At 39.1% G+C, this 72,089-nt stretch overlaps 2 protein-coding genes and 1 pseudogene across 2 annotated transcripts in view; 2 read left to right on the forward strand and 1 right to left on the reverse strand.

Moving 5' to 3' along the window:
* The first annotated feature begins 355 nt into the window (after window positions 1–355).
* Window positions 356–31,033, forward strand: LOC143388180 (uncharacterized). The gene is made up of 6 exons (XM_077108021.1): window positions 356–365; window positions 2,332–2,913; window positions 16,413–16,608; window positions 18,184–18,323; window positions 22,396–22,578; window positions 30,651–31,033. The coding sequence occupies exons 1-6, from the start codon at window positions 356–358 to the stop codon at window positions 31,031–31,033; spliced, it is 1,494 nt and encodes a 497-aa protein (XP_076964136.1).
* A 408-nt stretch (window positions 31,034–31,441) lies between these two features.
* LOC143640082 (protein tyrosine phosphatase type IVA 2 pseudogene) lies at window positions 31,442–32,131 on the forward strand (annotated as a pseudogene).
* A 30,351-nt stretch (window positions 32,132–62,482) lies between these two features.
* The window catches only part of LOC143640079 (agrin-like), a 15,045-nt gene continuing 5,438 nt past the window's right edge, over window positions 62,483–72,089 (reverse strand). The window contains exons 3-29 of the mRNA XM_077108022.1: window positions 71,889–72,089; window positions 71,776–71,798; window positions 71,574–71,727; window positions 71,271–71,495; window positions 70,987–71,158; window positions 70,357–70,414; window positions 69,757–69,943; window positions 69,228–69,353; window positions 68,998–69,146; window positions 68,813–68,918; window positions 67,874–67,990; window positions 67,629–67,793; window positions 67,329–67,472; window positions 67,113–67,246; window positions 66,939–67,044; window positions 66,538–66,855; window positions 66,094–66,231; window positions 65,550–65,699; window positions 65,304–65,432; window positions 65,135–65,254; window positions 64,913–65,042; window positions 63,973–64,186; window positions 63,408–63,567; window positions 63,120–63,254; window positions 62,845–62,944; window positions 62,599–62,763; window positions 62,483–62,489 (exon numbers count right to left, since the gene is read on the reverse strand). The exon at window positions 71,889–72,089 is cut by the window's right edge and continues 15 nt beyond it. Coding sequence (XP_076964137.1) covers window positions 62,483–62,489; window positions 62,599–62,763; window positions 62,845–62,944; window positions 63,120–63,254; window positions 63,408–63,567; window positions 63,973–64,186; window positions 64,913–65,042; window positions 65,135–65,254; window positions 65,304–65,432; window positions 65,550–65,699; window positions 66,094–66,231; window positions 66,538–66,855; window positions 66,939–67,044; window positions 67,113–67,246; window positions 67,329–67,472; window positions 67,629–67,793; window positions 67,874–67,990; window positions 68,813–68,918; window positions 68,998–69,146; window positions 69,228–69,353; window positions 69,757–69,943; window positions 70,357–70,414; window positions 70,987–71,158; window positions 71,271–71,495; window positions 71,574–71,727; window positions 71,776–71,798; window positions 71,889–72,089 — 3,833 coding nt within the window. The remainder of the gene's footprint in view (window positions 62,490–62,598; window positions 62,764–62,844; window positions 62,945–63,119; window positions 63,255–63,407; window positions 63,568–63,972; window positions 64,187–64,912; window positions 65,043–65,134; window positions 65,255–65,303; window positions 65,433–65,549; window positions 65,700–66,093; window positions 66,232–66,537; window positions 66,856–66,938; window positions 67,045–67,112; window positions 67,247–67,328; window positions 67,473–67,628; window positions 67,794–67,873; window positions 67,991–68,812; window positions 68,919–68,997; window positions 69,147–69,227; window positions 69,354–69,756; window positions 69,944–70,356; window positions 70,415–70,986; window positions 71,159–71,270; window positions 71,496–71,573; window positions 71,728–71,775; window positions 71,799–71,888) is intronic.

Below are 72,089 nucleotides of genomic sequence, written 5' to 3' on the forward strand. Positions count from 1 at the left end.
CAGTATGAAATGGCCTTCTTTATCCCTTCTTATTAATTTTGACTCGAAGTCCATTTTATCTGATAGACAGATAGACACCTCTGTTGTAGTTGTAAAAGATATTTCTTCTAGCATCTTCTGGTGTGGGGGAATAGGTCTTTCTTTTCTTTTTTTTTTATTTGGACCCAGGATTGAACCCATGGGCACTTTACCACTTGGCAACATTCCAGCCCCTCCTTTTTTCCTTTTTTTTTTTTTTTTTTTTTTTTTTAGCCAGGCTGTCATGAAGTTGCTTAGGGCCTCACTAAGTTGCTAAGGCTGTCTTTGAACTTGTATTCTTCCTACCTTAACCTCCTGAGTCACTGGGATGACAGGCATGTCCCAGGGTGTGAATAGGTCTTAATGACATATCTGCTCTAACATTCCAGCTCAGTGCTTTGAATGCACAAAACCCTAAGTTCAATCCCCAGCATGAATAAATAAATAAATAAATAAATAAATAAATAAATAAATAAATAAATAAATAAATAATCCAAGCTCTCTAAGCTTTTGAATGTTTTCTCTTTTATTCAACTAAGTAAGGTACAAATTTTAAATTCACTTACAACCTTTTATTTCAGTCAATAAACTTTTAAAACTCTGAGCTGTTAACATTAAAGGTAGGATCTTTGTTCAGGGAGATTTTATCAATAAGTTCAGACAGATCCAGCTTCATGGTTCTTCTGTAGTCACCTCAATATCTATTCCCACATGTATTTCTTCGATTTCTGTCTGTGTAAATTAGAAATTCAAATAGAATTTTTTGTTGTTGCTGTTTGCAGTACAACTTCTTATGGAAATACCTTTCCCCCACTGGGACTTGAGTCTAATTATAGGTCTTAGAAGCAAAGAGATGTGTTGGAGGTAGGTCCTGAAAAGAATCAGCATCCATTCTTTCTATATGTATCAGTTTCCAAAAAATGCTTTAATATATTATGCGCACAGTCTTTCAGCTGCTTGATTTTAATAAGTGGTTATAAGAAGTATCCAGTGTCAAACTTTGCATGTCTACATTAGCAGATCACATCATGGACAATTACTGCTCTCTTTATTATTGGCAATAGAGTCATTAGTATCTTTGAACCTAGTCCATTCAGAGAACCAATCCAGAAAGAAAAGTTCTAGGGCAAATGGATGAAAGTCTAACCAATCACATAATATCCTCAATCTGTTCCTGTAGAACTGCTTCCAGTACCAAAATCTGCTTTAATCTGAGTTCTCCATGAAACAGAACCAACAGAAAAAAAACAGAGAGAGGGATAAGGAGTTTTCCTAAGAAGATGGTCCATCCTTTATAAAGGCGTATTTATGTCTTATGATTTAAGAGAATTTTATTTTCTGTGTTCTATTACAAGCTTGTACTGTTTATTATCTGCTATTACGCTTTGGGGCAGTATTGTGAGAAAAGAATTAAAAGAAAAATGTATTATCTGATTCCACACAAAAAACTGTATTTTGTGGGCCAACACAACTGAGGTGTCAAATTATAGAACTTCTCAATATAAAAGATTGAGAAAATAAGAATGCCTATATGTCCAGGGAAAACATATTTACGTGAGTATCTGATCAATTTGGAAAGAATCAAAGAATTATTGCTTTAATGCAGGTTGTTGTTCCAAATATATTTTTAAAAATACATTCCTAGAACAGTCATGATTTTAGGAAAATGAAAGTTTGCACAAACTTTACTACATCAATGTCCTTGTGATGGGACTTAATCTGTCTTAAAACTGTAAAGTTTACATAATTATTTTGTGTTGCGGTGAGAATAAGAAAGAATATATGTAAAATTTCTGGAATGTTTGTGCATAAACAACTTCAGTAAATAACCAGAATTTTATTTTTATCATTTTTCTGTGCATTTCTCTTTAGAGCATAAGTTGAAATTGTGATAAAACAGTCAAAAAACAAATAACAGTCTTCACTTAAACATTAGTTATATCTTATTCAGAGAGAATTTTGTAATTCACTTCCCAATATTCCCAAAGTCTCCCATGAGAGAATGTGATTTTCAAAATTTTAAGTATATAGGAAGGGTTAATGGTTACTTCAACTCACATTATCTTATACCTGAGAAAGGGAATAAGGAGGAGAAGAAAGAATCTCAAACCAGTCTTTTTTGTTTGTTTCATATTAGCAACTACATAACAAATTTTGACAAGTGGGGAATTAAAACTCATCATTAGAATGCAGCCAACTATGTATTTCATTAATGAATTTGAGGTGACATAGGGTCTAAAAGAAAGATGTTCCTTAATTTTACCCTCAACAATTTTATAAGTTTAATCTTTATTTTTTTTTATTTCCTCGTAGATTCTTTTTGCAATACAAACAACACCAGGTGCCTGTCAAATTCTTGCCAAAACAATTCTGCATGCAAAGGTTTTTCACAAGAAAGCAATTGCCATTGTTCAGACATAGCCAATAATTTGGACAAAGACTGTGACAACATGAGAGATCCTTATTTCTCCAGTCCCTGTCAAGGAAGTGTCACTTGTGTGAACACCCCAGGAAAAAGGAGCTTTCAGTGCCAATGTCCTCCTGGGTATAGTGGGATCACCTGTGAAATCACCACTGGTTCCTGTGGTGTGAACTCCTGCCAACATGGTGGTATTTGCCACCAAGACCCTGTCGACCCTGTCTGCATCTGCCCTGCTGGATACACTGGAAGATTCTGCGAAATAGATCACAATGATTGTGCTTCCAGCCCTTGCCACAATGGGGCTGTGTGCCAGGATGGCATCAATGGCTATTCCTGCTTGTGTGTCCCAGGATATCAAGGAAGGCACTGTGACTTGGAAGTGAATGAATGTGTTTCAGATCCCTGCAAGAATGGGGCTACGTGTCTCAATGAGATAGGAAGATACACTTGTATCTGTCCTCAATATTATTCTGGTAAGTGTGAAATTACATCTGCATCCCACATGATGTAATTATATTTTTCCCCTTAATTTTTTTCCTGCTTAAAAATATAACAGAAGCAAAGGTGACATTTTATGTCTCATCCAATTGTATAAGAAAATGGTCTAATTATTTTTTTATTTAATTGACTTTATTTTTTAAAATACATAACAGAGGAATGCATTACAATTCTTATTACACATCTAATTCTTGACAGGAATTAATTACTAGACAGAAATCTTCCAACACCATTGAAATGTCACTAAACCCACCAAACTAAGTGTTTGTATATTATCACTGTTACTGGTTCTAATGGAGTGTCACATTACTTAAAACCTAATTAAGCTTTTTAAATAATACTCCATTGTGTACATAGACCACATTTTTTTAAAAAATGTACATATCTGTTGGTAGATAATGAGTTTGTTCTCATATCTTGGTGATTGCAAATAGTGATGCAATTAATATGGGAATGCAAATGTCTCTTTGACATACTGATTTTATTTCCTTTTGATATATACTTAGTAGTGGGATCACTAGATCATATGATAATTCTATTTTTTATCTTTTGAAGAGTCTATATACTTTTTCCAAAAATGATCTCAGTAATTCACAATACCCCCATCACTGTGTTGGGTTCCCTTTTATTCACAACCTCCCAACAATTGTTATCTTGCATCTTTTTTATAATAGTGAATATAACACGTCGAAGGTGGTATCTCATTGGGGTTTGAATTTGTATTTCTATGATGATTAGAAATGTCATACATATGTTGGTTGCTTGTGTTCTGCCATTTGCAACAACACAAGTGAATCCAGAAACATGATGTCCTGTGAAATAAGACAGACACAAAGAGACAAATATCATATAATCTCACTAATACCTGGAATCTAAAAAAATAAAACTCACTGATATAGGGAGAAGTATAGAGATTATTAGAGAGTGGTGGTGGAGGCAGGGGATGGACAGGAAAAGAGAGATATTGATCAACTTGTATAAAGTTACAGCTGATAGGAGAAATAAGTTCTGCTATTCTGTTGCACAGTGACTATGGTCAATAGCAATGCATATTTTAAAATAAATACAAGAATTTTAAATACTCTCACCACAAAGAAATGATATTTAAGTTGAGAGATATGCCAATTAGCATAATTTGATCATTACACAGTACATACACATATCAAGCCACCACACTGTACTTCATAAATATAAATGATTTTTATCTAAATATAAAATAAAGTTTAAAAACATAACTTGGGTTCAATCTAGAATCAGTGGGCTTCCTGGGGCCTTACTGTCCAGGTCAGGACAGTTCCGGTTTCCCCATTGGTGCATATGTCTTTCACCCAATTTCATCAATCTTCCCTGTAAGGATCAAAGTCTGACGTTGAAATCCACTTGGAAGGCAGGCTATAAGTTGATGGATATCTGGTGCTAAAGTGTGATTAACAAATCCATAGTGGCAACCAGCTCTTATTTAATCTATCAGGAAAAGAAAATAATACTTTGTATTTATCTATTCTTTACAAAATGTCTATTGATATGCTTTTATCTTATTAGTAGTACAACAAGGTAACAATTCGTTACTAGGTTCATCCTGCTCATGGTCTTCACATTTAGTCTCCATCCTCTCCATCCTTTTGAATCATACAAAATTATTCACTACGGCCAATTCCTCCTGTGTTAACCATGTTATTTGCTTTGTAGTATCTTTGGATTTCCCATCTATTTATAAGGGGGGTAACTTACCCCATCTATGCCTCCTATATTTATCTGCTCACCCCCTCTACTACCTTGTCTCATGTCTCTGAGACATCACTCACATTTTAGTGCTGTTTTCCTCTTACTCTGGCCATTCTTGTAGCTCTCTGTGACTTTAGGCTTTCAATTTGCTGCCTTCTTTTAACTTTCATGCTTATTCTTTATTTTTCTTTTTTATAACATATATTAAACAATATGATGATTTCCAAAATATTCTTCAAAATTTGCATCAGAACAACAATCTCAACATCACTTTGCTAATCTTATATATGCTGGAAATATTTCTTTTGCAAAATAGACATATCCCTAGTATTATTTGCCATAACATTTGCCTATGCTTCACCTATAACAATTCTTCAAACTCTGCTGTTTTGAAATCAAAGATGTCTTCTAAATTGAGTCCATGCATTCTATTCCCAGGGCCTTAGCACAGGTCCTCTTCATCTCTTGAATGTAGTACTACTCTATAGCCAACCAAATTTTCTACATCTAGCCATTATCTTCTCCAAGTTAGTTTTTAACACCATCTTTGAAATAATCCTTCTAAATTGGATCTAAGCAAAACTTTCTGAAGAACCATGAGAGCTCTGTACTACATAGAGAATAGTTGCAGCTTCTCATTGAAAACATTCCACAGTGTGTCCCTGACATTAGGTGAAACTCTCCACACCACTCTAAAGTATTCTATTTTCTCAATTCAATCATCTTCATTTTTTCACTGAAGTAGCTCCCTTTCTCCCTGGAACATCCTTTCCCACTTTACAATATCACTCTGAAGTTCTCCTCTACTTTCGACCTTGTTCAAATATTACCCCAACTCAAGGAACATTTCTGGATTTTCTCTCAGGGGAATAGTACTTTCACACTGCTGTGGGAGTGGTAGTCATTACTTCCACACTAGTCTACACCTCTATTAAAGAGCTTCCCACATTTCATCCTGTTTTACTGATATCTAAATGCTCTTGTCTTCTCCTACTTAACTGTTAGTTCCTAAAGGACAAAACTACTGTCATATAATTATTCTCAAGTTAATTGATTTTTTTTAGTGTCTCATACACGTGTGCCAGTTTATTAAACATACACGAAAATCTCCTTATTTATATATGTGCTATCATGTCCATTTTCTTTCCTTAGTGGTTTGGGAATTAACTTTCAGTGTTTTAAACTTTTTGATGAAAATGAGAAATAAGTTTTTAGTGTGTGTGGTGCTGGTTTGGTATTTATTTTGTTTCTTATGGTCCTTTTTAAAATATATATATATCACTGTAGTTCATTAAGATAGCATCTTTTATTTCCTACGGCTATTTCAGTGTTGTGAATGGTAATTAAAAGGGAAATATATGAGATCAAATTAATGTTTTAGTTATTTAACTAAGGCATTCTGAAACAGTCTTATAATTACAAAAAAAAGCTTGAAAATTTTTAAATAAATTTTAGAATTTTAATTTAATTGGATTGTAATGAATCTTTTCTGTGGTCTAGATTTAGGCATAAAGGATTTCAAGGGTGTATTCCAAATGTGACATCCAGTAAGATTCCATCAAAAGGCACTTTATCCTACAGTGAGTGCATTTATACTGTGGGTTTTATCATTTTCCTGCTGGGGCTGATAACAGTCGGTGCTCTTTTCTCACTTTAACACTTGAAGTTCACAATAAGGCTATTTCCTTGCCAAACCCTGACATAATGATGTTTCATCCTATATGACCATATTCTTCCCTTGTTTTCTAAGAGACCAAGTAAATTTTATTATTTCAGTGTTTTCAGGTGAGATAGATAAAATTTGATTTCAAACTAGAATTTAAATGAGAAATTCATAAAGCAGTAAGAATCAGGTCTATTTATCTGGTTAAGTTTTTCAGGTTCAAAAATGTGATTGTAGGCTTACTCATCAATCCCCTACACAGTAGAATAGCCTGCATTGTGGTAGCTCATTAGTGGTTCTCAGCCCTGAATACTCATTAGCAATTACCCAGGGAGACCTGAAACACAGATGTTCAGACTCTGCCTTTGGAGAGTTAAGTTTAATTGATGATTCTCATGTACAGCTAGAGCTGGGAGACAAAAATTAAGTTCATGTGAACTTAATTTGGAAACTTTCCTTGCACTACACAATCATTTAGACACAGGAAGGTTTGTTTACTTCATCGCCATCCCATGATTACCAATATTTGTGACAGCTCAGGCCAATTAATTGGAATCCCAGAGAAGGTTGATAGAACCAAGGGAAAAGCCAAAGTTCAGATGGAAAGAAAAAGAGCATGAGCAATCAGCATGGATGCACTTGAGTGCTTCGACTCAACCTAGACCACCCCATGAATCCTGGAAACTGTATTACAATGACCTAGCCACTGTGAGCTCCATCCAAATTTAGAGTGATCATAAAGAACTTGGCTTACAGGAAAAAGCCTGTGTTCCTCTGAGCAGCAAAGCAAGAAAAGGTAATAAATTTTAAAAGACAGAGAGGTAGGAGGTGGGGAAACAGCTGTAGCACATGGAGAGGGTTCACACTGTGTGAATTCTCCTCTCCGCAACCCATTGTGCTTTGTGAGCTGTGATTCATGAACTACAGAAATGGGCTCACGGAGAGCCATGGAAGATGCTGGTGAGAATCTGCTGTGCCTAAGCAAAAACTCCAATTGGAGCTCAAAGTAAGCACCTGCAAACTTTCTTTAATGAAAAGAATATTAGCTCTGAGCACATGACTGCCCTTAGTTAAAATTTATGCAATAAATCATTCTGTAATGGAGGTCTTCCTCAAAGTTAACCAGATTGATTAATGTGTATTTTAACCTGTTAAGATGTTTTGCAATATGAGAAAAACAGGACTGTGGAAGGCAGGAAAGGACAATTGATTGTATGATGAAGCAACTCTGTAGGAAAATACATTTTTCCTTCATGATAAAATACATCTTTAGTATAAAAATGTACTTTTGGAAATAAGAGAAATATCACATTGCATTCACTTTTCATGCATAAGGAAGACCCATGTTGACCTTTCAAGTAAAAGATGCATCTCTATTTCAGAAACTAAAGTATATGAAAACATTCTTTTTATTTTTTTAAATCTATATTAGTACATGGAGAGTAGTTAGAAGGTTATTACAATGATTCAGGTGTAAAGTATTAGGACTTGGCCTGGGACAGTGAACATATACATGAAGGCAAAGATTGGCTTAAGGGAAAAAGATTCACTTAGCATTTATCAAGGCAAGAATGTTTTTAGACTCATTTTATGCTAGGAAACACTAAAGTTTCTGTTTTGGTTTAAATATGAGACATCCTCCAAAAGCTGATGTGGGATACAATGCAAGAGAGTTTGGAAACAAAAATGATTGAATTAGGAGATCCTTAACCTAATTAGTGCATTTATCTATTTTAATGATTAACTGGGTGATAACTACAAACAGGTAGTGTGTGGCTAGAGGAGGTGGATCACTGGGCGTGTGACTTTGGGGTTAATATTCTGACCCCAGTGACCGAGAGCTTTCTCTGCTTCTTGGTGGCCACATCCTAAGCCACTTTCCTCCACCACACTCTTACATCCTGATGTTCTGCTTCATCTCAGGCCCAGAGCAATGGAGTTGGCCATCTATAGACTGAGACCTCTGAAACCATGAGCCCGCAATGAACTTTTCTTCCTCTAAAATTGTTTTTGTCTGTTTTTTTGGTCATAGTAATAAAAATTCTGAACAAAACATCTCTTAGAAAGAAAGAAAGAAAGAAAGAAAGAAAGAAAGAAAGAAAGATAAAAAGAAAGAAAGAAAGAAAGAAAGAAAGACTAAACCACCATTTCCAATTTAATGAACTTAAAATATAGATAGATGGCTCTCCAGTTTTAACTGCATGAAACATACTTGGGGAGCTTATCATTAAAATACATTTTTTTTAATTCAATAGATCTGACATGCCTGAAACAGGAAAAATTAATGATAGGTTTTATGTAAAGCAGCTATTTCTAGTAATAGTTCAGACATATGATAGTTTGAATAGTCCCTCCAAAGCTCATGTGTTGGAAACTTAATCACTAATGCAATAGTATTGGGGTAATGTGGTGGTGGAAAGGTAATAAAGACAGAGCCATCATGAACAGATTAGTGCCACAATCAGAAGGGCTTTGGGGAGCGGGTTCATATCCTCTAGTCTTCTACCATGTGAGGAAGAACAGCTCTCCATTCTGGACAATGCAGCATTCAAGGCTCCATCTTGGAATCAGAGACAAGGCCCTAACCAGATACCACACCTGCTGGTGCCTAGATCTTGGACTTTCAGCCTCCAGAGCTCTGAAAAATAAAACGTCTGTTCTTTATAAATTATCCAGTCTCAGGTAAGATGAAGTGTGATGCATGGCATGGATTTTAAAAGCATTAAGAGTAAAGAAAAAATTTTTAAATTTCTTATATTCTAGAGAAAAGAGCTAGATGGGTACCAAATGAGTAAGTAATTGATAAAAGTACACAGTAGGCTGGTGTGATAACTGCAGTAGAGAAAACTAAAACAAAAAAAGGGGAAATAGCAATTTAACATTTGATATAATGATCAAAGACAGCTTCACTGGACAGTGATTTGTGAATAAAGTTATAAAGACATGAGAAAGAGATCTAGGGAAATATTTTGTGGAACAGCATTCCAGGCAGAGGAACAACAAATGCCAGAGGTTAAAGTATTTGGGAATAGCAATGAAATTGGTATGAGTAGGCGAGGAAGATAAAAGGCCAGAGAGAGAAAGGCTCAGACTGTGTGGGGCTTTGTAAACCACTGGAAGAACTGGCTTTGACTTAAGTGAGATGAGAACTTGGGGGAGAGTTTGAGACTGGAATGATTATCTTATATTTTAACAAGATCAGTCTGCTTGTTACACTGAAGATTTAAAAGAGTGGTTAGGGTAGAATTACAGGGTCCAATGGAGATAATGGCAAGCAAAGGGACTACCTAAAGGGATAGAAAAGGAAAGAGAAATATCACATTTTAACAATAACATCCCTGCCTTAAAATTTAAGATAGAAATGAACACAGAAAGATCATGGATCATGTAAACTAAAGGCAGCATGCCTTTCCCTGCATGCTCTTCATTACCCTCTGATATCCACGCATAGATTATTCAGAACAGGTATAACCTTTAGAATATTTATAGCAAGAATGCAGTCTTTTGTAGTAGTTTATATGAACCATTACTTAATTAACAGTGTCTTTCATATGCACAGGTGAAGCTTATGAGTAATAACTAAGTTACATGATGCTTATTCATTTAAAATTTCCTATCAGGACCTCTTTTCATTTCAGTAATATTTCATGTTCTTCTTGAGCCTTCTCCAATAGTCCACATCCATTCTGATACATAAGTCTAAGAGGTAAAATGTAGCCAACTGATACTGACTTTATAATGGCACTTCTCAAAAACATAATTTGAACTTCAGTCAACGTGGAAATTTGAATCTGAGCTTGAAGTTCCATCTTTTCTAAATATGTTTTGATTAATTAAATCACTTGAAGGCTTCCATGGAAAATCATCTGGATAATTTAAAAAAACATCCATGAAAAACAATGTGGGAAAAATAAAACTATATTTTATCAAAGGAAAATGGTTGCTTTTGTATATGATCTTAATTATGAAATTGATTGTTCTTGAGGTGTGGTATTAAGAAAATAAGATATTTGTTCAGAACTAGAACATTTTGAAATAGTCTCTATGAAGAAATGAAGTTTAGGGCTTTTGAAAAATATTTGTTGAATGAATGCACAAAATAAGAAATTGTAGTTGCTCAGCAAATATTTATTCCTGCAATGCTCTGATCATTGCGCCAGACCTCGGAGACATAAAGATAACTAAGACAAAACATGTCTTGACATAGTGTTCACAGTTTATTCAGGAAGCAGGCATGTAAATGAAACTTACAGTCTGTCTCAGAATTTAATTATATTTCTTTTTAAATTTTATTTGTGCTGAGGAAGCACAAATAAAAGAGGCAGTAATATTGCTTGGGTTAGGAAATGCTTCATAGAAAAACTGGCCTATGACTTGAACAAAATCACATGTTTTTCAGGAGAGAAAACTGAAACTTTTGTCCTCTGGCTACATTAGTTGTTGTTGGTATTATTACTGCTTAAATAACATGTTGGATATTAAGGGAGAAGAACTGCAGAAATGTTTTGGAAAGAGGTTGCTGTGGTCTGAATGTTTGTGTCTGCACACACAAAATTTGAATGTCGACATTCTAACTTCCAGAGTGAGGTGTAAGGAGGTGCTTAGGTCATGGGAGTGGGTCCCTCAGGAATGTCATGAGTGCCTTTTTGCAAGAGACCTCAGAGAAAGCCTGTGCTCCTTCCAGCTTCAACTCAAGGTACTGTCCAGGAGCTGAACAACCAGTTTTCTTTCTGACATGCTCCTGCTGTTTCTCTTAGTGCCTTTCCGTCTATCTGCAGGGTGTGTGTGCAGATCTAAATGTGAAGGGGATGAGTAGAGAAATATATAGTGATTTGAAAAACAGATGCAGTGTGGAAAAGAGTGGAATTTGGAAGAAGACAGGTATTACAGGCATTGAACATTGGCATATTCAATATAAAATGTAAATATTGTAATTTTCCCATAGTCTTCCCAAGAAACTTGGAAAATTAAAAAAAGATTTAAAGCATTCATAAAAATAGTGCTTTCTTTTTTTTTCAAACAGCATCTTAGAGACTCTGAAATGGATCACTTTGACTTCTTAAACTTGGCATATAATATTAATATATATATATATATATATATATATATATATATATATAATCTTCCTAGAATTATAAAAAAGTAAATACACACATAACACACTCATGTATGTAGACACACATACAAAATAGATTGGGAAAGTCATACCCTTTAACTTAGGAAAACAATAATATCAATGAAATGACATCTCAGTACATGCTATGACATGTGTGAGGGGAGTAAAGGGGAAGAATGGCATATACATGCATTTAGAGAAACATGGTTGGAGAAGAAGACTAAAGAATGCATACAGAGGAAAGAGGAGAAACAGTTCTCCAAATAGACAGCTGAACTCCAGAAAGAACCATTAAATACAAGGAGGTCTGAGAACCCCCTCCCTATGCTCTGCCCCAGGATTCTCAAAGGGGAGACATTCTTTCTTTTCCTTTCCAGAACTAGTTTCAGCCTCCACGAATACTTTGGAAAGATAGGTTGTAGCAGTCACGAACATCCCTCAACTTTTGGTGATAAAGGAGTATGCAAAAAGACATGACACAGTAAAGATTAGAAAAACCACCAGAAAGTGTTTAATATTGAAACCTGAGGTTGTTCCAGTTTTGACTCTCAGTGAAAACAAAAGTGGTAGAAACAAAAGGATCTCATTAGTTGCAATAACATACAATAAAAATAGGTAAGTAAAATAATGATGAAATAATAAACTATTAATTGTTATAAGTATTAATGGGATAAGCATAAAATAACAAAAAATTAGTTTTCTTTTTTGATTATAGAACTTTATTATTTATTCAGTTTGCCTAGACACGGATCATATAAAGTAACTACTATCATCTATTATTTTATTACTTTTTAACGTGTTCTTTTTAGATATACATGACAGTAGAGTATATTTTGACATATTATACATACGTGGAGTATAACTTATTTTAATTAGGACCCCATTCTTGTAGTTGTACATGATATGGAGTTTCACATCTATTCATATGGGAAAGAAAGTTAAGTCTGATTCATTCTACTGTCTCTCCTATTCCCATCCCCCTTCTCTTCCCTTTATTCCCCTTTGTCTAATCCAATGAACTTCTATTTTTCCCTCTCCTCAATTATTATGTGTCACCATCACATCCACATATTAGAGAGAATAGTCAGCCTTTAGTTTTTCAGGACTGGCTTGTTTCACTTAGCATGATATTTTCCAGTTCCTTCCAGTTACCAGCAAATGTCATAATTTCATTCTTCATTAAGGCTGAGTAATATTCCATTGTGTATATATACCACATTTTCTTTATCCATTCATTTGTTGAAGGAAATCTAGGTTGGTTCCATAGCTTAGCTATTGTGAATTGAGCTGCTATAAACATTGGTGTGGCTGCATCCCTGTAATATGCTGTTTTTAAGTCCTTCGGGTGGATATGTACTGAGGAATGGGGTAACTGAATAAAGTGGTGGTTCCATTCTAAGTTTCTTGAGGAATCCCCATAATGCTTTCCATAGTGGTTGCACCAAATTGCATTCCAACCAACAATGTATGAGTAAACTTTCCCCCCACATCCATGCCAACATTTATTGTTACTTGTATTCTTGATAATTGCCATTCTGATTGGAGTGAGATGGAATCTCAGTGTGGTTTTAATTTGCATTTCTCTAATTGCTAGAGTTGTTGAACATTTTTTCATGTATTTATTGACTGATTGTATTTCGTCTTCTATGAAGTGCCTATTCAGTTCCTTTGTCCCTTTATTGATTGGGTCTTTTTGGGGTGGCAAAGATTTTTCTCCCATTCTATAGGCTCTCTTACACTCTACAGGCTTTCTCTTCATGTTCTTGATTGTCTTCTTTGCTATCAAGAGGCTTTTTAGTCTGGTACCATCCCATTTATTGATTCTTGATTTTACTTCTTGTGCTTCAAGAGCCTTATTGAGGAAATTGGTTCCCGAGATGGCATGATAAAGAATTGGGCCTACATTTTCTTCTAGTAGATGCAGGGTCTCTGGTCTAATGCCTAAGTCCTTGATCTACTTTAATTTGAAATAAATCAATTTTATTACTTCATCAAATTTAATACATTAGGGATGTCACCTAGGTTTCATATATCCCTAAGAAAGAAAAATGATGCAACTAAAATATAATAAGATTAAGACATTGTTGACTATAAAGTGCATTCTGGTTTTAGAGATATTAAAAGTGAGGAATATTAGAAGTGACAAAATTCAGCACCAAGAGAATTCTGAGCTTATAAAGTCAGCTTTTAAATGGATTATTTTTAAGACAGCATTTTGTTTATTTTTGGTATCTGTAAGAAATCTTATTGGCTAAAATCCCAAAGGTGTTACTAATGGAAATAAATTGCCTTAATTTCCCATAACATCTTGGTAAAGGTTACTATGATTATCTTACCTTATGAATCACAGCATGAAGTCACCCAACCTCTCCTTGTTTTCTAGGATATTAAAAAGACTGTAACTATGGTATGTAGGAGGAGAATCTACTGCATAAGTATGACTGCAATGGAAACTGAATGCTGCATTTCCTCTTTGGCCTGATATTTGTGTCACAGACTTGCACTGAAACTGTTATAATTGATATATGTAAAGAACCCAGAAACAGTGAGCATAATTCTTATTCAAAAGAAAGATAATATGCATAGAGGCCTCTTAGAGTAGCAACTATATTAGGTGGAATTTGAAATTTAAGAAGATAACTCAAAGGCAGAGTTCAATTATTCCCAGAGCATGGATTTTGCAGATAATAGAAAGGTATACAGTGGTTTATCAATGTCATGTTGCTGTGCTACACACTCGGCCACTGTAATGAGGACAGCATCAGGGACCAGACCTGCTCCAGACTGATAGCATATAACACACACTATCTTGTGGCACAAAGTGTTAACATCGATCTCTAATTGCCAAAAGGTACATATTGAAGGACAAAAATGTCTAAATGCTTATCAGAAGTTTAGGACACAATCATTCAGAAACAATGATTTGTTTTAAATGTTTGACAAAGCAATCAATTTGATTTCAAGTCTTTTGATTTAGAGGGGGCCCAGGCTTGCAGAGGCATTGAGAAGCTCTGTCCTGGTATATCAGCTTGTCTTCCAGGAAAAATGGTAGATTATTCCCTTGCTGTGATAATCCTAGTTTTCATTCAAATTCAATAAGCATCTTCCGTGTTCAAGAATATGTGCTAAATGCTACAGATATGATCGTTAAAGAATAAAGATTGACTCCAAAGTGCTTAGCATTTATAGATAAAATGGACAAAAAAGCAACTGTAGTACAATAATATAGACGTTTCTATCGTAGGAAATTTTGAGAGTACAGTGGAGGAACATCAGTGCCAAATAGAAGCCATTAAGTACTCATGTCATACTCAAACTCAATCTCTGGAAACTAATTGGACTGGTTTGGAGAAGTAGGGAACAAGGAGTGGGCATCACAAGTCAGGGGGCCTCTGTGATCCGCAAGAGGCGCAAGAGACAGGGGAGATGCAAGCACCTGGTGTGGATGACACTGGCTAGTTCTCATCTTTGAGAAGTTCCTACTACATTACAAGGCAATTGTGCCTTATTCTGGAGATGCTGGAAGGGGAGCTATATAAAAATTTTAAGCAGACATCAATATCCTCAGATTTGTCTTTCTATAGAAGTGTACTATATAGAAGTACCGAGAGTGATTTCAAAGAGGGAAGCCAGTAGTAGTGAGACCAGTGAGAGATGCTGAGGGTCAGTAAGGTCTTGGCAAATGATCATGACCCCAAATGCTATGGCACAAGTTTCAATTTTTACTGAAATAAATTTAATTTTTAAACTCTCTTTATTCTAAAAAACAATCAAATTTAATGTGCTGGCATCCTTTTTATCTTGGCTGATGGTAGACTCTGTAAATGGTAGATGGTGACAGAACAGCCTACTGCCATTTCTTTTAAGAAAAAAGGGCAAAACCAATCAAACTACTTCTGAGCTATTTGAAAATCCCTCAGTAACATTTCAATACATAATTTATTATCCTGGATTATAGGCACAGAAATAAAAATGAGAAATATGGATATACCTCCTTTGGTGTCTTTTAAAGCCTGTGAATTTGATTATTGTGTACATCAAATACCAGTTGAAAGATTTAGTAAGACAGGTTTTATCTTAATATCACTTCTACTTTTGTAAATCTTAAACTATTTAGCAAGTAATCACCTACGATTTGGGAGAAGGGATAAATACTGATTTCTTGTAACAATACTACGTTGAAATGAGTAGGTTCTCATGATGCCGCTAATTATATTAAATCACAATTTAATTTTATATTTAAAAGTTGTATTTTACAACAACAACATAATAGGAAAATATGTAGAATGTCTATGAAAAAAAGGAGCACTTAAGCAAATAATTGTAAAACATATTTGTAGGATAGGTTTTTGTGGACAGACAAGTCTTTTTTTCTTTTTCTCTAGCAAATACTTAGTATGCACCAGTTATTGTTATAAACACTTCAGAATACATTTAATTACAATAATAATCCTATGGTTTGGTTACAAAGATTTTTCCCATTTTTGAAAGAAGGAAACTTAAATATGGGAAGGTTAAGAAACTTACCCAATGTTCCACAGCTAATAATTGGCTGTGCTGATTTCAATCAAAGCTATGTGGTTTGAAGTCCCAGCTTTCATCCATTATTCTAGATGAGACCTAACTAAACTTTTTGAAAATAATGGAAAAAAAAAACATTGACCAGTCCAATTTAGGCTTCCAATAAAAGTGTCATTTATAATAACTTTGTTCTAAAAATGACTTATTTGTTTCCACAGACTAAAAACCCACAAGCTGTTGTATGCAGTAATTTGTAAGTAACAGCTTCTCTGCTGTGTGCAACTTCCCACAAGCACACCAAAGTTAATATCAATTAGGATTAAGGAAGAAAATTATTTTGGGTAACATAATATTTGACAAGTGCTTTAGTAAATAAAGCATCGCTAAATAGCTAAAATATTTTCACTTTGCTAAAACTTTTCTGTTTTTCTGTGCTAATTTTTTTAAAGCTGTTAACTATGAATTGGAAATTGATGAATGTTGGTCCCAGCCCTGTCTAAATGGTGCAACTTGTCTGGATGCTCTGGGAGCGTATTTCTGTGACTGTGCCCCCAGGTTTCTAGGGGATCACTGTGAGCTCAACTTTGATGACTGTGCGAGTCAGCCATGTCTCCATGGAGGGCTGTGTGTGGCTGGAGGAAACAGGTATGTCTGCTGCTATAGCTGGGCAAATGGCTTAGAGAGATGGAGAACTATTGTACCACTCTGGTCAATTTGAAGATCTCATGCCCTCAGCTTAAAGATTTTACATTGCATTATACTTTCTATGATAAAAATTGTAGTATTCAGATTTTATGAAAACATGTGTTTGTTGGAGGTCGTTTTGTTCCTGAGCAAGGAGCTTTCAAATTCACTCTTGTTATAGTTTGAAATTGCTTATGCTAAGGAAAAGGAACAAATTTTCAATTCCTGGAAGTAAACCTGTCATAAATAGGGAAAATATAAAAACTAAGCTAGGAATAATTAAAAATGTGAATGTGAGATTTATATGACACAATAACTTTTAATAGCATTGCACTTAAAATCATCTTGTTTGATCTATCAACAGAACAAGATGAACATTTATGTTCTCATATTACACAAAGAAATCTAAAGTGCATGGAAGTTAGAAGATTCACACAGAATCCAGTTTCCCTTTCATTAGTAATGAGACTTAATTTATTCCAAATCTAATTTCAAAGTAAATGACACTCAAAGGGAAAATGATAGAAGACATAGGTGTTTCAAATATATTTATCAAAATAATAGGATTTCAAAAACAATGTTGTATTCTCATAGCTATTCCTTCCTCAATCCTCCACTTATCTAGGTGTAAAAAACTCATTTTATATAGTACTAAATTATATATATATATATATATATATATATATATATATATATATATATATATATATATATATATATATATATAATTGCTAATGGCAATTGAATACAAGGGGCTCTTAACCACAAAACCAAATCTCTAGCTTTTTTTTAAATTTTGACACAGGGTTTCACTAAGTTGCTTAGGTCCTCACTAAGTTGCTGAGGATGGCCTTGAATTTGCTATCCTTCTACCTCAGCTTCTCAAGTACCCAGTATTATAGATAGGCATCACCATGCCCAGCTTATAATACTAAATTTTTAAATGATCTTGCCTAAATTAAAATTATCATCTTAATAAAGTTAGTAACCTTCCCCACTAGATTTGTATTTGTGTATTAGATATTCTCACTCAATCAATCAATGAAATAGCAATATTAAAATATTCTTGCAACCCAAAAGAGAGAGAGAGAAAGAGAGAATATTACAAGTCACAATGTATTTAATGAGGACTTTTTCCTGAGTTTTTCATTATTTATTGTTTTATTTTTATAAGGGAAAAATAATTCTCTATTAAAAAATATTAACGATTTTTCTTAATACTATTTAATAGTAATTTACTCAGTACTCTTTATGTGTACACTTAGTTATCACAATACTCCTATGGCATAAGTATCTTCAACTTATGGATGAAACTTAAGTATTTATAGTTTCTAAATAACTTTGCATGAATAATTTTTAAAAAGATAACAATAAGACATCACTCAGGTCTAGAGAGATAATTCCCTCAGAGTTTTTGAGATAAGTATAAAGACTGTATCATGGGTCTCAGGTTGATGAAAAAATAAAAAGACAGAATAAAGATATTTGATTTCAGTATGACTAAGAAATGACATGAAAATTTTATTTACTCTCCAGATACAGCTGTAACTGCACAGTTAGTGGATTCACAGGGACACACTGTGAAACCTTGATGCCTCTTTGTTGGTCAAAACCTTGTCACCATAATGCTACCTGTGAGGACAGTGTTGACAATTACATTTGTCACTGCTGGCCTGGTAAGTGACAAAATAACTTCCACCAGTTTTTTTTTCTCTTAGCATAGAAAAAAATGCCTATGAAATGAAACTAAAAATTGTTATTGTTAAATGTTGTAAGTGAAATTTTTCTTCTAGTTGTATTCTTCAGGGCTCATACATATTTACTGCTATACTACACATTATCCAAAGTGGGTGACTAAATTGTCCAAAGATTAGAACCTTCTAGAAAAAGCAGAGGGGGAGAAAATCAATGGAAAGATTCAATTCAGCATGGTTTTCATAGAGAAAGTTTCACTAGAAGATGATTTATTTTCTTTTAGGACTTTCTTTTAGACATCAGGAATATATAGGAACCTGTCAAACAATGTTAAAATACTAGAAGCTTGTTTTATACAGAATTGAAATGGTCAACCTCATAATGAACATGTGTCAGAAATTTCCTCAATCACCATGTGACTTTGGACAAATTACTTAACTGATCTGAGCCTCAGTTTCCTCATTTTATAAAAATGGAGGTGCTGGTAATAATATCCACTTCATAGAGTTGTTTTGGAGAGAAATGCAGTAATGTATACAAAGCTCCTGTCTGAGCCTCTACCGTAAAAGACACAAAATAAATGTTAACTAGATAACAAAATTAGGTTAACCATTCTAGGTCCTATGGCGAGCACCTAGTGGCCCATTGCTTACTTAAGGAAAGAACAAAGAATGGAAGAAGGAAAGAAATATGAAAGAGTGACACACACAGGAGAGAACATATTCAATTGTGGACTTTGAGTAATTGCTCACAATGTTGGCTTAGGGAGGGCTGGTGGTACAGAGAAGCTGGGAATAAGGTTGAAGCCAGATGACAAAGCCACTTGCAAATAATGGGGCAGGGAAGTTATGTAATCTGTGAATTTAAAAAGAGCCCTCTGGCAGCCTAGTGAAGTTGTTTGGAGGAAATACAACTACAGGCCAGGAATTAGTGAGAGGACTGGGCAGGAGTTTAAACAGAGCTGAGTCTGTTTGCTAGAACAGAGAACAGTGGTGAGGTGAAGATGAGGGACTGGATGGGCAGGAAGTCATGCAGGAGGTTAAACGATGGGCAGATTTAGGACAGTTCTGCCTTTGAGTTTCTCTTAGGTCACTTGCATGGATGGCAGTTTGGACTAGATAGACAATTCAGAACATCTTTGTACCCTATTCTCACTGCTGTATATAAAGAAAAGATTGAGTACCACAAACTAATCTAAGAAAAGATCATTCCTTTGGATCATGAAACACTGCCACAGACTGCAATGGCAAGAATCTACTGTGATAATTACCTAGAGTCCTCATTTCAAAAGTAATTAATTATGAGGAGTGTCAGTCACCTTAAATGCTTACCTTAGAAGTTTTCTTGATACCCACATGAGATTGGATGTGTTAAAACAAACCAACCTTATATAGGAACCCTGGGGGCTTGATTTGGTATTAGATTGCTTCTTTGCACATAGTTCTATCGAAAAACTTGTTTAAACTATTGAATGTAGTCTTGACTGAAGGAGTCTATTTATATCTGTGGTTAAACAGAATAGAAAATAAAATCCCTACAGGACCTCAGTGGTGGAGACAGGAATGGCAAAACTATAAATCAGAAGCTTCTGAATGTTCAAGTTGGGAATAAGATAATGCATGAGCTGGAAAAGCAGAAAAGGATTTATGATGAGTCTAAATTACTTCCTAACCTGGCCTATGTACGGGTCTTGAGTCTTAGAATGAAAAGGAAATTGAAAATAGTTCATAATCCACTGAAGCACAACAAATAACAGTTTATAAAAACTTGCTGTGAAAACTATCATTTACTGAATATTTGTATATCCTTAAGTATGAAATCAATTATTTTGAAAGTAGACATTTAAATTTAAAAGATTCTGAGGACTCTTTAGCAGGAGCGTCACAATAAGGGATTGTGAGATCATGATCTCACATGTTCTTTTAGTTTCTTTTCTCACTATGTTTCTTCTTCAGATAGCTGAGAAAGGATCCGAGGGTCACATGTGACATATATATTACGCTGTTGAGCAATAGAATTTATGTTGTGGTTATTATTTGACACATGACCCCATTCAGGTTTTTACTAAAGTTTCAAAATGAGCAATCCCATTAGCTTCTCATCATTTGCTCAATAGTAGTCCATTCTCTGGTTTATGTAGTAAACCAGAATTATTATCTAAATTCTTATTTTCAATGATTAATTGGTACTGTTTTATGCTTTTTCAGGCATCGGTTAAAATCCACTGTTTACATCTTGCTCAGCATTGGAAGAGTAAATAAACTAAGTACAGTCTCTGTTGTGGTAGAGTATATAGTTGGTTGAGAAAGGCAGCCATATATACAAATAAATACATAACTAAAGATTATTAAAGGAGCAACAAAAGAAAAAGATTTAGTGATATGAAAAAAAAAAAAAAACACAGGAACTTATTTAGATCTGTCCATGAGGGCAAGTTATTCTGTGAAAGTAATACAAGACAAAGTCTGAAAATTGGGTAAGAGTTGGCCACACAAAGGCTTGGAGAAAAATTTTCTAGAGGAGAGAAGAACATCGTTATGAAGGCCATAGGGTAGAAGACATTCCCTGGGAGGAAGGAGGAGAATGGGATTAGGTAGAAATAGTAAAATGGAAAGGGTTCAGGTGATAAGTGCATTCTTAGATCATAGTAAGGATTTTGATTTTATCCTATGTGAAATGGGAAGTCATTGTATAATTTTAAAGTAAAAAAAATACTGTAACTTATAAATTTTATAATTTTTAATTATAAATTTTGTTTTAAAATCATATTTCTCAGCAGACTTAAGTGACATTATAGAGGCTTTTAGGTGTATGGTAGGTTTAATCATATTCCTTTAAGAACTTTATACAGCTGTCTTGCTGTCTTGCAAAATAGCTGATATTATTTTATTATTCATCAGCATTATATTAGCATTCCAGTAAATTTTTATTTGGGAATTAGCACAACACATAACATATAAGTACTTGAAAATCAATAAGAAAACCAGCCTAAAAATTAGGAAAAAGATATGTAATGTTACTTGAGTCAATAAACAACCAAAAAAATGTTAAATTCAATAGTAACTGAGAAAAATGTAAACTAAAGTAAGATATTATTTTTGTCCAATTTACTAATGACAAATTTTATATTTGCTGATAACTATGTTTCCAAGGGTTTGGAGTTCTATATGTATGTATCCATCTACTTGCTAGTTGGTAACAGGTAAGTGGTACAACTACTCTAGAAGCATTTGTCAATCTGTACTTAAATAAAATTGTACACAGCTTATGACCTAGAATTTCTGCTTTTAGGCCTAAACCGTAGAATTTTGCTTAAACACTTACACATATGTCATATGTAATGATATTCATTGAAAATTTTTAATAGTAAAAACTGCATTAAAACCAATAAAAGGATGATTATGGCACATTCACGTTTTGGAGTAGTCGGAAATAGTTTAAAACTATGAGTTAGATCTCTCTTACTAACATGGATTCTGCAAGGGAATGAAAACGCAAGTTTCTGAATATAGTACAATTGAGCTTGGTTAAAACATACGCACCCACACAATAGAACTATATATATATATATATATATATATAAAATTTACTTTTCTTTCTCACTGAATATTAGGAAATAACTATTTAACCTACTTTTGAGATTTAAAATAATAATTTGGGGTTGCCTATGTGGATACTTCTGATTTTTAAGTAATTCTCTATAAAATTTTTTTCTTGATAAACACACATCAATTAGAATATTTGTTAAATTCAAGTAAATGGTATTTTATTCATTTTATTAAATGTTCAGGTTAAATCAAGATTACCCTGAAGTCCCATTTTATTTCAGGCTTTATTAATCAAATCTTTTAAAAAAAAATTGGCCAAATTAAGCAAGTTGCTACTGATATTTATTTCCACGTAAACCTCCTCTTACCCGATTCCCCTGGCTAGCTCTTTGAGCACTGGCAACTTGCTAATTGGCGCAGGCACAGTGGTCAGCCTCTTTTCAGGCATATGCTCTATGATTTAAGAGCTTTGACTCAGCGGCTTCTCTGAACTTTCATCCTGCAGGATACACAGGTGCCCAGTGTGAGATGGACATCAACGAATGCGAAAGTAACCCCTGCCAGTCTGATGGGGAATGCATAGAGCTGTCCTCAGAGAAAAAATATGGTCGTATTGCTGGGCTGCCTTCTTCGTTCAGCTACCTTGAAGCCTCGGGCTATGTTTGTGTCTGTCAGCCTGGATTCACAGGTGAGGTCAAGGAGACAGGAAATGACTTTCTTCACTTGATGGCAGACTATGGATTTAACCAAATGGTGTATTAGCAGTAAAACCTGTGCTACATAAACTGTGTTGCTATGGTGCAAAGGGTCCCCCTTGTGGGCTTCAGAAGAAACTTGGCTCACATCTCATAATTCCTCTCTGCAGGAGAAAAATGTTAACAATAGGAACAGAGGAAGTGTATAAAAAGGTAAATATTTTCATACACTTACTGGGAATTTCAATATATCACAAATTATTTACCTTGAAAAGCAAAAGTATTGGTATATTTTGTTATTAATTTTCATGTTAAATTTTATGTGTTATTTGAATTTGGTAACAAAGTCACGGTACTTATTTCTACTTATATTGAGACCAATTATCTAGTTTCAAGTAATATTTTGCAACTATTCTATAGCTAAAGTCATTTTATACATCAAATTTAAATTTATGCTCTATCTTTATTTATTCATACTCTAAAACTCAGAGGTTTCTAATGGACAATTGTGTTTGGGTCTGCTTAATGTTCTGAAAATTTTCAGAATTTTTGATACAGTCCTCAATTTGTTAATAAGCAGCAATTATCCACAATTGCATAGATATCGGTGAGAAAATAAATTATAATTTAGATTTCTACCTTATTTTTTTTTTCTCAATAGGTTAGTGAGAGACACTTCAGGAAAATATTTTAGTTTTTTTGGGGGATTTCTGAAAAAAGTAATAAGGGATGAGTGAAATGGGTGTGTTACTCTATTTACACCTGGGATTTTCTTTTAATATTTCAGCTTTGAAGATTAATGAATTTGTTTTACGGTAGTGTTTGTGTAAGGTTGCTGAAGAAAATGCTTATTTGCTCATGTGCTGTCCTCTTTATGAGAACACATAGAAGAAGACCTCTCCAGTTTCAATATCAGGATAAATGGTATTTTCCTTCCACACCTTTTACCTTACATTTTAAAGGCATGCAAACAAAATTTGATAAATGACAAACATGAAATAAATTTTGTAATGCATATTTCCCAATAATGTAGGCTGCTACAAATAACGATGATGTAGCTAGATGTCTAAAACATGTTTCTATAGAGGCATAAATGTCTTTCTGTTATATATTAATCTCACCCCTAGGAATATTTCAATTTCCTGTTTCTGTTTCTTAATGTTGTCTCCTTTTTTTCTTCTTTCTTTCCAAGTTATTTGATTTTGGTACAGTGTATGCATTTTTGTTTTTGGTTAAATCTTTCTTGGAATAAGGTAGGGGTGACTATAATTTGTTTCTAAAATATTTGGTTTAGGTATAGAGAGGGGATTCTATCACAGCAGAGGATATGGTTAATATTGTCTTATCAGATAAAAGGGCACAGATGACCAACAGATTCAAACAGAACAGGCAGTAGAATATGCTAGAAAAGTGTGTTGGACTTGTTTTCTGAAGGGCTGTCAAAAATGATTAAATGAATTAAGAGATTCTGATTGACCACATCTCTGTGGCTTAGTGAAATTGTTTATTTTCACACATGTGAATTCCAAAAACATGAGTTCCTATCATCAGTTGCCTTCCAACGGTGATTCAGCGTCACAGCCTCTTCTCTTTTTTCCCTCCCTTTTCAAACTCAACTTCTGAGTTGATTGTCGTCTTTTGCAGCAAGTTGTTGGAGAAGGAAGGAAAGTAGAATATGAAACCTGGAGGTTTTACAAGTGGAGCCCCATGAGTAATGGGACTCTTCTACTCACCTTCCATTGATTAAAATTTAGTCATACAACCACATTTTACTGTAGAGAATACTGAAAAATCTAGTCTTACCTAAAATAAAAAGAAAACAAATTTCATGAACATGAATTTCATGTACTGTTCATTCCATGAATCCTCTAAGTATTCTCCTACTTACTTACTACATAACGATATATATATTAATATGTTAATGATATGTATATGTCATTAATGTGTATACTAATATACATACACATAAAGATATGTATACTCACACACTATATATGTACATAAACAACTATATATACTTATATATACTGCTAAATATATATAACTATAATAGTTAAAAATGGTATGTATGTGTATATATACAGAATATATATATACAATATATAAACTGTATGTATGTGCATATATGAATATGTATACATAAATATGCTTGAATATGTTTTTTTAATTAAACCATTTAAGTGATAATAATAGATTTACATGAAGTAATAAGAAATAGAACAGGGAATCCCATGTATAGTTCACCCAGTTTTTCCAATGGACTATTTTCCATTCTCATCAGCAATGTATTAGTGAGTGATCCAATTTATTCATATCCTCACTAACATTTGGTTATTATTTTTTTTAAGTTTAAGACATTCTAATAGTTAGGAAGTGATATGCCATTATGGTTTTAATTCATGCCTAATAACTAGTATGTTGAACAACTTCTCCTGTATTTATTTGATCTGTTTATCTTTTATAGCAAAATATCTCTCAATGTCTTTTGCCCCCTTCTAACTGGATTGTTCTTTTTACTCTTGAGTCATTTTCCACACACTAACCCTAAGCATTTTTTTGTTAAGTTTATACTAAGTATACACTTTTATTTATTACTTTCTTTGGGGTGATTATAAATAATGTTGTGTTTTATTCAGTTTCTATATATTCCTTTGTTAGTGTTGGGGAGATAATCTCCTCTAGTGGTCTTTGATCTCTTTGACTACCACTTAGCTGCATAGCAATGGGTCTTAAGCCTGTAATACTTCCTGGTGGAGAGAATTGTGATGCATTCCACTGTGAGGTGTATGTGTATGTCTGTGTGTGTGTGTGTGTGTGTGTGTGTGTGTGTGTGTATATATATATATACTCTGTTGGGTGGAGTGTTCTATATTTGTCAACTAGATTATGTACTATATTTGTCAACTAGATTATGTTCTATATTTGTCAACTAAATTATCTGCATGATCAGATCCTCTATGTTGGTGCTGATTTTTTTGTCAAATTTATGAGCATAATCTGGCTCACAGTGATGCCTTATTATCTTATAATAGCTATAGGATTTGTAGTGATTTCTCTGATTCATTCCTGATGTTGAGGGTCTATATCGTCTCTCTCCATTTTTTGTAAGCTTATTAATTTCATTGATTTTTATTTTTAAAGAACAAGTTTATTGTTTCATCAATTTTTTTTTCTGTTACCCAGTTTTCAATTTCATTGATTTTTGTTCCTTATTATTGCCTTCTTTCAGTTTGCTTCAGGTTTATTTTTCTTTTAGTTTTTTTTATTGCAAGGATTTAGCAGTATAAATTTAACTCAATACTGCTTTTGCTGCATCCCACATATTTTCACATGCCACACTTTCATTTTAATTTGGTTCTATGTATTTTCAACATTTTCTTTGAGGATTTTTCTTTGATCCATGTATTATTTAGCAATAGGGAACAGAAAGTATTATAATGTTTATTTTAATCATTATATATAGTTTAGAAAACTTATATTTTACCTATATTTTTGTTCTCTCCATTGTTTTTTCCTTTTTCCCATGTCATTGAGATTCTTCTTTTGTAATTTTCTGTTAAAAAACATTAGTCAAATTTAAGGTAGGTATGTTAGTGACACTTTCTTTTAATTTCCCTTAGTCTTAGATAATCTTTATTGCCTATTTATTCTTTCTTTTTTGGGGGACACTCAACCATTGTGCCACATCCCCAGCTCTATTTTGTATTTTATTTAGACACAGGGTCTCACTGAGTTGCTTAATGCCTCACATTCTGAGGCTGTCTTTGAACTCTCACTCCTCCTGCCTCAGCCTCCCGAACCCCTGGGATTACAGGTGTGCACCACAGTGCCCAACCCCTTCATTCTTGAAGGATAGTTAAATATAGAATTCATTATTGACTCTGTTTTTCTTTTAGAATTTGAAAAATTCACAGCACTTCTTTCTATACCCCAGGGTTTCTCATGAGAAAACCTCTGCCATTGGAACTGGTGATCCCTACAAATGATACATTATTTCTTTCTGACTAACTTTCTCTTTTGTCTTTAGCATTTTTCCCTTTTGTTCTTAATTTTCAGAAATTTACTTCTGATATATGTTGGTGTTTATTTATTTGCACTTATTCTACTTGGGATTTACTCAGTAAAATTTTTTTTTTACTGTAAAAATTCAACTTCATGAGAGAAAAGGTGTATTTAGGCTCATGTTTTAGAGGTTCAGTTGATCACATGGCACTGTTGCCTTTGGGCCTGGGTGAGGCAGTGCATTATGGCAGGGAGGGTGTTGCAGAGGAGGTTTCCCGTCTTATTGTGGCTGGGAAGGAAACCAAGAGCAAAGAGGAGGGGCTGGAGTCCCAATGTCCCCTTCAAGAGCATGCTCCTAATTGCTTTCCTTCCTGTTGGCTCCACGGTACAAAGTTTTCACTCCCTCCTAATAGTTCTGTGGGCTGGTGACCACAGGTGTTTGAGGGACATTTATGCAAACCATAGCACTCAGCTTTTCAAATCTGTGAATTTGTGTCCTTTGCCAAACGGGGAAAATTTTTAGCTAATTTTCCTTGGACTAATAGCTCCACTCTCTTTTTCTTCCACTGTTAGGACTCTGTTCATACAAATTTAGGGTCTTTTTTCCCATAGGTTTCTGAGGCTCTGATCATTTTTCCCCCCATATATTTTCTCTTTGTTGCTTGGATTGGGCAAATTCTAGTACTCTGTCCTCAAACTCACTGGTTCTTTCCTTTTTCATCTCTTCTCTATTATTAACCAATCCAGGAAGTTGTTTATTTTTTCTATTTTATTTTTCAATTCTATAATTTCTAATTTTTTTCTTTTAATAATGTCTATTTCTTTGCTGACATTTTCCATTTTTCTTTCTTCTCGAGAGATTTATAATTGTTTATTGAATCTTTTTCATGATGCTTGCTATAAAATTCTCGTCAGATAATGCTAACAACTGATTTGTTTCAGTGTTGGCATCAGTTAATTTTCCTTTTTCCTTAAGTTGTGGTTTTCCTGATCCCTGCAATAATAAGTTATTTTTAGCTCTATCCCAGACATTTTAGATATGACATTAAGGAATTTAGAATCTTACTTGAATTTTTCACCTTCTTATGTTTGGAGAATAGGTCCTAGTCTACTTGTGTGGACTATGAATTAAGTCATCATTTAACCAGTCTTTGCAGTGGTATTTGATATTCTTAGTTTATCTTGTGCCACTGGGGCTCCCACTGGTCTCTTCTGATGGTCCCTGAGTGGTCAGAGGTGTTGAGGGAGGGGGGGTTTCAGGTCCATGAGAATGAGGAGGCCTCCTTGACTGGACATGTGTTTGGCTGGGCTTCTCTCAACCTCAGTGGGATGGAGAGCATGTTTCAAGGAAGGTGCTTTCTGGGGTACAATCCCTTTTGTTGAGGTCCCCCAGGCCTTGATGGGGATGAAGAGCTTCAGAAACCTGCTAAGGAAGGAAGACACATCATCACATGCCTGTCCGTGGTTGGGCATACTATCCTTGGCCACATCTCTGGGTGGGAAAGTGAAGTCTCACCAGGAGAGGAGCTAAGCTCTTTCTCTAGTTGATTTTTTTCTAAACCAGCAGGGGTCTGCTTAATTCCCCTTGCCAGGACTTGTGGGCTCATTTTGTATTGTAGGTGAGACCCTGGTTCAATATGGAAGAGGAATTAGCCTATCTGGGCTGCCTCTATGGGACACATTTTTGTGTTGGGCCTGTGTGGTAAAAGCCCAGATGCTCTGTTGGTCTTCCAGTCCTAACAAGTTCACCTTCTTTTCCATGTTCAAAGTCTCTGCTGTTATTACATACTGTTTGTATTGTGACTAGTGGGGAGGCAAAGGGTGAGATGACAAGCCTACACTCCTATCCAGAAGTCACATTTTAAAATACCCAAGTATTATGATAAAAGAATCATTTTCTTTAATGGCTTTAGGGAGAAAAGCAGATGTTAATTTTCTCTTCATTTCCCCTATAATATCAAGATGAAAATATCATTTGATGTAATTGATGAGATGAATATACTTATTAATAGTAAATGTTACTATTTTTTGTTGCCTATACTCTAGAAATTTGGACATTTAGCTCTGTTTTATCTTTATTTTTTATATATCCATTTTGTTTCTTTTTTACAAAGAAAAGACATAATTTACTTTTCATACACTCTATCTATTTGCAGTTCTCTCATTTGTTAGATTAAAATAATTCTCCATTGTAATGAGAAATGTGCTCATGGATCATATATTTAATGACACAGCTTCACTTAAGGAAACCATCAGAATTATTAAAAATAGTAAAAAAACTATTCCCAGTTTTTAAAGTTATCATTAGGTATGTACTTCTTACTCCTCATTACTAGGGTGATTATCTTTCATATTAAAATATTTTCATAGTTCATGTAATTTTTCTAACTTCTTTTAATGCAAAACTGATAGACAGTGGAGTGGGAAAAATAACTGGGAGTCTGGGAAGATAAAACTCAGAAAGATGGAGATAGAGGGAGCTCTACACCATGGAGAGTGAGCTGTAGTAAAAACAGGGGTGCAGGAGGTGGGATTCTAGTGAGAAGAACCAGAAACCCCTGAAGGAGATCAACGTTTATTCAAGGTTTCTTCTGGGATTTCTACAAAGTAAAACAAGTTATCATGACCCAAAGACTAAACATCTCATTCCATGGATTACTTGAGAAAAATATAAAGATCCATTTTCATATATTGACAATTAGAGTCGAATCATGCCTCTAGATGCAATAAAAGTTACTATTTTCCCATTCCTCAAAATGACTAAAAAATTACCTTTACAAAATATACTTACATCTTAGCTATTTGTTCTCAAAAGTGCACATATCAAATTTTAGAATGTAGTATAAACACTGGATTTAAAGGTCTATGCATATACTTAAATCCACATATTCACATAATTTTAAGGATAAGCTAAATAAATCTATAATTGGAAAAGGCTTGTTGTTGAATAAAACTGTTCAGTCCATTCCAAAATCAGTAAATTATCTTTATTTTCTATGACCACCCTTGACCGCTAATAGAAGGAATGTTGGCTGCTTCCTCTGTTATGCTTTAGATTTTCAGTCCGGGACACGGGGCTCACTCAGTTCTAGGAACATAATGATGAAAATATATGTCCTCTTCTTCAAAGAAACTGAAAGAATGTGAAGCAAAAGATGTGAAAAATACATGACAATATGATAACTGATATAGTGAGACTATTAAAAGGCACAATCACACAAATCAGTAAGGAGGACTTATTTATTCTCTCATTTCCAGAAGAATTTAGTGGAACTTATAAGAACCCAAACAGCTTGATAAGTTAGCCTATTTAAATATAATTGAATATGTTACTTCTGAAAATTAAAAAAAAAAAAAGAAGATCTCAGAACCTCAGTGCTTGTCCTTGAACTGTCCTGTCCTAACCAACACATCTACTTTGGAAACAATTGATGTTTTATTTTTAATATTAACATTTCATTTGCAGGAACTGGGGATACAGCTCAGTTGGTAGAGTGCTTGCCTTGCATGCACAAGGCACTGGGTTCAATCCCCAGAACCATACTAAAAATTCATTTTTGTTTATCAAAATATGGTCATAATAATACGTTTCACAAGTTTCCAAACTGCTGTATAAACCAAGTCCAATTTTCAATTCTAACTTTCACTCAGCAACTCCAATTAGCGTTTATTCCAACTAAGCGAAACACTGTCACCTATGCCTGGAATGCTACACTGCTGCCTCTGAGGCTGGGATTTTATTCTGCTTCACTCATCTGCTCTCTGCATGGAAAAAAATGAGGAGTGCAGCAGGGGATCCTGTGAAGTCCTGGCTTCAAACCTCAGGCAGAAATAGCAGGGTTCTTAACAATGAACACCCCGATGAAAGCCACCTGGCAAAGTGACGGTGCATGGAGCTCTCCTTCTCAAGTTCATCTGCTTCAAGAAAAATGTTGCTAAAAATGAAGTGTTCACTTTTCCTTAAAAAATTAAAAATCGGAGCTGGTTCCAGCTGCGCGCGCAGCGGTGGTGGCGGCGGCGCGATCGGCCGGGCTGTAACCGTCGTCCCTCCGGGAGCGGCTAGAGCTGCAGCGGCGGTCTGGCACGGCAAGAGGCAACACCACAGGGCAGCGGCGGCAGCGGCGGCAGCAGGAGACACAGCGGCGGCCACAGCAGCAGCAGCAAGACGGACTCGTGGACACCTGCCGCCGCCGCCGCCGGGCCGGGCCAAGTGTCGCGCGCCGAGGCTGGGGGGCAGTCGTCGCCGCCGCCACCACCGCTACCGCCGGCGCCGCCGCCGCCGAGGTGACTGAGGAGAGAGGCGCCTCCTCGCTCCCGCCGCCGCCGGACTTCAATGCCCAGTCCCCAGCTCGCCAGCGTTTTTCGTTGGAATATACGTTGCACATTTATGGCGATTCTGAGCGTGAGGGCAGACTTGTGCCAGGCTCAGCACAGCGTTTTCGCTGACAAGTGAGCTCGGGGGTTCTATGTGCCATAATTAACATTGCCTTGAAGACTCTGGACACCGAGACTGGCCTCAGAAATAGTTGACTTTTTTTTTTTTTTTATTGCAAGTATATTTCTTTTAATGACTCCAGTAAATTAAGCATCAAGTAAACAAAAGTGGAAAAACGACCTACACTTTTAATGTGTCTCACTAGTGCCTAAATGTAGTAAAGGCTGCTTATGTTTTGTATGTAGTTGGATTTTTTTGGACTCTGAAGGAATCCATCTGCAGACATTGAGGCCCAAGTTGAATTTGGATTGGTGTGGATTCTAAATACTTCTGCTTGTCGTGAAGAGAAAAGCTTCATAAAGAATAAACAAGTTGAATAGAGAATACTGATTGATAATAGGCATTTTAGTGGTCTTTTTAATGTTTTCTGCTGTGAAACATTTCAAGATTTATTGATTTTTTTTCCCCAATTTTCCCCATCATACTCACACACACGCACGCTCACACTTTTTATTTGCCATAATGAACCGTCCAGCCCCTGTGGAGATCTCCTATGAGAACATGCGTTTTCTGATAACTCACAACCCTACCAATGCAACTCTCAACAAGTTCACAGAGGAACTTAAGAAGTATGGAGTGACAACTTTGGTTGAGTTTGTGATGCTACATATGATAAAGCTCCAGTTGAAAAAGAAGGAATCTACGTTCTAGATTGGCCATTTGATGATGGAGCTCCACCCCCTAATCAGATAGTAGATGATTGGCTGAACTTGTTAAAAACCAAATTCCGTGAAGAGCCAGGTTGCTGTGTTGCAGTGCATTGTGTTGCAAGATTGGGAAGGACACCTGTGCTGGTTGCACTTGGTTTGATTGAATGTGGAATGAAGTATGAAGATGCAGTTCAGTTTATAAGACAAAAAAGAAGGGGAGCATTCAATTCCAAACAGCTGCTTTACTTGGAGAAATATCGACCTAAGATGCCATTACGCTTCAGAGATACCAATGGGCATTGCTGTATTCAGTAGAAAGAAATACAAACGAAGGCTTATATGATTGTGGCATTTAGAGGGAACTCTTGGTACCTGGAAATGTGAATCTGGAATTTACCTGTGTCATTGAAATAGTGTTGGATACAGTACTCCTCAACCACTCTTCTTAACAATTAGGAAAAAGTAAACAAATAAGAAATCCCTCTATAACGTGAATAAAATGTTTAAGAAAAGAAAAAAAATTAAAAATCCTCTCACTTTACCTAAATCCAACTAAAATAGCTGTGTAGAGCCAAACATATATTATCCAAACCTTCGGGTGGTAGGAAGCAATGAGACTCATGGGACAGTATCTTCTTCCTAAAGAGAAATTTTCAATAGAATTGGTTAATTTGCTGACTTCATTTTGGGCTCATTGTTCTTAGAAATAGTTTTTCTTTCTTACAATTTCAAGTTTGAGAACATAGAGTCTAAGTAACTTGAACAGATATACACATACAAAACTATAATTATAAAAGATCTAACTTTGCTTCAATCTTTATTAACTTAATAAAATGTTCATTTTAATATTTTCAACAGAGTCAGCTCATTCACTTTTGCCTTTACTATGTATATTAATTTCTATAAACAAAACTATGAGTAGTTTACATGAGCATATTCCTTCTTGTATTATTTTCTTACTATGTGTACTACAATAATTAGGGCAGGTCTAATTTTTATATATATATATATTATGTATATATAATATATCTGTGGTGAGGCAACATATGATGGCAACAATGAGTAGTAAAACTCATATATATATGCATATATATATATATATATATGTTATTTTTGAAAATTATAATTATTAAGTACTTGCTATGATCTACAAAAATGTTATGGTCATAAGAGAAATTTAATGACTATGATCTGGAAGACCAAATAAGAAACAAAACAGAAATGGGTATGTGTGAAAGACACAAGTGAATGAGACAGATAAACATGGCATCCTGGGCTTTGACTGCTTAATTGAGTTAGCATTCTTTTGTTGACTTGAAGTCACATAAACTAGGAAAAAAGCTCATGAGTAAATCATCAGAAGACAGATGCCAACTCTCTAATTCAAGTAAACTGGCCAAAAAATCTTGGGGAAAAAATTCTTTTCTAAAACAAAAGAATGAAAGCATCATTAATTCTTTGCCAGGAAATTTATAATTAAAGTCTCAATAATCCCCATTATCACACCATAGATGCTGTTGTAAGGACTAATAAGGCCTGAATGGTTGATTTTCATCGGGATTCTATTTCCATATGAGAGATGTGAGCCATCCCCATTATAAAAAGTTTCAAGTAAAGGAATGTTTTTCTGAGTATGGCTAGATATTTGTTAGAGCAAGAAGATGAAGAAAGTGTTCAAAGAAAAGTTGAGGATCCTGAGAATTGTGCTTACAGTTAGCCATACTGCAAACCTTCATAGACTTGGTCAGCTATGTGTTTGCTGCCCATGAGGATGTCCATCTTAACACCCCATGTCTTCTCCCAACTGTCCCAGATCCCCCAGTGTTTTCTTTAAGTGTGCTGTTAATTCGGAAGACCAATATCATTGACATTGCAGTTAAAGCCCTTTTACCAAGGGCCACTGCTATTGTTGTTTATTGAATCTTTCTTCTGACATATATACATAGGCACCCCCAAAAGCACCTGCTATAACCTGAATCCTTTCTCCAACCACCACAACATACATATTCATCTGGAACTTACTTCATCCCTGACAAACTCAGATCTCAGTCCAAGAGAAGTATCCAAAACCTTCAATCAACTAATTGCTTTTCTGAAATATTAGATATCTTTCCCCAAAGAGGTTTTTGTTATACATTGTGTTAATCAGCTTCCTATTATTGTAACAAAATATCTGAAGTAATGAACTTAAGAGGAAAGATTTGTTTTGGCTCACAGTTTTGGAGATTTCAGTCCATGACCAGTTGGTCCCATTGCTTTGGGCCTGTGGTGAGGCAACATATGATGATGGCAATGTGTGGTAAAACTCTTCACCTCATGATCAGGATGGAAAGGAAAACAAAAACAAAAACAGAGGAAGCCATGGGTGTCCTACAATTCTTTCTGAGGACATACCCCCAATGGCCAGAAGAACTTCCACTAAGATCCACGCCCCCCCACCCCCGCTCTTAATATCTTTACCACCTCCCAATGGCACCAAGCTGGGACCAAATCATTAACACAAGGGCTTTTGGGGAATATTCTAAATCCAAACTCTTGGCCAAAACTTACCCCTTCTATAGTAATCCTCCTCATTGCACCCTAGTGATTACTTAATCAATAATTCTTTAAGAAGATATAATTAGAATTATGATTTCCCCTAAATTCCACCAGGAACAATCCCACCATGATTTCCATGTCTGCTTACCTCAGTCATCCACAGAAGTGCCAGCATCTCTGGTTGTCCATCAAGCCCTGGTCTCTTATCCCAGAATGCTCTGTACATTCCCTAATTTCATGCAATTTTGCACCCCTTTCTGAACTCTTCACTATATGCTGAAACCCTTAAGTATATTATAAATTACCACAATTATCAACTTTTCTGAATAATTTCTTCACTTTACATTAAAATCTAGTTTTTTTCCCAGGACATTGATTTGCAACCCTCTCAAAAGGTGGCTGTCTTATATTCTTCTTCCAAATCCCATGTCCAACTGGTACCAAAGATAAGCTAAATGTCTTTCCCATTTTATTGCTGCATATAGACAACTACTCCTCCCTCTTCATTCAAAATTCCAACTCATTTTGATGCATGTTATCTTTGGATGATGCTGACCACTATCTCTCCTTCTTATGATATTCTTTGTATCTCCTGGTACCTCCCCTTCAGTGACCAAATATTTTAATATCTTCCTCTTCTCTTTGTTTTTGGGTTATTAACACTAATGTAGATGATCCATGCAACATTTTGCCTCTCTTGTTTGACCATTCCCCCACTTCTTCCCACACTTTTGTCAAAATCTAGACGTTGTCATCACCAATAATCTCCATGAAAAACTCACTTTCAATCACTCTGTTCTTTGAATACAACTGTATTTTTCCAATCCACTTATATTCCCAAACTCACTTATATTTTCATTGTCCTTGTCTTTTGTATTAACCATTTTTTAACTCATTGCCTTTTGTCTCAGTTAAGATTCTGTGGTCCAGCCCTATAACTATTCCCTTGCATATACTCTCAGCTTCACTGATTCTGTCTCTCCTTGTATTTGTCCACCAAAAGTACAATTATGGTTAAATGTGACTTCTCCACTTCTATGGGCAATTCGAATGTGGGTGGAGAAAAACTCACAAGGCACACACTGAACTGAACTCACATCACCTTAAATTTATTAGCCCAAATCTCAAGGAGTCCTTTGGCACTAGACCACCATCCTTTCAGAGCTGTGCTTCCAAAGATAAAAATTTTATCTCTTCCTTCAAACTTCTTTTTTATTATTATTGGTTGTTCAAAACATTACAGAGCTCTTGAAATATCATATTTCATACATTAGATTCAAGTGGGTTATGAACTCCCATTTTTACCCCAAATATAGTTTGCAGAATCACATCGTTTACATATCCATATTTTTACATAATGCCATATTAGTGACTGTTGTATTCTAACAACTCCTCCCTCTTTGTTAATCTTAGTTGATTATCAAGTTTCTCATTTTATACAGGAAAATAACTACCTTACTTTTACTCCACCAAACCTACTAATATTTGATTTTATCTTTCTTATAAGCTTGTAAATAACCTGTTACTACATGTGACTGCTGGCAGAAGATATTAGACATGGGTCAGAAACGAAGTCACAGCAAATACGGGCACCATGTTTATATCAATTATTTTTGCACTCAATTACCATAGAACTGACATTCCATGAACCCAGGCAAGTACTGCACAGGTAGATTTGTGTAACAGCTGAAGAACTCTGAATTAGAGAATCCACTGACCTTAGAACAAGCAGTAAGAAACCTGATCTTTGACTGATAGCACATTACTTCATCCCTCTAAGTTGCTTGCTAGAAAACCGACCCCAAGAAAAGGCCAGAGTAAAGAACAGTCAGGGCTTTGGTGGCACTCTCAGCCAGAAAATGCAGAGATGCACATGAATCGCCTCTTCTAGCAATCCATTCCATGATCCTACAAGTTCCTGGTTAAATTGGAATTTTCATATGAATCCACCACTCCATTAACTACCTTGTTTAGTGTTACTGGCAAATATTAGGGTCAGCTTTGTTCAATTTGCCTCACACAACAATTAATTAAGGATATTATCATGAGGACTCTAAGCAACAGAATCAGGTCAACCTGTAGTATTGACTTCAGATGTATTCTATAGGGTTGTGGACTCAGAGAATTGTGAATAGTCCCAAGATCAGGAGGTCTTATTTCCTATGGCTGGAAAGCACTCAAAAGCTGACCTCTTGTTCATTTGGACATAGACAGGGAATTTAGATTGACCTACTGATCTTTGAAGTCATTTCCAATAATTTCAGGGGTGATAGATAAGCCTAAAGGAAAGACATTATTCCACCTACAAAAATGTAGCACAAAGGCGCACAGTGATACTCCAGTTTGGAATTTGCTGTTACATTTGATTTAGAACATTGGTACATTGGTTGGGTTCACTTGATCTGCTGAATAGTATCACTGAGTAGTTACAGCTTCCCCCAAAGATGCTTGGGCATCAGGAGAGGGATGTGAATTTACATTGTTAAGACTGAAACAAGCTTGAAGGAATCTCTCTGTTTACACACACACAAGATTGAAGAGCCAGGAAGCGGTTATTGATTGTGTCAGGCTGGCAGAGTAGTTTAGTATCAACCAAATCCATAGGAGCTGATCTGTTCTTATAGCATGTGGAGAGGGATGATATGGTGAGTTTAAATTGACAGCTGTGGCTGTTTCTGGATTCAGCTGACCATGTGATTGTTTGGCCAGTCTGCCCTGATGAATGTAAGGGACAAGTCCCTTCTCCCACTGAGAGCAGAATCAGGAACAACCAAGAAGCTATTCTGAGCTACTTCTTTTAATCCAACTCCCTGTTCTCAATCCCAATAAATGATTGACAGGTAGGACAATGGGAGCCCCTGACATACTTGCTCACCTACCACTTGCATGCGAGTCCAGGGAGTCTAGATGGTTTAGAAACCATTCTAAAGGACCTTTGACATTTTTCTTTGGAAAGCCTTTTCAGCATCTCATCTTTATTGCCATAATTACTGGGTCTGAGACTTAATTTTATCCTACTCATAAACTAATGAATTAACCTGTTACTGTTTTCTGGATGTTGGTCCAAGACAAAATGATTTATTACTCATAGCATAGCAAACAGAAGCATCATGCTTCTGTAGATTCTCCTTGCTCCGAAGCCAACTGAGGGAATTTAATATGAGTTCAAGTGGATAGTGTGAATGCAGAAGATTTGCATCACAGCTGAAGAACAAATTTGAGGAATCTGATGTTTCCAGAGCAAGCAATAAGACAATCATTTTTTTGTCCCAAGGGAGAAGTGCGCTCAAAGTTGCTTGCTGCAGAGGCACTCATGAGAAATGACCTAAGTAAAAAGTGATTAGAGTCTTACATTCTTGGAACACCCAACAAGAATTTGCAGTGACACCAATGCCCATATTAGACTGACTCTTTCAACACCTCCTTATTTAACTGTTACTCAGGAATTTGCCACCTTTCAACCACTGCCCATGTTTGTCCTACTTTCTCTTTAAAATACTTCCACCTAAAACTACTTCAGTTTTGGATCCCATTCCTTCTCAGTGACTCAGGAATTTGTCTTTAGCAATTATTTCTTATGGATCTTGCATCATTGACTTGCCACTTTATCTTGAATCTTTCATATCCCCTTGCCTACTTCCCACCTGAATAAATAAATAAATGCTCCCTAAAATACACAGTGCCTCCAGCTGCCACCATGGAGAAGTTCTCCACGACAACCTCCTCCAAAGACAGGTCTATACTTTCTCTCTCTACTTTCTCACTTCCCACTAACATTTTCCAACAGGCTGTTCCCACTTCTCAGTGAAAACTCCTTGGTCAAGAATTCCCATTTTGTCAACTCAACTCTTGATTTTGGGTCTTCATCTGACTCGACATCACACTATCATGTTACAGTTACTCTCTTCCACATTCTGGACAAAATATCTTTGTGATTTCTTAATATCTGTCTTCTTCCTACTTACTCACACTGCATTGCTCTTATCTTTTTGTTTTCTAATTTCAAAGTTTTGATGTTCCCTAGGATTGAGTACTTGAGCATCTTTTTTCTACCCATACTCACTCCCCAGGAAATCTCAAGTAATGAGAGTAAATTCTGTATATATGTTAACACCTAACATTCTTTCTCTCCTGAATGTGCCTTAACTTTTCCATTTAGACAACTAAAATGATTTTCAAGTATAATATATCCCAAATAAAACTTTTTATTTTCTGCCACCATGAATTCCAAAACAAAGAAATTAGGCTAAAGCAAACAAAGACAAAAACAGAACACACACACACACACACACACACACACACACACACACACAGCCTCACAAAACTACAAGAGCAATAAAATATTTTGTTTTCCATATCAATAAATGGTAACAGCATGTTAACCAAGTCGGCCAGACCTTAAAGCTCAGTCATATTTGAGTTCTCTCTTTAATATCCCAATTTTATTCATCTACAAAATTTTCAGCTTCTCCATCAAGATGTGTTCCAAGCATGGCTGTGCTTCCCCACCTCCACCATTTTCATGTTGGCTACTGCAATAGCCTGAGTTTTTGGTGTTTTATCCTCCACTTCTTAAACCCATTCTCCACATAGATATTGGAGTAACTTCAACGTGCACCTGATCAGGAGTCTTTCATTTAAACAGCTGAATGGTTGAGACCATTCTTGGAATAAACCCATACCCCAAAGCATGCCTTAGAAGCATGATCTGCCCTTGACCTTGCTCTCCAAACTCACTTCCTGACTTTTTTCCTTCTTTACTCTAGTTGGCCTGGGTTCTTGAAGTTACCTAATTAGGTTGACCTCACTCCTATCTTGAAGGCTTTGCATTTATTTTTACCTTTGCCTGAAAGACTCCAGATCTTTGCATAGTGATTCATGAGCTAGGCACTGTTTTAGGTCCTGAAGCTATATAATTAATGAGATTTTTCAAAGTCATAGTGAACAATTTTATATCTTTTAGATCTTTGTTCAAATGCCACTTTTTCCAGAGAGGTCTTTCTAAATAAAATGCCACCTCTTTGTGAACCCCAAACCATATATGCACATATCCTACTCCTCTACTGTAATTAATTTATTCATATTATTAATTACTCAAATCTTATGCATATGTGTGCATGCTCTCATGCTCTCTTTCTCATACTCCAGTTTATTTTTCAGCTCTCCCCTTTCTCAGTCCTGATGAAAATTGTTCACCATGATATAGCTTCAGGACCTAGCACAGTGCCTAGCTCATGATTAGGAGTCCAAGAAATATTTGTTGAGTATAAAAGTATTAAAATCACTCAATTGAAGTTTCAGTTAAATCTCAAGAGCTCTCGGTAAAAAATATTGATCATCAAACCCACAATGGCAGGTGAAGTTTCACCTTTATCAGCTAAAAACTTTGATTAACCTTAGGAAGATTCTTTCTAAGCCAGAAAGAAAAGATTCTCCTGAGCCAGATGGAATTCATTGAGGTTCCGAATTCTTGCTCAAGTTAGAATCTATGCCCATTTTGATAAACTGGGTTTTCCCTGCCAGTTGACACAACTTGAAAAATGTGCTCTTCCTTTGATTGACCTTCGATTTTCAGGAGGCTCTGGCCCCTTATCGTGAAGTTTCTCAGTTTCCTTTTTTCCTGTCAAGAATTTAAAGATCGATGAGAAAAAATTGAAGTGCAGTACAAAAACTTTTATTTTAGTGAGATACATATATTTTAGTAATATACAGTTTAAAAATAAAATCTTTAAAATTTTTATAATTTTATAGTTCCCCCCCCCTTTTTTTTAAATGGAGCACACCAAATCTGTAGAAATTACTATTGGGGGATGTGATTAGGATCATTTGTGTCGTGAAACACATCACAGTTTAAGGCAAAGTTGGCATAGCTCTGTGCCTACTGTTACCCTCTGGCACGACCTTGGAGTCCAGTGTATATTTTTAGTTCATTGGTTTGGGACAAAAGCAATTTTCTCAGTTAGATGTTTTAGTAGAACCAGGCTAATTGAGTGATCTTCTTAAGGCAGAGTCACAAGGTTTTGTTGATGTATAAAGATGTTATTTGGTGGTTGTCAGCATTCTTTTTCCATTTGACTCCTTGATCTATCTCCCATAGTATGTGAGCAGTGGGGAATGGACAAGATGCAACTGTGGGGTGAGCCCTTCTTGGCTCACGGATACTTCCTAAGCATTGCACAACAATGCAGATTCTAGACATTGAAGGTTTTTCGAATGGAATCAAACAAACCTTCCTGCTTCTCACAAAAGAACTTAATTTTTTACTTAACCTGTACCCATGATTTAGATCATTGCATGTTTATTATTGGATTTTTCCAGATCATTCTAGTGCTATCTTGAAGACACAGAGTGACCTGATTTACTCCCCACTTCTGTTTTCTCTAATTCACTTACTTGCCTTGCTTTTCTCCCCAGTTACAATGGGTCTTAATAAATCCATCATATATGAAGCATTCTCAGATCCAAAACTCTATCAACCTTTTCAGAAAATATAAGAACAGGGTTCACTTTTGATGTTGATGAGATGGAGCCATAAGAATTTTAGGCTTGTCTGAACTTCTCTTTGGGTAGTCTGAGCCCAACAAGAAAAAGGATCTGAGTGAAACACTTCATAAATGTCACAGATGCATCTCTGCTGAAGCTATCTATGGTCATTGCCTTCTTCAGTAAATTTTCTTCAAAATTACTCCTATCAAAAGGCAGAGTACCTTCTAATAAAATCACAGTAATTCAGATATGGTAAGATCTCATATTTCTTTTAATTTATTTTTGGGACTATTTTATTGAAGTATCTTACACAGAGAAATTTGGGCAGATCATACACATATAATTCAATAAATTCGTTTTAAAGGGAATGCACTCACTTATTCAGATCAAGATATTCATTAAATGTATGATACATTAATTTGAAGGCAGCAATTAGTGCTACTATAGATAACAATAAAGGCAGAATTGAGTTTGACGCAGCAGTATTTTTAAAGAATTAAAACTATCCACAAATGAAACAAAGCTCTCTTGGATTGAAGAAGGAGTCTGTGTAATTAGAACTGTTTGGTGAATAGGAAATATGAGATTTGCACTGAGGGTTTGGTGGGTTTAGACAACTTCTTTGGTTTTTTACAACCAAGAATGTGTACAAAGGCAGGCTCTTAAGATCATTGCTATAGTTTGAATCTTATATGTCTCCCAAAGGCCTACGTATTGGGTGCTTGGTCCCCAGCCTATTGCTATCAGGAGGTGGTGAAATCTTCAGGAGACAGGTTTTGCAGGAGGTCTTCCGATCACCAGGGATGTGCCATCAAAGGGTACCAGTCTCTTCCACTTTTTTTGTTTTGTTTTTCTTTCTGGCCATAAGGTAAGTGGTTTGCTCAACCAAGTGCTCCCACCATGATGTGCCATCACACGCCCCAAACAACGTGACTAACCAATAATAGACTGAAACTTCTATTGCTGTAGGCCAAGATAAACCATTTTCTTAATAAGTTGATCATCTCAGAAATTTGTTATAGTGATGGAAAACTAGCTAACCAATGCCTGGTGGTAGTATCTAAGCAATTTGTATATTTGCATAATAAAATTCTATTTTCTAATTATCAGTGAAAATGACAGAAGATTCTTGGGAATATTTTTTTAAGTTCATACAGTATGTACATTGAAAACAGAAAAATGGGCCTGTTGTTTCTCATATTAACAGAATATTTTATTACAAGTTACAGACATCACCACCATAGTCTAGGATAGAAGGTTAGAATAAATTTCATGAGATACAGGACTTACATCTAAGCCTATTTTTACCCTGAGAAAGCTAAGGCAAATAGTGAAATTATTATTTGTCTTCCTTTTAGCACTGACATGATTTTTTAACACAAAGTTATTGCCCAAATGAGAACAATATGAAAAGTTTCATAACTATGCTTCTCCAATGCAACAACAGAATTAAGAATTCACCTTTGTGTACTTTTTCATGAAAGTTTGTTTCTTTTTCTTCCATATATGATAATATCATTTTATAATTTGTGTTTTAATTATTTCAATAATTTAATAAGTAGAAAAAAATGCAAATAAAGATAAAATTATACAATTTTCTACATGACAATTGAGTTCTGCAGAGCCCAAAGGGATTAAATTGAGGTCAACTTTTACTTTGAGTCACCTACGAAACAAATATTCTAGAATATCATCAAAAGTTTTAGAAAAGAGAATTGTTTTTTTGGGTGCACTTTTGAACAGAGGCCACAACCTCGAATTTATCTGTTTCTTTGAGTGAGTTTTAACATGTTGACCTGGCGAAACTCCAACACCATTTGTTATATCCTGCCTGTCTCAATCGCCCTTGAAATTTTAATAAGGCCCTATACTTATCTTAACCCACTTTCAAAATATTTCTTGGAGCAGCCATCCAGCTGTGGTCATTCACTTAAGAAGTAGCTAGATTTATCTCTAGCAGCTAAGGGCATCCCGGTATCTCTTGTTCCCCCTGCAGAAGCAGGAAGAATCTCAATGCATTTGTTCCAGCAAAAAGATTTGAAAAGCTTACACAAATAGGCAAGAACATCCAAATAAGATAATCAATTTCTCAAGCCTTTCTCATAGTGGATTCATTAGGAAAAATGATAGAAGCAAGCACCCTGCGGAGCACTTAACTTGAACCATAGTAAATTCTGTAAAGCCACAAAAGGTAAAAATGCTACAAGAAATTAAAACACCAGGAAGCTTTGCACCAAGACACTCTCCAGATCATCTGAAGCCTTTTTTTTGCCTTTGAATTCTCAATGTTGGCTCTTGTATGCTTTGATCCATCCTTTCTGAGCACATCACCATGCCAAGCTACACAAAGCAGCCCAGCAGGACTGACAAGGCCCAGGAGCCAGCACAAGTGTACATCTGGCACATCTCTCCTCTCCTTGTTGAGCTGTCCCTGTTGGTGAGAATTTTTTAGCACACAAAGCATGTCCCTAAAGATAGTAGGAAATGGGAAGAGATTCCTCAGCTCCTCCCTGTTTCTGTTTCCTTTCAGGACTCCAAGATCTCATCTGATGACCTATGCTATTTGAATGATCACTCTTAGATCCTGAGTAATCATTAATTAATATCATCTTTGTGACTGTTCATTTAAGCCATACCCCCTTTAGGACATTCAGCTGACTTCTGTTAAATGGGTCCCTCATTCTAGTTTACCCTCATTCTCCCGCTTTCAATATTTTAGCCTAATCAGGCATTGTGCATTGGAGAAATAAGAGAATATTTTTAGTGAATTAAAGAAATAGATAGTAAGAGAGTAAAAGAGAAGAGTCCAGTCTATGCTTATATATTCTTGAATCACTCATTGTCTACATTGTCCCCATTTACTCCATATTTTACAGGGGAATATAGATCATACTAAACATGCTGACACAAAAATCAAATACAGCATCTTACTTTGAGTTACACAGAATGAGTATTTTCTTTAGGTCGCCACAGTGATATCTTTTCAAAGGTTTTCTCCTTGGAGAATTCAGGCATCAATTTAATCTGCATATGTGTAACTAAAAGTGTTTAATCATTAACAAAATTAGTTTTGTCTTTTGTAAGAAATTCCGTAGCTATAATATACAATTTAATTTAGCCGAATGAAGAACCTATAGAAAATGGTTAGAGATGCAAGAGAGTAGACATAAAACCTTCCATTTGTCACATGACTAACAACTCAGTGCAGTAGTTATAATGAGGGTTGCTCCTGCCTCAAATTATTATGAAAACGTTCCACAGCCACTTAACTAGCATGAAAAATTGTAGAAATTCATACACTGATTGGCATAGTCAACTGAATACCTACCAGTGAGATAGCTGAACTCCTTAAAAATATTCTGTACTCTTTATGGGAGGGAGCCAAATAATTTATGAGCTTTGGGGAGGAAACCTTCCCTGCAGATGTGTTTTATGCTTCCCAAATGGCTTCTTTGCCTTCCTTTCATAAGTGGTTTGGTTCAGTAAGTAATTTTCTATACATGTAGTGTGCCTAGCACTGTGTTAGGCACTACTTTATTAAGCAAAAGAAGTAAAACTATATGAACATAATAATGACCTACATACAGGGTATTTGTCAATAAAGCAAAAAAGTTAATAAATCCCAAACACCTAGACTAGCACCTGCTGCAGGAAACCAGATGCTGTTATTTGCCAAGGTCATGTATCCCTCTGTAGGACAGGAACTATGGGCTCACGACTATGTACCCAATAACCTACACTGTGCCTTATGCAGACTTAGTACTCAAAAAGTATATTATAAATGAGTGATGAATGAATGGATGAATTAATATGGTGAAAAATCTTTTTTCTTTCTACAATACATAGATATTTTAACTTGCTTATTTATCCAGTTATTTAAATATTTGTTCTAATAAGGAAGTGATCTCAGAAAAGACACTACCATGATCAAAGATGGTAAGCATTTTTCAAAGAAGCATCTAAGCATAAAGTAGCCTGTTTTAAGTGTTAAATGAACCTATTTATCAAATATGTCTAGCAGAAGCTGTTAAATAGAAATATGCCAAAACCAAAATTGTTTTTGCAAAAAATTCAGATACATGTATGTATCTCGATGCATAATTTTAAAAAATGTGCTCTTGTACTCAACGAGTATTTATTAAGAGCAGACTTTGTGCCAGGCACTACTGCATGCCCTGAAACTAACAGACAATAAGCCCCTCCCCTGGCATTGTATTCTAGGGAGGGTGAAAGACAAGAAAATCACACATTTTCACACACACTCATTTTCAGGATACATTTTGCAGCTCTTTTGAACCTTATGAACCACTCAGGATGCAGACCTGCTCCAAATCAATCATTATATAGGATTTAGAGTAAGATCTTTCTATAACAGAAGTACAAAATGGGTAACTGCTCTCAAAAATATTTTAGACTAATAATGTTTGTCCTCTATTTTTGGTGTAAGTTAATTATAAACCTTTGTTCTGGACTCCCCCTTGAACTTGAATGGTCTCAAAGTTTACACTGTGAGAATCCTCAGCCCTCCTGTACTATTCACCCATTCTCACGTGATCACATCTCTTTCCTCAACCCCCACACATCATTGACTTTTAGACAATACATAAGGTATCAATAATAGCTGTAGAGTTTCCATATGAACCCAAACTAAAATTGTATTATTTTGGAAAGCTGAAATACAGATCATAGTAACAATTCTTTTCTGGAGGTTTTCCTAAGCTTCATCTCGGAATCATCAGAAAACCTTAAACATGGTGCACCTGGCTCCACTCGCCGCTCCACTTTTCTCCTCTCACCAAAATCTTTATATGACTATGAATAAATGTGCTTGAAGCTGCTCCTGGAGGACTAAGGATCTTCTCTGTACATAATGTCTCCTCCACTTTTTCAATAGAACTGTTACTTAATATGCTCTGTTAAAAGTGTCCAAAATGTCCATTATACAAAGACTCTTTTTAGAAATATCAAGGTTTAAAAAACATCTTTTTTGAATATCTAATATGCTACTTCCTTCAGTTAACAATGTGACCTGAACAAACTCACAGAATTTCTTATTTCAGTTTTTTTTTCTTCCTCAGTGTTTATAGGTTTCCAGAGCTTTACTTTTCTGAAATATTTACTTTCTGTTTTATTTCCTCTATTAAATTGTCATCAGATTTTTAAAAATTTTATTTTATGACAAGCAGTTTAATGAAATCTATTCTTTTAGTGAGCTATAAAAAGTCCTTTTTGAAAAGAGAGAGTATACCAAATAATGATTCTGAGCAATGGCTACCAGACCTTAAAATAAGTGGAAAGTCCCAAGAGATTTTTAAGAGTCTCAAATAACCTTATTGTAGATGTCACAGCCAAGGACCTTGGACCAGATCTTGTGCTTGAATCGGTTCATTTAGCTGACCCAATAATTTTAAAAGAAAAATTAGTTATCAACATTTGGAAGTTAAGAGATTTCAAATACTAACCAGAATTTTTGTCTTTTCTTAAAGGATAGAAATGGCTTACAGAAATTAAGTGCTCTCTGTACCAGACCCTGGTCTAATAGTTAATCTTCTAGAAAACTTCTAAATTACCCCATCCTCATCATCTGAACTTCACAAATGAGGAAACTGAGGCATGGAGAGGTTCCATAACATACTCCACAGCTAGCAAATAGTGAAGTTGGGACCCGAACTCCCACCACTAGGCTTAGATATTTCCATGCAGGCCATGCTGTTATCTGAAAAGTACAAGTCAAGGGCCTGGACCCACAAGCCCACCACCAACAATGGACCCACTTTCCAATGCAGCATCAGTAGTTAAAATTGAAAACTGGGTGCCTCCTTAGACAGGCACCTGGTATTTGTAGGCATTTCAGTTTATGACCCTTGCCTTCATTCTAAGTTTAGAGCATATTATCTTGAGATAGGAGCTGCATCTCATAATGTGCTTTATGCATTCTGTAGGTTTAGTCTTTTCTTGAAGTTAATTAACATTGATGAGTCCCACAGGTCTTGATAGCTTCCTGTGAAGTTCTCAACACTGATAATAAAATACCAACCCTTGCCATGCTCTTGGTTCTTGCCGTCAATCCAAGAACAGGTTAAGTAGTCACCCTGTGCTAACAGTGGGTTCAGTAACAATGAGAACCGGAATACATTTCACTGTTGTGCAGCTCATAAAAGCAGTTTTGCCTAAATTATTCCCCAAAGGATTTCACACTTAATTGTTTAGCATTTTCAGGTAATAAGGACATGAATGACCACATTTGCATATCTAGATTGCTTATTTGCCCTGGGTTCAGTAATCATTGCTTGAGAGAGATTTGTGTACCACCTGTTCTCAGTCACTTATCTTTTCTCTCTGTTAAAGTTGCTGGGATAGAAAAAAAGTAACACTAATCTCCTTCATTTGAGGTGGAGAGACTTTTAATAAAATGGGACTTTCTCTGCACTTTAGAGAATAAGCAGAAACCTTTGATGGATTTTCTATCTGAGGAATTTCCAGGGAGGAAAGGATATGATTTAGTCAGCTAGTCAGCTAAGCTCATTAATTCAGCTAACTTGTTTCTAAAAAAGGAAATTTTTCTCTGAGAAGCCGCTATGGCAGACTTTGTTTTTCCTTTTCCCCCCATATCACAACTTCTGAGACAAATATGCTATTTCTAATTTGTTGAATTAGCTATACATTATCATTTGATAAAAAGGAATGCTTCTTAACTTATCATTAAAAAGAAGTTGATGAGGATTTCTTTTCTCAAAACAATATTTTTAAATGTAAATATTTATAAATGCTCTTTGGTTTTGTCTTTGATATTCTACCAGGAAAGCCCATGTGTATAATGTAGGACATTAGACTGTGGAATAGAAAAGACATTTTCAGGTTTCACTTCTTTGAGAGATTTTTCTCCTCTATCATCCTCATTCTTTAGACTGCTTTGTTCAGTAGATTATTTATAATAATAACAACAACAACAACAATAATTAATCAGAATGTATTTATTATACTATTATAAATATACTACATTTAATATTAGTATTGCTCTAACCTTTAGTTCTCCAAGATTGCTGTGATGATAGGGAGAAAATGCAGAGTTTTAAAAGACTTTTTTAAAGACAGTGGCAGGTGTACTGAATATCTCAAGAGGTCCTATGAGCTGATATCATAATTCATGTCAGGTATGAAAGATAAGTTAGGATTTTCTTTTTAGTGACCCAAAGAAGAGTTCAGAGCTTTAAGAGAAAGATATTAGTAAATCAGAAATTGTTGAAAAAATAAAAGCCTTAGACTTGAAATTGTAATTGAGTCAGACTCCGTTATCTTAAAACTATTCTAATAGGAACTGTTTTCCAAGCAAGGTTCTGGAACTTTGTGCTTCTAAAGTAATTTGCACAGGAATGAATTTGAACATTCTCATGTTGTTTAGCCCCACGAGTTAAAGAAAAACATTTTAAGATCATGGACTCTGAACTGTGACGACCTGTGTTCAAATACCAACCCTTGCCATGCTCTTGGTTCTTGCCGTCAATCCAAGAACAGGTTAAGTAGTCACCCTGTGCTAACAGTGGGTTCAGTAACAAAGGATCAAATCATGTGACGAATGCAAAGCTTCAAGAACATTTCTGCACATAGTGGGGGCTTTTAAATGTTTATTATTATTATCATTATTCAGCATCCTTCGTATCCCCTTTCATGCTTTTGATGGTTTAGAAGCTATTGTTCTTTTCCAGTCTATGAGGCGGAACAACCAAGCTCTGTCAACTTAGATTGCAGAACATAGACAAAGACTCCCCCTTAGCAGAACTGAAAGCTCCTGCATCTCTGTGTGCAAAGTAGAAAGCACTTTCTTGAAATCATATCCATCATAGACCTTTGATTAAAAACATGATCTGGAAGTTGCATAATTGATTTTCCACATGTTCCATTCCTGAGAATTAAGTCAAGGTCAAAACTTCTGCAAGGAAGGATGGTATATACAATCTTTATGTGGCCATCATGTGTTTCTCTAACTTGGAAGGTTCTATCTCACATTGCAAAAGGGAATGGATTTGGGGGAAACAAGCAGTCTCTCTTAATGTTGAGTACTTTTTAATTCTCTTCTTAAAATATTTTCATGAGGTATAATATTAAGGTCTCTTCAGAAAATCATAAAAATATCATTTCCCTGTTTTAAAATTCTAGTAACTCCATTTTTCAATGATTTCATAATTATTGTGAAAGTGATTTTATAGTCATAATCTGCTGGCTTTGTTTATATAGCCACAAGGGTTGCCTGTGTCAACTATGTTTGTTTAGTTCCACAGGTTAATAGTCTTCTCTGACAAAGAATTTAAAATCAGAATGGCAGTGAATTAGTTTTATTTCATTACCTATTGCTGTCAATTTCTTGATCCTTGGCAGTAGAGCAATCGTGTCCATGTTCTTGTTCCCAACATAATATTTAAAGCACAAGGAATGGGGAATTTAAGCAAATGTACAATTATCATCTCAATTGTTTTGGACACTCTTTTCACAGAGTCATGCTTTGCTTTGGTGTTTGTCTTTGTAGGTGATCCTCTCTTTCTACATTTTTTTTTGTGTGTGTATGTGTGTGTATCTTTTTAGGTCTGAACTTAACAAAGAACTCTCCCTGCAGCTCTATGAAATTCTTAAATCCCACTACATCTCTGTTAGAGCCATGTTTGATTTTAGCATCTGGCATAGTACAAAATGACTTGTTTTGAGATGTATTATGGATGATTTAATGTTTCCAGGAAGCTTTAATTAAACAATAAATGATTATCCTAATTTCAGTTTAATTTTATTCATTTAGTCTATAATCTTAATTGGATATGACAAAATTTTTTTTAAAACATGCTTGTGTAAATACAAGAATTGTATAGTTACTTAGAAAGTTTTTTATAATAAAAGAACACAAGTTCATAGGAGAAAAATTAGAAAATACAGAAAACCGAAAAGGGAAAGGAGGCCATCTCTATTGCCACCAAACAAAAAAAAATAGCATTTTTAAATGTTAGCAGAGTTTCTTCAAACATTTTATCTCCTTTCTTTTTTTCCCCAACCCTCTTTCTACAAAACTGAGTATTGGGGGGTGTATGTGTGTGTGTGTGTGTGTGTGTGTGTGTGTGTGTATGTATTTGAAATTATTTTATAAACCCAACTCTATGTATATCTGTATACACACACACACATATGCACACACACACACACACACAACACACACACACACCTAGAATTTAACACATGAACAAATTTCACAAACATAATTTACTGTCTTCAATTAATATTCCATTTAATTGAATATGCCTTACTGTGGATTACCCCTATTCTTGGATATTTAGATTTAAAAAAACATTTTTTCCTATTAAAAATAACTATGCAATAAATACTTGCTATACTTCAGATATAGAATGCCTTTTAAAGACCCATGTCCCCACATTTCCTCCCCAGTCTATGGTCATGAGACCTTTAAGAGGAGGAATCAAATTGGAGGAAGTTATGTCATTGGGGGTATGCCCAAGGGATATTAGAACCCCAGCCCCTTCTTCTTTTCTTTGTTTCCCAGTCACCATAAGGTAAGCAGATTTTTCCACTACTTCTTTTTTTTAAAATATATATAGTATTATGTCCTTTTGAAAATTTCTTTTATCTGTCTCAGAGACTGGAACTATCCTTAAACAACGACAAAAAAAAAAACCTCAATTAAAAAATGGGCAAAAGACTTGAATAGACATTTTTCCAAAGAATAAATACAAATGGACAATAAGCACATGAAGTGATAATCCACACGAGTAATCCTTAGGAAAACATAAATCCAAACCATGAGGAGATACCAATTCATAATTATTAAAATGGCTACTGTTGGAACAAATACAAAAACAGAAAATATAAGTGTTTGTGAGGGTGTGAAATAATGGATCCCAAGTGTATTGCTGATGGAAAATAAAATAGTTCCGATGCTGGGGAAAAAAGTATGGCAGTTTCTAAAGAGTTAAACATGGTATTCCCACATGATTCAATAATTTTACTTCTGGATTTATACCCAAAACAAGTGAAAGAAGAGTCTCAAATATGTTTATAGCAGCATTATTTACCATAGCCAAAGGTGGCGGCAACCCATGTCCAGTGATGGATGATTGAATAAATAAAATATGGTACATAATATACAACATGGATGAAATTTGGAGATATATATTAAATAAAATAATCCAATCAATCACAAAAAAACGTATATTATTCCACTTCTATGAAGTTTCTAGAGTTGTCAATTTCATGAATCAGAAAGTAGAATGGTGAATCCCAGGAACATAGGAGGGAAGAAGAGGTCAGAAGTTAGTAATTAAGTATCACAGACATTCATTTACAGAAAATGAAATATTTCTGGAGATGGATGGTAATGACTACAATGTGGATGTAGTCAGTTAGTGCCCCAGAACTGAATGGTTATAACAGTCAATTTTATGTTATATGAATTTTATTGTAACGATAAACTAGAAACTTGGTTTGGTTTATCATAGTTGTTTACATGGTCTATTAGGCGGCCTTGGTGGCAGGTCTTCAATCTTTTTATGTTAGATATAAATACTAAAATACTAAAATATCATGAATGCTCCAAATATATCCACTGATGGGTCAAATAATGGTACAGCAGCAATAATTACACCTGATCAAACTTTTACATTTTTAGTACCCAAACAATCTGCTCAAAAGGTAGAGATTAATGCAGTATTACAAGCTTTTGTGATGTTTAAAGATTCTATATTTAATTTATTTTTGGATAGTCATTATATAGTTAATGCTGTAGTATCCCTCGAAGATGCTGGTAGGATTTCCACTTCCTCTACTGTTTTCTCTTTGTTTTCCACTATACAAAGTCTAATCTGGGACAGAAAAGATCCATTCTTTATAGGACATATCAAGGCACATACAAGATTGCCTAGAGTCCTTAGTTTGAGCAATGATTTATCAGATAAAACTACACATGACATACATATTTTCTCTCCAGTAGAAGAACGTACGAATTTTCATAAAAGATTCCATGTTAATGCTAATACTTTACAAAAGCATTTTAAAATAACTAAGGAACAAGCCAGACATATAATAAAACAATGTCAAAATTGTGTGACCTTTTTACCACAAGTTAATCTTGGAGTCAAGCCTAGAGGACTGATACCTAACCATATTTGGCAGATGGACGTCACACACTTGCCAGAAATTGGAAAATTAAAATATTTTCATGTTACAGTTGATACCTCTTCCAGATTTTGATGGGCTCCCTTCATGCCGGAGAAAAAGCTAAAGATGTTATAGCTCATTGCTTACAAAATTTTGCCACTGTGGGTGTTCCAAAACAGTTAAAAACCGACAATGGTTCTGGTTATACTTCTACCTCTTATAAACAATTTTGCTCATCATTTGGTATTACTCATATAACGGGAATCCCATACAATCCACAGAGACAAGGCATAGTTGAAAGAGCTCATCAAACTATGAAAACGTACTTATTAAAGCAAAAAGAGGGAATTGGAAGGGGATATATATCCCCCAAAAATAAACTTAAAAAAATGCTTTTTACTCTAAACTTTTAAAATTTGGATTCATCAGGACTTAGTGCTGCGGAAAGGCATATGTATCCAAAAAATGTACATAAGCCTAAAGTACTTTGGAAAGATATTCTAACAGGACAATGGAAAGGTCCTGACCCAGTGATTGTCTGGAGTCAGGGCTCTGTTTGTGTGTTTCCACAGGGAGAACAACAGTCGATTTGGATTGCAGAGAGATTAACTAAAACAATTTCTACAGATCGAAGAGAAGATGATTTGACTCAAATCCATAACAGCTGATATCCAGAACTCCAGCTTGGCCATTCTTACATCTGCGACAGTGATTAACCAGGATGCTTTTTTCATTATCTATTTTATTATTGCATTTTTCCACATCATAAGGTTCTATTTTTATTTTTGAGCTCATACAAACCTAGGTTAATGTTTTTCTGATCAGTTTTATTTTTTGAGTGTGGAGTTTTTAAACATTGCAATGGAGATTTCACCTAGGTAAAGCTACAAGGCCTTTATTATTGTCTTATGTGTTGTACTCTTGTGTTTTGTGTTGTATGTCTGTGTGTGCGTATGTCCATATTTCATATAGGAGGAGTGCTCATGAAAAAATGGATCCGAATTATTTAATTTTTATTCACGTGATTTAAATGGCTTAATTTAAGTTAGGTAAACAGCTGTTAAGGATTGTTTTTAAAGGTGGTTAACAGATCTGTTTGTTTACTTTCACCTTTCCTTTTCATTATATTTAATAATTCTTTTCAGGATAATGACTCTTTAACATCATTGCCAGAATTCCTATCTTCATCCCAGTGCCAGTGAAGACAAAGTTAAAACCAAACTACATCTTCTATGATAGCTATCACTGATGCTATCATAGAACATATAAACTGATGCCTCAATGAATATAACTCAACAAGTAATGCTCAGTCAAGGAGTCAACTTACTTTGGGAGGAAACGGACTTTGGGAGGAGATGGACATATTGATAGATTCCTCCACTTTGCACTGCTTGCAGAACTTGCCTGGGCTATGTAACTATCGTTTGGTGCAGTGAATTGTGGTAATGCTGGCATATCTTTGCTGATGGTGTCACCAGTGATGCAACTTTTATTTCCTTGCCAGCGCACCCCATGTTAATTGTGGTATTGCTGACATATCTTTGCTGATGGTGTCACCATTGATGCAATTTTTCCAAAGGAGCCGTCAATTGGCTTGGTGTCGTGGCATTTCTGTATCCTCCTCCCTTCTGCTAGTGATGGTCTAAAATTTGGGGGCCAATGGCTATATGGTGGACTGGTAGTCAGTGATGGGTATGATCCAATTGCAGTTGTATCAACCTAAGACAGGAGGCTGATGCCTAAAGTTCAGTTTTCCAATGACGGGCAAGAACCATATGTTGAATTGGACAACCTACCAGACATGGTCCTTAAGCCACATTAACCTCACTCACCAACTGGCACCAAGGCCAAATTTGGGGGCCAACAGAGGTGAGGCAAAGAACCTCACCCCCCCACTGGTGCATAGACCTATCCACAAGTATGGCTGTATGCTGGACCGGTAGTCAGTGACGGGTATGATGCAGTTGCAGTGGTATCAACCTAAGACAGGAGGCTGATGCCTAAAGGTCAGTTTTTCGATGACGGGTAAGAACTATATGTTGAATTGGACAACCTACCAGGCATGGTCCTTAAGCCACATTACTTGTTGTTTAATTAATCAGAAGTGGGGAGATGCTGGGAGCCATTTACCAAGTAGGTATGGCAATTTCCTTGCCAGCGTACCCCATGTTGCTTAGTGGAAGGACTCCTGTAGGGTGACCTTGCTCAAGGTCCAGGGTGGATCCATGTTTAGGGCGTTCCCGGTTTAGGACAATCTGGGTTTAGGACAATCTGGGTTTAGGGCGTTCCTGGTTTAGGAAGGTTATTCCTGCTGGAAATAGGGTGTATTCTGCTGCCTGAGTTCCCCTTGAGTTTTCATGGGATTCAGACAGTATTTTTGGGAGGCAGTGGAGGTGTGGATTTGGGCAGAGAACGTGGATTTCCCCAGAACGTGTTTGTAGATGGCCAGCATGATATCGGGAATAAAGAATTGCTGTTTGAATCTACAAAGCTGTGAGTGGCTCGTGATTTGTGCCCAGCCAGACTGCGGCAAACCAGGAGCTGGGTTTTGCCAAGTGATCCCAGTGCCCAAAAACCCTTTATAGTCTTTCCTGGACCCCACTGCTATCTGAGCACACTGAAAGCCTTTATGCTCTTGCTTTGTTGCTGTTCAGATTCTTAGTCTTCAGAGAAAGGGTCTGGTTGGCTGGGTATAGGTATTGGCTGTGAGTACTAATTCTTCACATTAAACTAGGTATTGAAGGATGAATTGAAGTATGCTAAAGGACATAGGGAAGAACATTACAGGTAAGAACACCATTTGTGTCCTAACAATGAAATTTGTGTCTTCTCAGAATCACACAACCACACTATGCCAGGTGCTTTTCTAATCATGTCATTCAATGTCCACAAAACTTTCAAAAATAGTGGCATATTTTGGGCATCTGTTTGCATTGTTCTACAAAAATGCTAAAGGCTCCTATAAAGAATTCAAAATAAGAATTCAAAATATAGTATACCACAGAATACTGCAAAATGGGCAAAAGGGTGGGAATCTTGCCAAAACCCAGTGCCCCAAACACCAGAATTAACATTAGGTAGTATCATTTCTCAGGCCTTTTTAGTCACATAGATTGGAGGGTGAATAAAAAAGCAAGGGTGGATAGAAATAATGAAAAAATAATTGATTAAAATGGGGTTAAATGTGGGCTGGGTTTGTGGCTCACTGGGAGAGTGCTTGCCCAGTGCACACAAGGTGCTGGGTTATATCATCAACACCACATAAAAATAAATCATAAAATAATGGTGAAAATTATAAAAACGTTATTAAATATGAAAATAAACCATTTTCACTTGAATTTAAGAAAAAAAAAGAAAATCAGTAAAAGAGAAGTAATTGCTACCATGACATATTTATTTTGTGACCAAAGTGCTTGTTTGATATAAGAATACGCTAATATTGTGATTAACAATGTGTCTCAAAAGTTAAAAAATAACATTAAATAAATCTGAGAAGGAGGCTCAGTGCTATGTGCCCCTAGGTTCAAATCCTTGTACAAAAAAAAAAGAAATAAAGAAAAAGAAAAAAGAAAGAAATAGAAAAAAATGTGGTTCCTTTTTCTTATGTTACATATTGCAATTTTAGCATTCATTTTTACCTATTGTGAAGGCTGTGAAAAGTCAGTCTCTCACACATATGTTCATGCCCACACCTGACATTTTGCTGTCAGGCTATTGTTTTATGTCAAGGTCTATACTTTACCTGCCACCTCACTTTAATTGGAATTTTTTTTTTCAAATCCTAGGTTTCTCTGGAGGCAGTTTTCATCTTCAATCCTTGGACCCTGGCTTCTTCCTTCTATGTTCATTTATATTCAAGTCTTTTTTGGAGAACACCCACTTCAAAATTGAGAACAGTAAGGCTTGCTTAAAATCACTTTCCCAATGGTCCATCAGTGCAGGAACTGATATTGGGACCAGTGTTAGCCTGTTGTGGAACAGTTTTCAGGAGAGTCATGGGAGCCCTAAGATTTTGGACTTGAGTGTTAGCATCAAAAGAAAAGATACTAACTCTCTGAGAACATTCTGTCCCAAGTGAGAGATCCTGGAGATGACTCAGGCCTAACTCTGCCCCAAGGGCTCAGATTTGGTAAAGTCGAGGTTTTGTGTTGTACTTTCTTTTCATCCCAGAGACCTGAATAATAATTGGTGACAAAGATGGCTGGTTCTCTTGTCTTACATTATTCCTGTACCTGAGGACAATGAACAGAAAGTAAAATAAGGGAGAAAAATCAATTCATCTGTCTTTCGACTACTAGAAAAATATACCCATCAAATACTGAAAAAGATTTCCTTTTACTTGAAAATCAAAAAAGCCCAGTGGTTGGTATTTTGGGTTGCTATGGTTATCCAGCTATGCCATCATGCCCCAGAACCCTTTCTGGTTTTCATTCTGCAAACCATTCAATACAGCAATCAGGGGAAAGGAAAGAAGAAAAAACAAAGATCTAAGAGGCCCAGTGGCTTCCACTGATATCTCACTGGCCAGCACAGAATCATAGAGACCCCTACCTGCAAAGAATATTGGGGAATACGTTTGTTTTTCACTTTTAGTTTGGGTTTGGTTCTGTTTTTGTTTGTGGGGACTGAATCTAAGATTCCTTAAGCACTCAACAACCATCCCCAACCCTTTTTGTAGTTTAGAGAGAGTGTCTCTAAGATTTTTAGGGCCTCACTACATTGCTGAAGCTGTCCTTAGACTTGGGAGCCCCCTGCCTCAGCCTCTATAGTCACTGGGATTATAGGCATGTGCCACCAGGCCTGCCTGGCTTTTTTTTTTACATGCTGAAGTTGGATCCTGTGGGAGGCCATCCTTACACGTGATTTGAGTTACCTCCCTGGCTGGGTGAAAGGCACTTAAAAACAGCCTGTGTTAAAAAGCCTTCCCTATGCTTTCCCAGGTCCGAGGGCTTGTCCCTGTGGAGGTATGCCTGGCCACTGACCTGAGGACCCAATTCCCGGCCATGACCTTGGGATGCCACCCACCCTTATCCTTCATTGGATGAAATTTTCCCTTGAATTTTTTGTTCCCCAATAAAAGCTCACTCCCTGGCATGCTTTCCCTCTCTTGCTAGTCTCTTTTATAAACCTCGCCACCACATTAGGTGGCTGAAGGTGAGAGCTAGAAGAAGCTATCTTGGAGCTGTGTTAAAGTAATGAGAGCCTGTTTCTTTAATTTAAAACTCACTAGCAATTTCTTATGCACCAAATCTTCTTTCATGACGCTTGCGCTGGTCGCGTGGCAGAGGAACCCAGAGCCAGGCACATGTGAAACACTCGTTTTACTACTGAACTGTACTTTCAGCACTAAACCAGTCATTTTGAATTATTAGAAATCCATTTTATAAAATATAAGGTCCCAGTAGAATGAATTAGAGATACCTGCACCTGGACATTAACAACCAGTTGTGCTTGGGTGACTTAGTGAAGGCCCAGTGCATAGTCACACGGTGGCATGAAAGGATTGGCATCAAGTGAGGAATGGGTCCTCATGGGCTGTTAAAGGAGAAGTGCTGGATAGTTGGCCAGGCTGAGATATTGTTTTTTCATATGTGTTAGGATGGGTATCCCAGGTGCAGAAGGTACACAGGGTGAGCACATTTGGGTGGTTACCCACTGAGATACACCACCCGTTTTTTACATATTTTTTTCTTTGTTGACAGACCTTTATTTTGTTTATTTATATGTGGTTTTGAGAATCAAACACAGTGCCTCACACATGCCATGCAATTCAATTGTGCTACCACTGAACCACAGGCCCAGCCTCATCCATCGCTCCTCTTATTTATTTATTTATTTGATTTGGCCCTTCTGGGATTGAATTCTTGGATATTCCACCACTGAGCAACAGCACCAGCCTCATTTTGTATTTTATCTAGAGTCTCACTAATTTTATTAGTTCATCACCATTGTTGAGGCTGAGTATGAAATCATGATGCTTCTGCCTCAGTCTCCTGAGCCACTGGGATTACAGGTGTGTGCCACTGTGTCTGGATCCCTTTTTCTTTCTTGTTTGTTGTTGTTGTTGTTGTTGTTATTTTGATACAGGGTTAAATTGTTTCTCAGGACCTCAACAAGTTAATGAGGCTAGCTTTGAACTCTTAATAATCCTGAGAATGATAGGACTGTACCACTGAGCCAACTCTAATACAATTTTTAAAGTTATTTATTCCATGGTAATAAGGATCTATTTAAACTTACAATACAAAAACATACATAAAATATATTCACTTATTATAAATAAATTTAGAAGAATTAGCATATGCCATTTTTATAAAAATAGATGTCACAAAACTTACTCCCATTGACCAATTGTGACCCATAAAATCTTGAAACATATAGATATTTGATTTATATATTTTTATTCTTTTTCCAGGTTTATTATTGTAGACAAGTTCAAAACACTGAATGAGTGAATGCAGAGAATTATGCCAATTTCCCAAATTATTAATTGAGGATAATATTTTATTTTTTTTAGTAATGACATTTATTTTCCCACAAATATTGCATGTGGCATCTATGTGTTGAAGCTAAAAAGTTGATGATACAGAAACTGAAAACAGAAATGCTTCCCAGATTTATGATAAGAATGAGAAAGAGACTGATTGTGTGTAAGGAGTGCCAAAAACAGTTAAGACCAGAAAGTAACTCTTAGGTTTTAAAACACAATAAGGTGATTGCATTCTATAATATGTTCTTAAATCAAAATAGCCAGAAATATGCAGGTTTCAAAGAATAATAATTTTAATGAGATGAAAATTACCCTGATCTAATAATTACACACTATATACACATGTCCATTTACAATAATGGCTCTCATATCCAAGTACAAATAATAGATTCCAGTTAAAAATTAAAATAAACAGAAATCAACTCTTTGATATTTTAACCAATATATACATCACCTCAGATTTTAAAATGGTATCCTATTTTCATAAATGTTTCACTATTTTGGGTTCTCTTACTGTCATGTCTTTTATATCTAAAAGGTCTAAAGAGTCATGGAATGATTTAGCCTCATCCACGTGGTTTTCTGATAACTGCTATTTTTTTCAAACCTTGTTTACACTTTATTATATTATTTTATTTTTTATGTGGTGTTGAGGATTGAACACAGTTTCTCACATGTGCTAGGCAAGCACTCTACCACTGAGCCACAATCTTAGCCCTGATGACTGGTATTTTTTAATATGTGGCTTGAAACAATTTAAAATACATACCTACTATATCAGACACTTGACTTAAAACACAACATGCCTTGTATAGAAAATATTCCATCAGATTAACATCAAATTTTCTGTATCAATTTTATGTGTGGTTTCTTTACTGAAGAAATACAGTGCTTCCATCAAGCAGATGAATATTGGGATTTTATGGAATTTCATCATTTAGGCTTGGGCCAAATTCTTGTTGTTTAATCAAAAACCTTACAATGGAATGACTTTGAGTTTATCTGAACTGTAACTTTAATTACCACCTTTATTCCAGATGACTTAGGAGAAGAAAATAGTGATATATTTCTACTGATATTCAATAGCTGAACTTTGGTCACTTAAGATATTTTTTTCTGGTCATGATAATAACATATATGCAAGGTTGATAGCTACATTGGGGATTCAAAGACAGGCCTAAAATACAGCCAAAGAGCTTTCTACACATATTGCTAGAATATTTTAACATTATGAAAACAATTTGAAGGAACAGCATATGTAGCCATGATTAAAAGAAAAGATTTAAATCTATTAAATCACATATATGAGGAACTGCATATTTAAAATATAATGGCCATTATTAACCCACTTGAATCTAATGTATGAAATATGATATGTCAAGAGCTTTGTAATGTTTTGAACAACCAATTAAAAAAATAAAAAATATAACGGCCAGCATTTCTACTGAGGACTTTTCATATCAGAAATCCATTCATATTTGATACTTGTTCTTCTTTCATTCACAATAGCTCTATAATATATGTAATATGACTCCTTATATGTCATAAAAGATGATCAGATTTAGAATCAAGGTAACATTTTAACTCAATAAAAGATCATAAATATAAATTTTAAAAAATCATCTTAGAGGGCATGCTTTTCAGTGTCATATTAGATGATATATTAAAGGCATTAGTTTTGGTAATAAATGTTAAAAGACAGCACTAAAAAATACATCTATGTGCACACCTACTACATTAAGATGCATTTTTGAGAAGGTTGCAATTCTTTACTTTTGTGCAACACTTCCATTTCCATTCACTGAAAATTGTAGAGTTTTCAATATATTCCTACTGCTTAATCAAGAAGAGAAAGATGAAATCAAAGTAACACACTACCCCAGAAAACTTCAAGATGAGATTATGTCAAGAACTATTTTGATAACATATGGTAATTCTGAATCTATGTAAAGTGGGAGCACTGCTACCATTACATGATCCAGACATAATTTGGTAATAATATTGGAATTGCACCTGGAGGATATTAGAGGGACTTGATAACTGAAGTGAGAAAAATGTGTGTTGGGTGAATCCACATATATTCCTGATAATAGGATAGGCAGAGATTGATGAAGATGACACTATTTGAAACAAAGGCTTCTGCTTCATTTTCTCCTAAGATATATACTATTAATATGGAATATGAAAAAAATATTAAAAAGATCAACAAACCATATTATTTTATTAGTTAAGAAAACATTTTCCTCTGAAGTTTATCTTGAGATTTCAGCTAACACCATAATTTTCTTCTGCAACTTCACATTCCTTTTCTAGCACAAGATCTAGCCCAAGAAATTTACCATTGGTATCTTGGCCCTAAAACCTCTAGGGAAGCTGATAATTATGAGGTTCATAGTTATAAATGTTTTTGTCTCAGAATTTTGGAGATGACATCAAATAAAAATTAATAATCTACTTTGACAGGTTTTTGGGGGGTGCTTCTCCATTTATACCACCTGCAAACTGAGTGTTCTCTATGACATCACCTTCAGCCCCAGAAGCTCCTGCTTGGCAAAGTTCAACCATCAATTCTCACATCAGAGTCTGTGATTCCTTGTTCTCTGTGGGTTTTCTACATGTTCTTGAATGCTTGATTCTCATTCTCTTCTACTGCCATCATCAATGTGACCTAACATGATCTTATATTTATTACTGTATGCTGAAAAACTGTATGAATGTATTACATTCTAAGGCATTTATTTTCAATATTGGGGGTGTTCCTGGAAGTCTTTTTTTTTCTAAATCTCATGTCCTCAGGTCTTTCTAAAAGTTAATAAATAGATAAAACTCTAACTAAAAAATAAGTGATTCTATCACTATTAATACATGAACATTAAAATAAATAAACAATATTTAAAACTCTCATCCCATAGGTATAAGGACTTAGATTACATAGATCAAGTTGTTGGAAGACACAAACCACCAAAATGTATTGTATCCTTGGTGATTTTTTACTGGGATGAAATTATTGGTTTTAGCATTGGACTCTTATCAAGCCATGGGTTCATTTAGGGTAGGACACTGCTGTTTTCTTCTGTAACCATGACATGGTATCAATCATATATAAAAAGAAAAAATATCAGAAATAGGAAATGGTTCTCTCAGGAAAAAAAAAGGAAATTACAAGCACATTGTGATAGTGCAGAGAATATCCAAAATGTGGCCTCTGTATACAGGGCATCTACAGAAAGCATGAACTTGTATACCTGCTGGGAGAAAGAAAAATGTTGCAACCCTCCAGCGAATTGGGCTATATTATTTGAAAGTATAAAAAAATAGCAATTGATAAAGCACTATTTCTTGCAGGACTGAACATTGAATGTACATTTGCAATAATGTAAAATAGATTCCCAGAGCTATTCAATACAGAAATATTGTTAAGAAATGCCATTCAGAAATAGCCCTAATTCATTTGTTTAGTTCCAATTTTGGTCTATCTATACCATGGAAAGTTAAGATTTTTGCGTATGTGGAGTGTTTTCCAGGTTATTTCATTGAGTGAAAAATAAGGGGCAGACAGGATATACAGGGGCACTCCCTTTTGGGTAAGAAAGAAATTTTCATAATAACATATCATTGTTATTGCATCCTACCAGAACAAGAAACAGTAAGAATATATACTAGAAACAATTAAATCAGTTGTTCATGAAAGGTAATGGTTAAAGTTTAGTGGGCACAGAATATAGGTGAGTCTTCAGTGTATTTTAACATGGGTTTATATTTGAACCACATAAACAAAAAAACATGTTCAAAACATAAAATTAAATCAAAAGACAAAAATCAAGCCCAACAGACAAAGAGTTTTGTAAGAACTGGCATGGGGGCTGCCAAGCCCCCAGGAAGAGGAGGAGGAGGCGTAGGAGCACGTCAGGGTGGGGGGACACTTGGGCCCTCCTCACACCTCAGACACTCACCAGGGACTCTCCCAGCACGCAGGGCACCCTTACAGCCGTTTCTCTTCACCAAGACCCTAATCCAAGAGCCCAGGGCTATGGGTTCCTTGCTCCTGTGAGGAAGAGGCTGAGTGCGCAGGCTGTGGGCTCTGCCTACCCACTGAGTGACAATGTCAGGAGCCCCAACCTTACCCCTGTCCAGTCCCAGGCCTCCAGGCCCTCCCTGTGGGCAGCCCAGGACAGAGCCCCCAGCCCTCATGCTTGCCCACCTGATGACTGCTGTCCCTTTGCCCAGGTCATAGCGGAATTCCAGGTGCTGGTCATGCAGGGCCAGTGACACGAAGTCCCCTTTGCCATCGGTCTTTTGCCCATTGTACAGGAGCAAACCACTGGGTCCTCGGGCCAAGAACACCACCTCGAGGGCCATCTTCTCCCTGGGTCACGTGGGTCAGGGTGTCTCACTGCCCCTTCCCTGCAGGCTGCCTCGCCTCCTCTGCCTCACCTACCCTACTGACCCCAGGTCTCTTTCAAAGGTGTGCAAGCCTCTCAGCTCCAGGTAGGAAAAGCCATGGAAGTCCGCCAGGAAGGGCTGGGCACTACCATCCATCTCAGACACTGCCGAGAGAGGACAGGGCTCACTCAGGCCGTGTACCCCACTGTCCTGCCTAACTCGACGGAAACCCACAGGACCCAAACCCCAACTCTTCCTGGACCCGAAGACTGGGCCACAATTCAAACTGAACATTTGACCCTGACTTCTTGTTCCCTCCGGACAGCCTGGTGCCCCTACCTGTCTGGCAGAGCGTGCCTCTACGTCCTGCGGGGCACTCGCACTTGGCCCCGCCCTTGGGTAGCACGCGGCAGGGGGCTGCACCGTGGCAGGGGTTCGGCTGGCAGGGGCTCTTCTCTTCTGTACAGGTTGGGACTGGAGGGAGATGGAGATGAGTTCCAAGAAGGCAGGCCCCCTGACACCTGGTTCCTAGCCCTCACCCGGATCCCAGCCTGCCCTCGCCAAATCGGCCAGGTGGACACTGGCAGTGAAACATGTCATCTCCCAGGGCCTGGCATGGTGCCCCACCATAGGGGCTGGGCATGCAGGGGTGCTCTCCACACTCTCCCACACCGGAGCTGCGGGACACAACCCCCTGCCAGGGGCCCAGCTCCAGGCGCTGATTGTTGACATCCAGCAGGCGGATGCAGCCCTTCAGGCCCACACCAACGGAGGTCCGCTCAGGGCCCTGCCACAGGAAGGGGTCAGAGTAAGCTCAGGCAGAGGCCTCCTTCTCGCGGCCAGAGTCACAGGGTTACAGTTAGGGTCAGAAGTCAGAGCTGCTCCATCCCATCACCCTTTAGACAAAGCGGCCAGTCCCACAAAGAGGACCAACCAGAGGCTGGGGCCGAGGTTAAGGGTTAGGACTGGAGGTAACGGTCAGCCCAGGCCCTCCTCACTCTGGCACCAAAGGTAAGCCACCCAGATGAGACAGGGAAGGGCCAGGAGCCCCAGCTGAGCTCAGGGTCCTAGCCACACCCACACCATTCTTCTGATCCTATTTGCTATCCAATGGAGGTTGCTCTGGTGGAGTCCCAGGCAAGATCAAGGTCAGAGACCCAGTTTGATGCATGCTCCACCCTCTTGCTCACACATTAGCCTGGTCCTCTGGGACTCCGCCCACAAAGAGGTCGGTATCTAGGTTGAGGCCATCTGTGCCACTGGGGCTCTCGCCCAGAACTGGGGTCCCGCCATCCACAGACAGTGTGCCTTGGCGCCAATGCCGTGATAGTTCTAGGCGGTGCCACCGGCCTGGTTCCACAGGTACTGAGCTTGTCAGTATTGCTGGTCCAGAACCTGTGTCAAACCTGGAGACCCAAGCAGGTGCTTAGAGCACTGGCCTGGCTCCATCCACAGTCTGGTCAGGAACCACCCACAAATTCCTCCCTGGAAGGCCCTGGCCCCACCCACTGAGCATTAGCCCTGCCCACCCACCAGACAGTCAGGAGGCCCCACCCTCTCTGCCCCTGAGCTGAACGCGCCCACGGAGCAGCAGCGCCAGTGCCAGGAAGTCCTTGCCACGTGCGTTGCCATTGTATAGCAGCAGTCCCTGAGGCTACAGGGATCAGAATTCCAGCGCCAGGCGCAGCGTGTGATATGCAGGGAGGGTGGGGAAGGCCAGAAAGGAGGTATCCCCAAAGGCAGGAACAGAGACAGAGGGGCGTAGCACTGCAGGGGATAGGGAGGGTGAGCTGGAAGAGTACCCAGGACCCTGCCCCTACCACCTCCTGCTGGTGGCTTATCTCTGCCCTCCCTCCTTGCCCCCATCAGCCTCCCTGTCCTTCCAGAGAGGTGGACAGAAGCGCCTACCGTCCTCACAGAAGGTGCCTCCCCTGCCTGCCGGGCAGCTGCAGGTGAAGCCCCTGCCAGAGTCCTGGTTCTGGCAGGTCCCCCCATGCAGGCAGGGCTGAGAATCACAGGACCTTGGATGCTGCTTGGGACTGGGGAGCAAAGGCCGGTGTCCAGCCACATGGCCGGGAGCTGTGGTGGGGGGCCGGTGTGTGTGTTGGGGGGCCGTGGTCCTTCCAATGGGCCTGCTGGTGTGACTGGGGTGGACCCGAGGGGTCACGGAGGAAGGTGGTTTGCCCACAGTGGTAGCTCTGGCTGTGGCCACTGCAGCGGTGGCTCCTATGGTGGCTCCCATGAAGAATGCAGGAAACCAGTCTGTGGGGCAAGGAGTGGTCAGCGTCTGCAAGGAGCAGGGGGTGGGGCAGTGGAGGATGGGAACAGACAAGGAGGCCCGGCCTGGTGCTCACCAAAGTCCATGAACCGCACGTGCTCTTGCAGAGGCCTCCTCATCACCAGGGCCCGGGGCCTGGAGGCCTGTATCTGCCGAAGCATGGCCCGGCCCACGTCAGGTGCCCTGAAGGCTGTGGCTGGGGAAGAGGGGGTACTGAGCATGGCCTGGCCCTGTGCAGCCCCTACCCATCACCTCCTGGGAGAGACTTAGCGTGGGGATCTCACTGGGGTCAAAGTGCACATCCACAGTGGCACGGACTGATCTGCCAGGCCCCAGGTCCCGCAGGTGGACACTCCGGAAGTCCTTTGTGATGTCTGAGTTCCGGAAAAGGTCGTCCAGGGAGTGAGTGAGGATACTGGGCACCGCTCAAAGCACTGAAATTGGTCCCCTTACACTGTGGGGTTCCTGCCCTGTCCCCCTCTGGGTCTGACCTGGGGGGACGCCCCCACTTACAGTGCTCTCGATGCTCCTGGCTGTCTCCCCAAACAGCTCTGACTTGGGGTCGGCCATTTTGGGTGTGTAGAACAGCTCTTGCCCCTCGACCCCCTCCAGCTCCAGCACGCCCTGGTACGCCTTGGTGGCTGTGGGAGAAGGGGCGGTGAGGCCCTGCCTGGTACCGGCCTGGTGCAGGCCCCTGGAGCAAGCCACATAGGGTACAGGGGCAGGTGGATGTTAGTCAGATGGTCATGAGGTTAGTGACCAGGGCTGGCGTCAGTTACCAGGCAGACTCCTCAGAGCAGTTGCCCCAGGCTTGCTTGCAAGGAGAGAGACGGGTTAGCTACACGGTCCTGGGCACGCACAAGTGTTAGGGCTGAGACCACACATGTGCACATGGGTGCCGGATCCCCAAGAACTCATACACATTTGAGACCAAAGGCCATAAAACCTGGACCCACCTGCTGCCAGCGGGTAGGAGCAGCACCCATGGCTGCCCAGGCTGCTCCTCAAGCTCCACCTGCCCTGCCACCCACTCACCAGGACAGTTGGAGCCCTCTGCGTCCAGTGAAGGTGTCTTGCCATCCGAATAGCAGCCCAAAGGTGAGTTGTAGCAGGAGGCTCTCTCAATGGGTGGTCCAGGTGTCACCACACTGCTGTCCATGGAGAGTTCCAGTCCTAGGGATGCGAAGTCTGAGTCCAGCCACAGGTGGGAGCCTCTCTGGGTCATGCCCCAACAAGCCCCTGCTCACTCCCCAGGCCTGTCCTATGTCCCAGAGCACCTGCTCACTCCCCAGGCCTGTCCCATGTCCCTGAGCCCCTACTCACCTCCCAGGCCTGCCCCACACCCCAGAGCCCTGCTCACCCCAGGCCCATCCACGTCCCCGAGCCCCTGCTCACCCCAGGCCCAAACATGTCCCCGAGCCCCTGCTCACCCCAGGCCCACCCACGTCCCCGAGACCCTGCTCACCCCCAGAGCCCCACCACTGGCCTCCTGGTCCCCACTTAGTTCCTCATCGCCACTCCCATCAGTGCTGCCAGATTCTCCAAAGGCAGACACAGAGAGACTGGTTGCAGTGGAGGTTTCTATGAGGGGCATGGTCAGCGCGGGCCGAGCTGTGGTCTTGGGGAGGCTGGCTGTGGTCCGAGGTCGTAAGGTGGGTGGAGGGGTGGGCCGGCTCTGGGGCGTACTGCTGGGAGCCAGGGGGAGGGCACTGGGTGGAGGCAGCAGAGGCTCACTTGGCAAGTGCCCCGGGGCTGTCGTGGCCCTGGGGGTTGGGTGAGCGCCAGAAACAGCAGCCTCTGTAAGGAGAGGGAAGCTGGGGCTGGAGTCGGGGAGGGCAAGGCCCTCCTGTCAGTGCTGGGTGGTGGCTCCCAGACCCTACCCTGGCACGGGCCGAGGCTCGGGGTGAAGATGTCCACGCCCTGGTGGCAGGCGATGGTCTTCAGTTGGCACTCGCTGCCGTAGGTGATGCCATCTGATCCACAGACCTGAGGCGCAAGGCAAGGGCACTCAGGCGGTTCCCCCACCCACTGCCCTTCACACTCTCCACCCTCACCTTGCTCACCTTGGTGGCACTGGCCTCTGGGCATGTGAGGGCTGGGCAGATGCAGTGGGCAGAACCTGCCTCTTCCACACAGGAAGCGCCAAACTCACAGTGCATCTCCGCACAGGTCACCAGTGCTGAGGGATCTGGGGTGGACACAGAATCTCCACCAGCTCAGGCTGTCCCTCTGTACAGCAAACCCCAGGCCAGCCCAGATCTTGTCCTCACCTGCCTCACAGCCGGTGGGGCCCAGGGTGTGGCCATCAGGACACTGCCCACACTTGGGACCAGCAACGCCTGGCTTACAAGAGCACAGCCCAGTTATCTGCTCACAGTCATCCCGCACAGCGCCCCGGGGGTCACAGCTGCAAGCTGCGGGGAGGGGAGCCTGAGTCTGTACTTAGACAGTCTTCTCCACCTGCTGCAGAGCCTACCAGGTGCAGTGCAGGCCAGGGCCTGAGCACAGGGATGGGGGTGGACAGGCAGGAGGACTTGACTGGCAGCCAGCCCTGGGGCCCTGTCACTCACGAGTACAGCCACTCTGGCTGTCAGTGACAATGCCACGGAAGTTCCAGAAACCAGGCTCACATCGGTCGCACTTGAGGCCGCCCACGCCTGGCCGGCAAGAGCACTGGCCTGTGGCTGCGTCACAGGTGCCTCCGTAGGAGCCGTGCGGGTTGCACTGGCAAGTGCCTGCAAGGGAAGGGGAGGGACAGGGTCAGCACAGTCACACAGCTGTGCCAGGCCAGGGGTGAGGATACTCAGATACTCACTGGGGCAACTGGCCAGGCCCACACCCCGGGCAGCAGTGACATTATCCTGGCAGCATCCGTAGGGGGTCTGGGCACAGTGAGCAGGGGCTGCAGGCAGCAGTGGGGCCAAGGTGAGGCCTGCAGAGAGGGGTGTGGGGTCAGACTTGAGGCAGTGCTTATGCCCACCCCTCTGCCTCAACCTCCTCCACAACACCACTCAGCCTGACACCATGCCCCTCAGGTCTGGAATCTGAGGCTGAGGCCCTGGGTGAGGCCACCATAATCATACAAGGACATGCAAGTGCCACATGTAGGACCAAGCACACAGGAAACATACAGGTCCACATACACACAGAATACCCAAAGTCACGGACACAAACTTGTGTGTACACAGAGCTATGGACACACAGATAAGTGTAAAGGCAGCACACACACATGAAGACGGACACGCACTCACATTCCTTCAAACCATGCACATTTATTTACAACTGTACAGACACATCTGTGAACGTGCATGAGCATACCGTGAGCACTCGCGTGTGACATGTGGCATTTACAGACCACTGTCAGTTCCTGCACAGAAGAGCAAAAGGGCCCAGAAGGTGCCCTGTGGTTTTCTGCTGTCTCCTGCATAGAAGCCTGGCCTGACCTGCAGTAGGTAGTTGGCATACGCTTGCTTTTATGAGGCAGGATCTCACTGCATGGCTCAGGCTGGGCTTAAACTCACAATCCTCCTGCCCACCCTCCTGAGTGTGGTGCATACTTTGACAGACGGGCTTGTGTCCACAGTGCACGTATCAGTGCTTTTACTCAGAAGAACACACAAGACCTCAAGCCTACCACAGCACACATGGATGCCCACGTGCCTAAACCAGTGCAGTCATACACCTTTGAATATGCACACACAGAAGTGCAGAGGCTGCTGCACAAGCCTACAAGAATGTGCCCCGGCCGACTCACCATGGCAGGGTCCCTGAGCTGCGACGTACAACTCTCCTTGAGACTCGAACCCGGCCCTCTTCAGGTCACACTCACTGCCATAGGTGACCCCATCTGAGACGCACACCTGGAGGGGTGGGGTCAGCGTGGGCAGCCTTGGCCCCTTCCTCACTGCCCCCCTACAGATGGGGGAGGTGGGGGCTCACCGGTCTCCTGAGAACACCCTGGCAGCTGAAATCGCAGACGCATGGTCCATCCTCTGAGTCCTCATCCCACACCCCGCCACGCTGCCAGCAGAGTTCCTGCTCACACTCGCTGTCCTCCCCAGAGCCGGAGCCTCCTGAGCCACACTCAGCTGTGGGGAAGAAGGGCAGTTCACCCACAGGTTCTCCCCTGAGGCTGGTGCCCCACAGCTCAGGCAGCTGCCCAAGCCTACCCTGTTCACAGGGCCCTGCCCGGGCTTCCTCAAGCTGTATCTGCTGCTGGCAGGCAGCCTCCCGTAGCTCACACGCACTGCGGTAGGTGACACCATCGCTGCCACACACGGGGCCAGGCGGGGGCGCTCACAACGAGGACACACAGACTGCCCGGCTGAGCACACAGCCCCAAAGGCACACACTGTGTCTCCACAGGTCTCTGAAACATATGGAGCCAGCAGGGGTCAGCAGATCCAGCCGGAGAGTGGTGGGACCCACTCTCGACAGTGTCCAGCTGATGCCACATGCAGGCTTATCTGGTGCGTGCAGGCGTGGACATGCAGCTAACACTCGCTGGCATACGTGTGCCCATCAGAACCACACACGGGTTGGGCTGAGGCCACACACTCAGAGGGGCACACACAGCGCCCGGTCTTGGCCTCGCCCAGGGCTCCAAAACGGCACTGCCCGCATCGGTCTGGGGAGGGGGCTCTGTCACCACTGTGTCAGGAAGGCCATACCCCCCAGGCCTGCTTGTCCACTACTGACCACAGGGTCCTCTGCGGGCCACCCGGATATCCCGCCCAAGGGCACAGGCCATGGCCTCCAGCTCGCAGGTGCTGCCATAGGTGACGCCGTCACTGCCGCACACGGGATCGTAGGCGCCTGCACACGCCTGCTGGCACTCGCACGCAGCCTCCCCGTTCTTCACCGCGCACGTCGCCCCGAATGCGCACTGCACCCCACGGCACGGGGACAGAGCCTGGTCTGGGAAGGACAGGGCACTCAGCCCACCTGCTACCCCCCATACTGGGCAGAGCCCCCAGCCCCACGCAGCAGGTCCTCTCCCAGGGTGGGGTGGTCAAGGAAGAGCTAGATGTGCAGGACATAGCAAAGAAAGGGACAGACACACGACAGAGGCAGATGGGGACACAGGAGCCTCCTGACTGCCCACAGCAGGCCACTGACCCCGACCACCAGCAGCCCTGGGACACCCATGCATGTGGGGGCTCTCTCCAGGCTAAGAGGAGTCTGCACCCCAGAGTCACACCCAGGGCTGCACGGGGAGGAGGTGTCTGTCCACTTGCTCTGAGAACCACAAGACCAGGCAGTAGCGAGCCACCCTCCCCAGCCACACAAGGGGCAGACCTCGGGCTGTGGGCTCCTGGTGGGCAGGCGCGGCACCTCATCCTGCCAGCAGGTCAGGCTGGAAGACACAAGAGGAGGAGACAAGAGGGAAGGACTGAGGAGAAGACAGATGCAGAAAGACAGACCAGAGAGATGGACAGAGGATTGACCCACATGGTTACAGGGTCACTGCAGCCCTGGTCCCCATGGGACATGCTGGCCACTTCCCAGCTCCCTCCACCCTCCAATGGCTCCTTGAAATCAACTGAGATCCTGCCTCTGAAGGGGCTGGTGACAGTCATGTCCCAAGAGTGAGGGACCCCGCCGCTGTATCCACTTCCTGCCCACCCAAGCAATCTGTACCCTCAGGCAGAACAGAGATGGATGGGCAGACAGACTAGAGGACCTGCAGCCTGGACTTGCACGGCCAAGTGCAGGCCCATCTCTGACCACCTCCCCACGTATCCAGGCACCCTCTCGCAGCCTCTACCCTCCACACCCTGCACCCTCCCAGGGGACCCACCCTGGCCCAATACCCTGGGAGGTGGGTGCCAAGGAATGAAGATGGCATGTGATGGTGGGCAAGGACTGATGGCGGGGACCACAGGGTGCTCACCACACGGGCCCTGGTGCCTGGGAGGGATGGCTCACTGCTGCCGGCACTCAGCCTGCTGGCGCCAACAGTCGTTGTCATACGTGTGCCCATCCTGGGCACACACCGGTCTGTAGGCTCCATCACAGGTGACACGGTCGCAGGAGCAGCAGGGTCGGCCACGGCGGGACAGGCAAATGGCACTGAACTGGCAGGTCCCAGAGCACTGGTCTGAGGGTGGGCAAGGAGATCAGAGAGGCCAGAACCACACCAGCACCTCCACAGCAGGGACCCGACAGACACAAAGGCAGGGGGCACACTGTGTGCAGGGGAAGCAGCCCACCTCCAGGCTGGCACTGGCCAGAGCGCACTTTCTGGAGGAGCAGACCGCAGATAGCCCCTGAGCGGCCCATGATGCAGTCGTTTGCATAGGTGACCCCATCATCCCCACACACAGGCAAATGCCAGGGAGGGCAGGTCTCTGGGCGCAGGAGCATCTCTGGACGGCGAGTGTGTGGGTTCACACGGCAGACGCGGTTCGTGTCAGCATGGGCTCCCTGGCAGGGGTCTGGGGGCGGACAGGCAGGAGTCAGGGTTATTGCCTGCATGCCCAAGGAGAGGAGCCCCACATGGGGCGGACACTCACCACAGGGGCCGTCGAACTTCCTAAAGATGTTCTCCTGGCGTGCACATGCCTGGCGCAGCAGCTGGCATTCATCGGGGTAGTCCATACCATCACTGCCACACACGGTGCGCTCCGGGGCCCCGCGGCAGGTCGTGGGACACAGGCAGGAGGCGGTCTGCCCATTGGCGGAGGGTGCTCAGGTACTGCCGAAGCTGCAGGTCACATTGGAGCAGGGGTCCCGGGAGCCTGTGGATGGCAGGGTGGGGTCACCCTGGCTGTCTGTCCACCTCCAACACCTGGCCCACCCCCCCGCCCACGCTGGGCACACTCCCTTACCACAGGGTCCGCGGCAGAGCAGGTGGATTCGCCGCTGCAGGCGGCACTGTGCACGCTGCAGCTCGCACTTGTTGCTATAGGTGGAGGCATCTGAGCCGCACACTGGCGCCACAACAGCAGGACAGGCACTCTTCTTGCACACGCAGGAGGCCTGGCCTGGATCCTCTGCACTGGGCTCACAGACCGCGCCAAAGCCACACA

The sequence above is a fragment of the Callospermophilus lateralis genome, unplaced genomic scaffold (assembly GCF_048772815.1).
Source record: "Callospermophilus lateralis isolate mCalLat2 unplaced genomic scaffold, mCalLat2.hap1 Scaffold_112, whole genome shotgun sequence".
Classification (NCBI taxonomy): Eukaryota; Metazoa; Chordata; class Mammalia; order Rodentia; family Sciuridae; genus Callospermophilus; species Callospermophilus lateralis.

Bases quoted from the DNA above. Each gene is read 5' to 3' on its own strand.
- LOC143388180 (XM_077108021.1), top strand. The intron at 2,914-16,412 runs GTAAGTGTGAAA...ATTTTTTTAAAG, and splicing joins CTGTCCTCAATATTATTCTG to CTGTTAACTATGAATTGGAA. The intron at 16,609-18,183 runs GTATGTCTGCTG...TTTACTCTCCAG, and splicing joins TGTGTGGCTGGAGGAAACAG to ATACAGCTGTAACTGCACAG.